Here is a 72089-nt window from a genome sequence, read left to right on the forward strand (position 1 = left end):
GGCTGAGACAGTGATGACATAACAGTGGGAGGGAATACACTTGCCCAGGGCTGCTTAGTTATGCACACTTCTTGCATTTAAGCCTATTTAAACTTAGGCCTCTAGTAAGTGCCTCAAAGATAGACTTCTCTCTCTCTCTCTCTCTCTCTCTCTCTCTCTCTCTCTCTCTCTCTCTCTGTGTGTGTGTGTGTGTCTGTGTCGGCATGTGTATGGGTCACTGGGTCTCTTTGTCCTTCTCCCATACATGGCCAAGTTAAACAAGTTTCCTTTTTATGTTTTTCACTATTAATTTGGCTCTTTTAATTGGGGATGGATGGCTGAGCCTGGTTTGTTGTTAGGGCTGCCATGGGCATAGGCCTCAACCCCTAATTCTAGTAACATTTCTACTTTTAGGGTACTATGAAATATGAACATATGTTTCTATTAGGTATCTTGGCATAGGCAACAGAGGAGAGGAAGCAAGAGTCTATTAAGCACAACTGTTGAAGTAACTCATTAGCATTTACTAATCTCCTGGCAGTATCAGCTCAGGGGCTTGGGGCTAATCACATGTCACAGAATCAGTGTCATGGTGTAAATGACTAGATAAAAAGGTTATGTGTGAAATTCATAAACCTTTTATTGATATGTTTATCATGCCAAAAACATTGTTTATTGAAGATTCAGATTCCACTTAGAAAGAGGCAAACAAATGAGAGTTGAAATCCCATCCTTTCCCCCCAGGAGAGATCCCATGTCCACGAGAAAAAAAAGCATAACCTACATCTACTTGATTGGATCCCTCAGAAGTGCATTCTGGGAAATTTCTCCTAGAGCTCCCTTGTAGGATACCAGTGTGTTTTTAGTTGGCTGCAGCTAGGAAACAATAAATCCATTCTAAGATTTCTTAGAATACCTCTGGGTTTGAAACTACTGAGCCTCAAAGATCTACCACAACTCGACCTAGAATATGCATCACTTGCTGGCTGTGGCATCCGCCCCATAGGATGGCTTCAGTCTCCTGGTGGAATCTGATTGACTCTGCTGGTTGTGGGTGTGGGTGGGCAGCCCTTCAGGAGCGTTTGGACTTGCTGCAAGTGGGGCACAGGAGCTGACCCTTGGTGATGATGTATGCACGGCCGCTCAGCAGCTGCTCACAGCCCTCACAAATGAAGTGTTTCCGATGCCAGGCTAAGTCTTCCACACGCTGGTAGTCTTCTGAGAAGATGATCTGGAAAGAGAGACAGAAGGAATGTATGACTGAAGTTCTGCCCGTAGAAAGAGGCAGTGTGTAGAGGGTAATTTATGGGATGATGGTTTATCCCATTCCATTTGTATTGTGACCTTTAAAGGTCTCCATGAAGTAATCTGAGGCAGGTGGTGTGGTCATTCTTGAGGGTCATGCTTGTGTCTTAGCTTTTCAGACAGGAAAAAGAAAATACTCTATTACAGGCAGATTTTTATTTATCCATCTGTGAAACTTTTTGGGCAAATCCAGAGGCCAGTTGTTGTCTGAGATGGGATTACATAACTGGCATGACCCTGGAAGACAATAATGGAGAAGCAGCCAGTGGCCATTCTCTGAGAGCAAGAAACCAAGGGGTGGTCCCTTGGACTCAGAATAAAGTGACACCCTAGAATGACTCCTTTCTAACTTTGTAGCACAAGAGGACACATGCATGAACTGTCACTTAAGGAAAATTATATCATCTCTCTGTACCTCCCTTTCACACAACCTGGCTTGCTTTCTCTCTCTCTCTCTCTCTCTCTCTCTCTCTCTCTCTCTCTCTCTCTCTCTCCCCTCTCTCTCTCCCTTTCCTCCCTCCCCCACCTCTGTTTCTTTTTCTTTCTAATACTGATGTCTATGGATTCAAACTCAAGTCTTCATACCTGTAGGGCAAGCATTTTGCTAGCTGAGAAATCAGGGTGGTCCTCCTACATCCAACCTCTAAAGTTCTGGGATTATAAGCAACTTATGTCACCATTTTTAGCTAAGGCCCATTTTATAGTCAAGAAAATAGAGGTCTAGAGTACCCAGTGAGGCCCAGCACACTTTGCTCAAATGAATAATGCAGCATCAGCAAAGCCACACCAATTGGCCTTGGGGTTGCACTACATAACAGGGTCAAACCTACTTGCTCCCATCAGCCTACTGACTCTCACCTCATCACAGCCTGAGCACCGGGGCCGCAAGCTCTCGCAGTAGTGGCGCCCACACCAGGGTGCACCATCCTTCCAGAAGTAGATGAGGTCCACCAGTGGCTCTGAGCACTTGATACACAGAAAGCATGTGGGGTGCCACTGCTTGCTGTATCCAGCCCTGTCAGCATAGACCACAGGGCTGTCAGCAGGGGCTACTCCCTTGCAGAGCTCACAGACCTGGAAGGGATATGAGAGAGAGGGGAGCATGTGATATGGGTTTAAAAATCCCAGTTCCACCCTCTCTTCTTTCTATGTGATGCTGGACAAGCTAAAAGTTCTTTCTGTTCCTTGGTTTTGCCATCTGTAAATGTATTGTTCATCTTGTGAGAATTACATATAGTACCTTCTTGATCCCCTAGATTATCAATTTCATTAGTTTCATCATTGTTTATATATTCATAGTTATCAATATCTCTACAAAGTTTTTGTTGACGTGAAAATAGGAATCGACAGTCACCTTAAAAGAAATTAAAATTATGAATGTTTAAACTACTGAACCCCTCATAATAATAATAATAGGAATAAGCTTATATAATGTGTTAGCATATGTGTTTTATGTCTGAAAACAACTGTGCTTTCTAAAACAAACAGAAAAAAATTAGTGAGAAGAACAATTGAAAATGCTCTATTTAAAACTGTACAGTTTGAAAATCTTTTAGATAACTCACTTAAGCCAGCTGGAGTCTCTTAACTACTGGTCTGTCTGTATTTTGCCTTGTGCCAATTTGGTTGAAATCTGTGGAGGAACTCTGGCCTCCCACTGATAAGTTGAACTAGGAAGGGAGGAGTATTTTAATAGTCTGCCAAGAAAACAGGATATGCGTCTTTGACTCTACATCAAAACCCAACAAGTGGCAGTTTCACAGAAGTTAGTCACAGGCTTGAGGTGGTTTAGTGGGTAAGGGTGCTTGCTGCCAAGCCTGATGGCCTGTGTTTGACCCCTGCAGCCCACACAGTGGACAGACAGAACTGACTCTAGCAAATTGTGGCCTGAACTTTACATGTGTGCTGTGTGTCCCTTTAAAAAAATATAAGCAAAAAATGTCCACATACAGTACAACGTCATAGGAACCCTTCCTTTTGTTCAACTTTAAATGGATTTTTTTCCCTGTATTGTCTTCTGATCAGCTTTTATTCTTGCATCATTTAAGATTTACAGAAATAAAAGGGAAGGGAATTCTCACACACCATGTTCCATTTTCTCTGTTCTTTTAATGGCTTGTATTTGCCCATGAGCTAGTAGTAGTAAGTCACTGAGGAACCTCACTCAGGCATCCTCAGATTTCGTGTGGTCTCCTTCCTCTATTTTGGTATACACTCAGGACTCCACATGTAGTCCTCTGCTTTTGCAGGCTCCTCTTTGAGGTGTTTTTTAACATGTCTCTGGGAGACCTTGACAGTTTGGGGTAGTCATGGTCACATATTTGGTAAAATGTGTGCCTATTAGAATCTGCCTGATGTCACCATCATGGGCTAACACTGAGATAAGGACTCATCTGTTGTCATTGTTATGAGGTCATCACTGTTCCCTTACCTGCTACCAGGGGTATTTGCTGTTACTATGTGTCCTAAGGAGGAGTGTTGACCAAGGTTAACATCTTTGACCCCAAGCTAAGACTTGGTTGTCAGGCTTATCCATAATGAAGATTTCTTTCTTTTTTCTCTTTGCAAGAAGTTTACCTCATGTCTGTCATGTAAAGAGTCTTCTCTTCTTTCAGGGTTCAAGAAGCTACATGCACTATAGAATCTATAGAAGATCTTGACCTCACAGGTTACTCTAAAGGTATTTTGAGAACTGTTGGTTGACATATCTCCTGGATTTATGAATGTTGCACATCATTCTTCTTACATATTCATTTATCTATCCATTAACCTATCTATCCACATATTTACCCACCTACCCAGCAAACCACACATGTATTCACTCACTTCTCTATTTGTTCATCTATTTATCAAGCTATGCACCTATCTATCCATCCACCAATCCACCTATTTATCCATCCATCCATCCATCCATCCATCCATCCATCCATCCATCCATCCATCCATCCATCCATTTCTTTATACCTTCCTCCTTTTATAAATGTACTTTTTCATTTTCTCAAGAATGGAGATTTGATAGTCATACAACATAAACTCTCTTAAGCCCTTTTGAATCCTCTTTTGCTCCACAAAGCCCCAAGATGATGATAGTTCTCATGTCCTTAGGGCATGTTTGTACACTGTAGTGTACTTGGGACAATGTACCCATTATCACACACCTGGCTGTCAGTTCCATGTTAGGCAAACTTCTGCTCTCCTTCGAGATATTTGGTTATTTGTGCTGTGATACACAATTAAGCTGGAGTGAGAACTAGGCCAAGCCACCTCTAAAGCCCAGGCTTTCAATGGTGTCAGCAAACAGCTGCCTGGGGTTGCTCCAGGTATTAGCAAATATTCACAAATATTTTATCTTCAAAAAGAACTCCATTTTTCTCATTAGCAGACTTAGATTTTTAAAAAGAACTGTACTTAATGATTACATTTTCAACTGCCTGAGTAAAAATGTCATGGAAATTTGTCTTCTCTTTTCGTTACGTAGATAGATAACTCACGGGGTATCATAAATTTTGGCTGTTGGCTCCAAATACCGGAAATGTTTATTGTCTGACTGTTCTATGTTTGCTGACCTTGGTATTTCCTAAAATGCTAATTTTAATTTACAAAGTACAGCCAGCCCAACTCCCAAATATTTACATTTCACCATGTTTAAATGGGGAGGCATTTGTTAAAAGTCTACTATAGGGACTGGAGAGATGACTTCGACAGTAAGAATGCTTACTGCTCTTCAGAGAACCCAAGTGTGGTTCCCAGTCTGACCATCTTGTGTCACAGCCTTGGGCTTGTGGACTCTCAGCTCTGGGCTTGTGGCCACTGCTCTTCTTCTCTAGCCTTGCTTACTCGGAGACTGGTCCTCAGGCTTCTCCTGCCCTGAGGTCCCCTGGAGGACTTGCAGCAATCTATTCTTTTACTTTTTCCCTAGAGCTTTTGGTTTTGCAAAATCCAAGGAGATATGCGGACTTTTAAGGGCTTCCCGTTGGAAAACAGTGATGTGGATTGCTAAAACCTGGCCAGACATGTGAGCTTTGTGCAAAGTCCAGCATGCCTCAGGTACTACAAAGGCTAATTTGAATTCCTACAGGGCTTACATTTTAACACTTTGAAAGGAAACCCAATGTGGCCATTCTTGGACTTTTTGCTATTGGAGGTGGTACAGGCAGGCAGAATTTTCTTGAGACTAGGGTAAAAGGCATTCAGGGGGTCATTTTATCTCAAGGACATGAGCTGATTTTGCTCCTGTTCCCAAGCTTGCTCATAAGAGTTTTCCCAATATCTGCCAGGGAATCTTGTCTGCATGGCACTTTCCCCCAGGGAGAGGGAATGTGGGACAAAACCTCTCAGGGGTAGAATGAGGAAGAGGCTTTTCTCCATGCCTATGCCTTTCTAGGATCCCCCCCACACAGTGTAAGATACTTTGTTACGTTGTTAAAGGCAGTGATTCATATTTATAATCCCAGAGCCCAGGAGGTGGAAGCAGGGGGATCTCCATAATAAGTTAGAGATCAGCCAGGGAAACAAGTAAATGAATAGAAAAAACACGTTAAAATGAGTGATTTTGAGTGTCTTGTGCTTGGGCCTAGGCAGTGTTTAAATATCTGTTTTGAGAAGGACAAGGATGGATCAGACTCCGCTATTGGTTGCTGAGACTTTGTGGGTCTGTGGGTTCCTTGCTTTGGGATGTGTTCAAATTGCACTGGCACCATCTTGGATACTCTTCTAATCAGCATGGCATTGAGCTCCCTTTCTCTGGGAAATCATGTCTCAGTTTAGTGGAAGAGATCGTGCAGAGTGCTACCATATAGCACAAAGTAGGAGGATGCTCCTCTGCTTATGACAGGGTTAGGTCATCAGAAGTGGAAAGTATACATGGACATGCGTCCCACACTGCCAACAATCAGCCTCCTGACTCAGCAACACAGTTCAGTTGTCTTCATATTCATTCTTAAAATGGAGTGTCTGACCAGCAGCTATGCCCTGCTGCCCTGCCCAGTGCCATGAAAGAGAACAATACCCATGGCTAGTCCAGGAAAAATACCAAATGGCATTGACTCAGTGTCTCCCAATCCCCCATTCCTTTTTTTTTTTTTTTTACCACAGTGCCAATTTGAACAATCTTAACCAGAGTTGTCATAAGTTAAGGATCACCTATATAGCGCTACCCAGAATCCATTTCTAAAGAAGTGCCCCTGGGATTTCTGAGAAGAACAAAGTACCAGTATCCAGAAACTTCCATACCAATATGATCATCACGTACAGGATGTAGAGGTAGAGTCCCAAGGAGATTCTGCCTGACCAACTCAGCTGCGCATGTTCCTCAGTCCAGAGACTTCTGCTCAAGCAAAGTTCAGTGGATAGAGACAAGATGTCCCTATGGAGCTCTGGTCAAATGGCTGATTCGAGAACAAAAGGGACCTCATTGACATAAGCCACTTGGCCGGGATAGCTTGTTCCACAACATAGCAAGAAGAACCACATTGAAAAGGGACACATGAAACCACGGGGCTGCAGCATGACACAAAGTATTTCAGGCCAAAGCAGGTCCAGGACAGTAGGTTAGAGACATGTGGCTATAGAAATGTATCTAAGGACCAAGGTGCAGAGAGATCCAAGGGCACAGAACGGCCTCTGTAGCTATAGTAACCTCTGCCTTAGGCTGCCAGCAGCACATCCCAATCTTGCTGTTTTTCTCCTGGAAGGCTCTTATCCGAAGCTCTACTCAGTCTAAATCCAGAGTGCCTCGTGAAAATCTCACCATTGCCCTCCAATAAATATTAACACAAGGCCTTGAATTTAGGCGCTGGCTTCGCTCCAACGCAAACACTCAACAATTTATTTATAAACAGCGTCTCCCATGTCCTCTTATGGTGCTTAGTCCCCATCTTTGCTCCTTAGGCTTGGGTCCCATAGAAGACTCCCCTCCCCCACTTTCTTGCCTGGCATCATTTCTGCAGGCTTAGCTGTCTCAAATTCTGTTTTCTTACACACTAACTAGCCTTCCTAAGGTCCCAGAGGGTGCAGAGGGAGCACCCTGGGTACATGGTGGCTAGGGATCCAGGCCTGGAATATGATCAGTACCATGGCTTCATTTCTAGGGAAGCATAGGGGAAACTGGGGCTTTCCCAAGCCTCAGTAACAGTGGTGGTCCTTGGCTTAGAGAAACTCATCATCCATGGTGGTCATTATTGGTAACAGCCTTTTTACCAAGTGTGTCTTCTTAGAGCAGATTGCAATTACAGGATCTTTGCTAAACATTAGGTGTTTTTAATTGGATCCGTGTTATTGTTCAATACTGAGAAGGGCATGAAGCCCTAAGTTACTCTCCCAAGAGAAAACAGTAGCCTCCATTTAAGGTGTAGCTCTGATCACCATGAATGCAAGGACCAGCTTTGTATAGAAAGTAAGTTGATCCACAACTAAGCAGAGAAAATTTTCTCTTTTTGCAGGGGCCATGAACAATGTCTAGACCCAGGGACATGGGATATCTGCAGTATCATATGCTTCTAGCAGAGAAAGAAAGGGGCTGGAGAGATGGATAAACAGTTAGAAGCATTGGCTGCTACTGTAGAGGACTTCAGTTCTTAGCAACCACATATGAGCTCACAATCATATATAACTCTAGTTACAGGGTATCTGAATCTTCTTCTGGCCTTGAAAGGCACCAGACATACACATGGTGCACATATATACATTTAGGCAAGCACTCATACAGACAAAAGTTTAAATAAAAAAATAAAATATATTTTTAAATTAGAAAGAACACACACACAATGCTTTATAGGGTAATTTTTGGGATTAGATAAAATGAAATGAGCATTTCCTGGCTTGTACCTGGCATAAGTAAAGAATGGCATCTCATAACATTGTCACATCTTAATCATCATCACATTATTATCACTGTCACCATTGTCAGCATCACTACCACTAGGACTATCACTGTCACCATGATCAACATCACCATCACTAGGACCATCACCAACACCATGATCAACATCACCATCACTAGGACCATCCCCACCATCCCTATCATCATCACTGGCACCGTTATCACCACCATTACTATGATCATCACCATCATCATCATTTACACCAACATCATCACCGTTAGGGCTATCTCCCACCATCATCACTAACACTATCAGTAACACTATCACTAATACCGCCATTACAGTCAACATCACTTTTTAACTTATCAAAGCAAAAAGCAAAAGGAAAAAATAAAAAGAAGAAAACTCAAGTAATTAGAAAAAATCTGAACTTTTTTTTGGCTCAGGGGTTAGCAAACTTCATTTCTCTATGGATCAACTCTACTTCCCTTCATTTTTATAAATAAAATTTTATTGGCTCATAGCCAACTACTTGTTTAGATAGAGCCTATAGCAGCATGATACAGGAGACAGGGTTTGTCACCTTTTATATATTCACCCTCTGTCCTTTATTGAAAATAGCCTGCCACTGGCTGTTTTAGTCAATGGAATATTATGCAGCCCACTTAGAAGAAGGCAAAAAAATGGCTATAAAAGTCACATGCCCACATGGGAAAGTATTTATAGTATAAAAAGTGGAATAAAGGGATTTTTTTCTTTGGAAAAATGATCTTTTAAAATGTCATTAAAATATCCCCACTGAGAAGGAAGGCAGAGGCCGAAGAGCCTGGTTACCATGGTGATCTTGATAGCTGCTCCTAGGTCCCCACTCATGAGTACCTGGGTCAGGGAAGGTGAAGGAACCAGGATTGGCTGTGACTGGGTGGTTCCTCACTGGTCTCCAGGTCAAAAAGAGGTGGTTCACAGAGGGGCTAAGGGAGCTTTGAGTCCCCAAGTAGGGCTGGCAGAAAAAGCAGCCAGCCTGCACGGCCCACACGCCAAACATCTGCTCCGACAAAAAACTTGGAAGTCCCTTGCCCACAAATATGTCCCTTTTGGGATGGGCCTCAGTTTGAGCTGCCAGTGGCTGTAAGATTCCATCTGAGAGGCTCTCCTATGGAGGAGGGTGGAGTCCGAGGCCAGCTGCACCTCCTTTTGCATTTTTGTGGGGAGGTAGAGGAAAAAGAGTTGGACTGCGTCTGACATCCCACTGGGCGTCTTGGGGTCTTGTGATTGCATTCTCAGGACTGCGGGGAGCCTCCACCCACTCCTCTTCCTTGACTCTCAGCTGCTTGCTCTCAGATCACCTAGACCTGAGGAAGGGGCACGGAGAAGTGGGAGTGCAGGGGGCGCATAGTAAGAATGTTTAGCTTTAGAGAGGCTGAGAGTACATTTTATGCTCTCTTCTGGCCCTCTGTCCCCTTCCTTGAGTTTCAAGTGTGGGGTGGTGGAAAGGCGGAAATGCCTGGGCACAGTGACATGCCTGGGAACCCTGTATATTCAATTTCCAAGTGAACATCCACTGAGCTCTCCAAAAGCAGGGAAACTGCCTGCGGAACTGTCAGTGGTCAGAGCACGCACAGTACAGGCATCCATAAATCCTACCTAGCAGAGAAAAAGGGGGCTGGGGGCTTGAAGAGAGTGAGCACTTTGGTGGGGTATAGCACAGGTTTCTGGCATTCACAACTCCTTGGCCAGAGCCTCGAGATGCTCCTGAGACCCATGAGGAGAGACTTGGGCTGGGGTAGGGTGTCCTTCTGCTCTATTGAGAACACAGAGGAAAGGGTTTCATTCTCTAGCAGGTTGGGCTGTGAGGGATGTACACACACACACACACACACACACACACACACACACACACACAAACACACACCCTTTGTAGGAGCTGTTCTCAGGACTGCTCCCACCACAGACAAGACTCTGGGAATGAATCAGCCCACCGCCACTTTAGCAAACTATTACGGTTGTGTCTCGGGCTCTTCATCTGGGAAAATTGTTTGATGACTTCAAGCTGTGTCATGGTCATCCCAAAGATTTGAAGATATTTAATTAGCCTTAGTGATTTGAAAAGACAATCTCTCCCCTCCCTGCCTCCCTCCAGGAATGACAGCAGATGAGTTGGTATTTGGGATGAGGCGTTTCTACCTTAGGACTTTCTTATGGAGAGGCCTTATTGAAGGATCCATGGCTGAGGGTGTTCTCCCACTGTCAGTGTGATGAGGTGATTTGTGATCTGTTCTGAGGCTGGTGTAGACAGCCACACCTCTTAGTTCATTGCCCAAGTCGATGTACTTCTGATGATTTAGGTCAGCATGCCCTATTGGCAGGTCTGCCTGACATACTGGACTTTGAAAGCTAAGCCTGGTGTCTGGATCCACGAACTGACCTCATCCTCATTAGAGGAAATCTATAGCCATTGTGCAGGTGGGGTTCGGGCAGAGCTGTGTCCTGCATACTGGCTCCTATCTAGTATGGGATTTCCATGAATTACAGCCTGTTGGGGCGAGTTCTCCAGAGGGCTCTGACATGACACTCTGAGAGAATTGTGTGTTGGGGGTGCAGAGAACTCAGAGCCTAATGCTCATTGTTGCTCTACTGAGGTTTTAATGGAAGAGCATGACCTAGCTGAGTAAACCTTTGGGGGCAGTGAATGATGTATAGCATCATGCAATATGGCATAGTGGGAGATCTTAGGTGGCAGAGGGCCATGATTCAGTGTCAAGGGCTGGACTCTGTGGTAGGGAGATAAAATACAGTGTGTGTATTTCTATGATACAATGCAAGGGACCCTGAGATTATTGGGTACATTTTTTTAAAGTAAGACTCTTTTAAAGTAATCTTTATCTGCCTATACAATCATCTATCCATCCATCCATCCATACATACATACATCCATACATACATCCAACTATCCAATCATCTATCCATTCATCCATCATCCATCCATCCATCCACCCATCCATCCATCCATCCATCCATCCATCCATCCATCCATCCATCCATTCATCCATCCATCATGGGCTTCAGAGAGTGGTTCAGGCCCACACTTGGCAGTGTCCTCCTGAGGACAAAGCTTGATGGGCTGTAGTGCTACTCAACTGCCTTCATTGGGATTCTTTTTCCTGCTTCAAAGAGACATAGAACCCAGATGCTTTCTTCTGGAACAAATAGCAAAATCCAAATATTCAGAGGGTGTTTTAAGTCAGCATCCTCTGGGTACTATTATGAAAATGGGATCTTGGACTATCTACCTACTGTGGTTACACCTGAGAGTCCACATCTCATGACTCTCATGAAATCACTATGCCAGGCAACTGTGAGAATTTCAAAAGACCCTGAAGGTCTGAGTAAAACTTCAAGCTTAAGCAATGTAGCCAAAGGGGATGCCACTGGCTTCTTAGACAAGATGCCATCCAAATTGTCCCTGTCCTCCAGAGCCCAGGTTGGTTTGAACATTGATTTACTTGTGGACCATGTTTGTTGGTCTCCAACAGTCCACATCAAGGATACCCACTATAGATTGAGAGATGAGAAAAATTTCAGAATCTGCAGAGAGTGACAGATGTGACCCCATAATGACACAGTAAGATACTGAGTTAAAATTGTGGTTGGGGCAGGACAAAGAACTACATCTTTCACAGGCACCAGACAAATTCATCCTAATAGCTTCTTATTCCCTATTCATTCCTGACTGTGGAATATGCTACTCACTAGTCAATATAATTACTTAAATGTTTTCAAAGTGTCACAAATATTCCCTAGAGTTAAGTACAGGCAAGAACTCAGAATCTCAGGGCATCTTTGTTCTAGTTGTATGTTAAATAAATTTGTGGGGCCCAGTCAAGGACAAGGTACATTCTCAAAACAGTATCTCTCCCTTGGGGATGACAATTCAGAGAAATCACAATGACATGAAGAGACTCACTTCCAAGTTTGAATTCTTTAAACTTACTCTTCAAGTGTAGACAAGTGTAAAAGGGTGGGTAGTGGAAGGGATTGGGGTGGTGTGTGGTGGGGAGCACAGTTTATAAAGCTAGTAACTATGATGGTAACTTTTTTAGTTTCTCTTTAAAGTCTGTCACACGTATATCCATCCCAGTCTCTTAAAAGTCTTGGGATGGACACAAATATCCACCCCAAGAAGTGAGTTTTTTAAGTTTTACTGGCAGGGCTTGGAGAGTTGCCTCAGTGCCTTAGTTCAGTTCCTAGAACCTACAGCTGTCAGCTCACAACAGCTGTAATTCTAGCTCCAGCAAATCCAACACCTTCTTCTGGAATCCGCAGGCACCTGCATTACCTCATGTACCTACCCACGCAGAGACATATTCATATACACATAACTAAAAAACAAAACAATAAGAAAACCTAAGGCTCACTGTTAAATAATAAGGTGGAAAACCCTCAAAATCTTGGAATTCTCAGCTAGAAAAGTCTGAGGCTTTGGCTCCTTGGACGGCAATCTCAAGTGAGGGCAAGGCTGGCATGGAGTTGGGAGTTAATTAAGGAACCCAGAGTCAGAAACAACAGGGTAACCAGACTCTTGGGCCATCTTTCTGTGGGTTGTGGTTTGTCTGGTTTACTAGAGACTACCAGTCTTTTTCCTGTAAGACATACCTCAGGGCCATGATGGCTAATCTTGGCTATCCGTTTGCCTGGATTGAGAATTGTTCTGGAGATTACTACTGTTCTCCTTTGGGTACGTTTTCGAGGTCATTTCTAAAGACCATCACATCATAAAGGCCTTGACATAATAATGCTATGACATTGTTGATAGATGATAAAGGGTAGAGATAGTCTAGCTAGATCTGGGAAGTAGGTTACTGTGGACTTGTACCTAGAGGCTCTTCCTTGCCTTGGCCACTTCCTTTATTTCCTCTCTCCATTTTCTGTCTGTCGGATGCTTCCCGTCCAACCACATGGTCCCTCTCCTGTGATGTCCTGCTTAAGTGTTTGGCACCCTATGTCTAAAACCTATCAAACCACAAGGCGAAATGGAAACTTCCTTTCTTACGTTGCTTATGTTAGATAATCTGGCCACAGTGATGATGACCTAGCAAATAGAGGGCTCCCCGTACTGGGACTTTCATAATCAAATGTTAAGTTGGCACATGCAAAAGAGGCTACCTGGATAAAGGGTAAAGATAAGGCCCTCCCTGTAGAAACATAGTGGCCATTAGCCCCACGGTTCTAGTCTTGACCTGAGAAACAGCTTAAGGCAAATCCATTTATGAGAATTTCTCCTCTGAAACACTGGCTTCTCTTTTGTGCTTTATCAGGATGATCCCAGGTATGTGCATCTTCCACACTGTTGCTAAGGAACACTGGCAACCACACAGCTGGAACCATTCCTACTCCTGACTCTTCAGATCAAGTCCTTAGCCCAATATGAGGCTATACCCACTAATATAGGGGCAGTGACCTCTCCTTGTTTGACTTCCTGAAACCTGAGAGATGATGTCATGATGGACCTATGAACAGTGTGAAACTCACTAGTCTGGCCTCCCTAGGCTCATGACATCCACTCCCCCAGCTTGTCATGTCATCATGCACATGGGCCTCCTATTGCTATGCCAATTGTACCTTGTTTGTCTGAACTTCCAGTTCATTTTTTTGCAAATGCTCATTCTTTAAGAAGGCACAAAGCTTCTGCTCCAAGCCTATGGCTTGGTTGGTCCTGAGTTACTCCTCACACATCAGTTGATCCTTACCACATTTTCATAGCCTGTCTCTACCCACAGGGAAGCTAGATGCCCTTTTCCTAAGCTGTGACCACTTATTCATTGCTGGTATTCTCTTAGAGTCATGGTTCTCAACCTGCCTAATGCTGCAACCCTCTAATACAGTTCCTCCAACCATCAACTTATTTTCAAGCTACTTCATAATTGTAATTTTAATACTGTTATGAATTGCAATATAAGTATTTTTGGAGTTAGAGGTACCAAAGGGGTCATGACCCACAGGTTGAGAAGCACCGTGCTAGTCTATTATCCTTTCCATGGGGCAGTACCCTGGTGTTATTTTCCATGTGTGATGTCTGACACAGAGTACCAAGTATCTGCCTCTTTCATTGAACATGAATAAACACATGAATGAGAAGAGAGTATGGCAAAATAGGAGGACCCTGAGAACAAAGCCCTAGTCTGGGCAGCTTCAGCCAGACCAGAGACAAGGGACACTCACATATTCCACTTCCTTGGATGGATCACCCAGGCTGCCATTGGTGGTTGGGGCAGTGGTCTCTGTGCCCTCTGGCTTTTCCTGTGTCTTGTTTTCTTCCTTGGGCAAACCTCCCTGCCCTGGGAGGGCCACCTCGCCCACCCCAAGGGCCTCGCTCTTGTACTGCTTGACGAACTCTTCCATAGCTTTCAGCTCATTCTCCACAAGTCCGCGGCATCGAGAGGGGTCCTGATCATAGATTGGGAGCTGGTGCATGAGCTGGCGTCGGCGGTAGAGGGCACCCTCAGTACCTGTCACAGGCTGCTTCTCTTTGGGGATGAGCTCCATGTACTGCAAGCCCTAGAGGGGGATGGAGTGGAAGAGACAATGTCACGTGGCTGTAGCTCATGGTCATAGAAGCTAAGACACAATCTACTTAGAACAAAACATGCTGATTTTCTACTCTTAGCAGTGACTGAGGCACAAATACATGTTCCCTGTCTCCTTCTCTCTGTTCCTTCCTGTGGTGCGTGTGTGTGTGTGTGTGTGTGTGTGTGTGTGTGTGTGTGTGTGTGTGTGTGTACATGCTCACATGTACGTACATGCATGTAGAGGCCAAAGCCAACCTGGGCTGCTGCTGTTCCTAAAGTGCCATTGTCTTATTTATTATTAGCCAGCTTGGCCCAGCCTAGAATCATTCCCCAGCCAATTGAGTAATGGTCTTTCAGGTTGGTCTGTGTGCACTGAGGGGTTGTCTTGATTGCTAAGGAGGGACCAGTGCACTGTGGGAAGTGTGTTCCTTGGGCAGGTTCCTGAGTAGGATAGCAAGTGATGCTCCTTCACAGCTTCTGCTTTGCATTCCTACTAAGTTCCTGCCTTAACTTCCCTTATTCATGAACTGTGACCTGAAAGCATAAGGGAAATAAACTCTTTCCTCCCATAAGCTGCTCTTGGTTAGAGTATTTTTTTTACAGCCACAGAAAGCAAACTAGGACATCCATCCACCTTTTGTTTGAGACACGATCTCCCATTGGCCTCAGACTCATTGGCAGATTGGCTGGCTATCAAGTCCCAATGATCCACTTGTCTCTGCCTTTTCCAGAACTGGGGTTCCATGTGCCACCATGCCTGCTTCATAAAACTGAAGACTGAACTCAGGTCTTTATGTTTGCAGGCTGCACACTTTAGTTTCAGAACTATCATTTCAGTCTTGTTGTGCTTTTTTTTTAACTTTAGTTTTTTCATTTATAAGAAATAAACACACACACACACACACACACACACACACACACACACACACACACTACCTGTCCCTTGTCAGAAATAGAAGTGCATAGGTGAGAGAAAGAATGCAAAGGGGAAATGTGTGCCCTGTAGCTCTTACGTGTTGAGACACTTCTGTATCTTTCCCTTGGTGCTAGAACCATGGATGTTTGTCTCTGAATTCACCACGCTGTGGGTCCAAGGGATGCCTGCTCTCTATGATGCTGTCTTCTGACTGACACATTTAAAAATTTTCCCTGGAGATTTAACCAAGCTAGAACACATTCTAGCCTGCCACTGTGATACCAGTTTTGACAGGTGAGAGAGAAACATTGACTTATAACTGTCAGGTGGCTTGCCATTTGCTCATTGACAAGGCATGACATTGTTGGCTGAGGATTGCTTTCTTTTGTTCTTCATTCCCTATGCACTACTGTGGTGTTCACTTGGTGACGACAATTGGGAAGAGAAAGGGTATCTGTTTACTCATTTCAGTTCCTGTCAGAAAGAAATTGAAGATCAACTCACTTTGTTACCTGACAAGAAATGATGGTGACATCTAATGAGGTGCTTAATAGTCATTGACAGCTCGACTGGTTTTAGAATCACCAGGGAAACACAATTTGGGGTGTGTTTATGAGAATGCTTCTAGGAAGGTTTAACTGAGGAAGGAAGATCCTCCCACATTCTGGTGCTACGTGGACTATGGTTCTCAGAGTGAATAAAAAATCCGGTTGAAGACCTGCTCTCTCTGCTGTGAGACTGCAGAGGCAATGGGACCAGCCACCTAGAGTTCCTGCTGGTACCACTTCCTCACTATGAGGGGCTGTGCCCTCAAACTATGAGACATAAAAAAACAATCCCTTCATGAAAGTTGTGTTTAGTAGGTATTTGCTACAACACTGAGAAAAATAAGGAAAGTAAGTTTGCCTGTGCTGCTAAAGCAAAATCACTATACTAAAGCTCTTCTCTGTGTTACTTGCTGAGCAGTAACTAGATGAGAAAACTGTTACAGAAGCAGGACAAGAGGAAGGTAAAGAGGCTGACCTCACTTGACCTGAGTCTGCATGGGACCGTCTTCTCTCTGCTCCTACAGTTATGTGCTTTATTGTCGCCTCTGCTGATGAAGATGCTCACAAAGGAGAAAGCCCAGTTGAATCTATTGTACATTATACTTAGAAGCTGTGGCCAACTCTGTGTGTGTGTGTGTGTGTGTGTGTGTGTGTGTGTGTGTGTGTGTGTGTGTGTGTGTGTGTGTGTGTGTGTGTGTGTGTGTGTATGTGTGTGTGTGTGTGTGTGTTTTGTGTGTATGTGTGTATGTATGTGTGTGTGTGTGTGTGTGTGTGTGGTGTGTTCACTTCTTCTAATGCAACCAATGAAGGTTTAGTTTATCTTAGACCGAATTCCTGATCCTAGGCATGCTAGCTGTGAAACTGCAGCTGCCTTCAGTCTCCACCCACCTACATGTTTCTCAGATGCAAAAATTAGCATCATGCAAGCCCTGCAGGCTTTGGGATTTGGGAATAAGCCTCTGCCATGTACCAAGTTTCCTTTCCCCTCACTTTCCTTTCTGTGACCTTTCTCCTATACTTAGCGGCCATGTTTGTTAACTGACCCAGTGTGTGAGAAGCTTTTGGAAAAGTCACTACAACATAGATTCCCAAGCACAAGTCCCCAGTTCATCAGGGCAGTTGTGGCACCCAAGGGTCTACATGCTGCGGGTAAATCTCAGTCACTGAGGCAGAAAGTTGGTCTACACCCTTACGCTACTGCTATTGTTTGAATGTGGAATGTCTCCCAGGGCTCGTGTGTTCAAAACCTGTGTTCTTTGCTGGTGGTGTTATTCTGGGGAGCTGTAAAAGCTTTGGGAGGTGTGTGACTGAGGGGGCATGCTGGGGATTTATAGCCTACTCCCAGTTCCAGCATTCATTTTCTCTGTTTCCTGCTCTACTAAGACGTAAGCATTCATTGGCCATATGCTCCTACCACCAGGGCCACGGGCCATTCCTGCTACCATGGCTTCCCACCGTGATGGGCTAGCTCTTCCCTTTCAAAATGGTAGTCACAATAAGCCTTCTCAAGCTGTTTCTGTCATGTGTTTGGTTACAGCAGCAAGGGGGAAAGGACTAATATAACTACCTTTCAATGGGACACCAGCAAGAAACAACTGTATGAGATAAATCAGCTGGGATCCTAAGGACCCAGCAAGGAAGACTGAATCAAGGCAAGTACCTTGTGCTTTGAGATTTTGAAAACTCAAGAATGTTCCAGGAAGGAGAAGTGCGTGACTATTGGTAACACCTTAGAGGGGCTTGCATGAGCCTTTCCTTGCCTGAGGCATAGCCATAGATTCTCATTTTGATGAAAATGAGGCTCATTTTAGATTCACAGGCTTTGCAGTGAGGATATTGTTCCCTTCCAAATGGAACATTTTCACTTCATTTACCTCACGGGCAATACTCCTGATTAAAAGCAAAATAAATCTAGTTTAAAATTGCTTTTCTTAGAAAAGTATAATGAGATCATTGGGAGAATATGATATTTTATGGTTTATTAATTTTAAAATACATGTCAGCACCTCTAAGCGTAGAATCCATAGGGTCTCAAGTCAATAGCACCCCCTGTCTATTTGACTGGTAATTGTCTGAATGTTAGTGTTCACAGAGAACTTTTGTTTCCTTTATAGCCAGAGATCTTCTGCCTAGTGGGTCCCAGGGATGGGAAGCAAGGGAGTGACAAAGACTATGGCCACATACAATATGAGAAACTGAGAGGCAAGTTGTTTATTCTGGGTGACTCTTTTCTATCTCTGCCCCATCCCCCATTACCAGCTTGCCTGGCTCCCACTATCTATCTTCTTTGAACCCAGATGGCCTGAATCTTGCCACTTGGAACTAGACACCCTTGGAATTATGGGGATTACAGGTAAACTTCGACTGAAAATCATAGCGAGAAGCTTAAGCTGCTGTCTGATATTGGTGAGCAGGGGTGCCACAGTGTGAGTGCTGTGAGTCCTCCAAAGTGTGTTAACGGGTTGGGTTCCGGCCTGGTGCTCTTGGGAGATGGTGAACACCTGAAAGAGGTGGAGTGTGACAGGGCTTATAGGTCACATGGGGACAAGCCTTTGAAGTGGTGGAGAGAAACCCTGGTCCTTTCTTGCTTCCTTGCTGTGAAGGGAACACTCTCTCACATTCTTAGTGTAGTGTCACCTAGACCTACATGATCCAGAACCAGGAGCGCAAACACCCTTTCCTTTTCATAAGTTGATTATCTTGTGAATTTGTCATAGTAGTGGGAAGTTGAACAGTATGGGAGAAGAAGCTTGGGTGCGAATGCCCCAGGCCTGGTAGTCACTGGGCATTTTAATAAGTAAATTCTAAAGAAGACAAGAACCATGTGCCCAGTTGTTGGCTGTGTCCTAGCTTCCAGGCACCACCTCCACCTCCCATCTGAGTCTTTACTGGCATAAAAATGCTCACAGTACCCTTGGTCAACTCCAGGCATATCTGCACATGGCCAGTTGCTGTTCAAGTACTTTCCCAGAAACAGAAGGTGGCCAGAGTCCTGGGATGGTGGGGGAGGGGGGGCAGACTCAGCAACTAAACCATCTCCCCAAGTGCCTGACCCCTGTAGACCTCAACTTCATCTTCTAAGTTCAGGGCAGGCAACATAGTACCAGTAGGAGAGGATCCAGGCAACCTTGCCTGACTCTCCCTACTCACAACAGAGTGAGAAGTTGATGGTTCACTTCAGCTAACAGCTTAAAGAGGGCCAGAGGGGACAAAGGACTCTACCTAGCCAAGGAGGCCCAGATTCTCTAGCCAGCACAGGGATAAACAGATCCCCTGGTCTACCACTTAGCTGGTGCCCCATATGAGAAGGGATTCTTTCCGACCCTGTATTAGGGGGTAGCAAAGTGTAGTGGTTTCTTTTTAGTTATTGAGAAATAACAAGTAGACTACAGCATGACCGTCATTGAGGAAGCTCTCTAGAACCGAGGCTCAGTCCTTTGGGTGTGTAGGAATCATCTGGAAACAGTGAAGAGACTTTTGTGGGTTACCCAATTGCAGTCAGAGGGGGATTTGCAGTCCAGGATGGGAGCCCTCAGGCAGGTTCTTTAATATGCATAGTGGAAACAGACATCCTAGGGTCAGATCAGCCTCTGTGTGGGCAATGAGTGGTGGTAGGGAAGGGTCTGTGACCATCAGAAGACAGGGAAACATGACAGCTGAATAAATCAATGTCTAGGTCAGGGTACAGAGCTCTGGAGATGGCTTAGGACAGAGCTTTGTACGGCCAAGTCACCCACACAGACCCTCTTCAGGTGATGCCCAGGGAATATCTTGGCCCCATTATTCAAAGTAGGGGTTTGGGAAGGTGGAGGCAAGAGTTTCGTTCCTCTGAAACACTTCACTGATTCCCATTGTTGGAGCAGCCTAGGTGCAAGATTCATCACTTGGGGGAACAATTGCTTTTTTTTTGCTAGGGCACCATGTTCCACCAACTTTGGTGGTTTAACCGTGGAGAGAATAGGCCACAGTATGGTAGATCTTACCATGTTCCAGGACCCTCATAGCACAAAGATCTTATGTATCAGCTGACCCTTTAATTCTCATGGGAGCCTCAGAGAAAGGTACTGCTATAATCTGGGAAACAGAGGCACAGAGGGTTAAATAAGCCCTAGAATCATGATATATGGTAGTGACAGCTTTGGATCTAGTAGCTTGGGTCTTAAGCTCTTTTCTTCCGTGTCACCTGATTTTGGGGTCTCCTGTGCCTTAGGTGTGTCCATTTCTTTGGCTTTCAGTACCTGCCCATCCCTTGCTAGGAGTCCCATAGCACTGGTACTCACTACCTCTGCACTTATAGTATCCCTTATCAACTCTGGATTGCTTGTGGGGTATGGCTACAAGTAGATTCTTGACTGGGCCTTGGAGAATGGGAGCTTTCCTTCCTCAGGAGTCAGTGTTCCTGTTGTAACTGTGTGGTGGCTCCTCTTCACATTGTCAAGAATCCTGCAAATCTACACTTGCCATTGGTTTGTGCTGTGGGGCTGTTGGGTCTGGCCCTGCCATTGCTTCTATGTCTATGCTCATGACAGACATTGCTAGTCAATCCTTGATGAAGAGCTCACTCAGGATCCTTCTCAGCTCAGGCCTCCAGGCACTTACCATGGACTAAAACAGTATAGAATAAGATAAAATAAGAATAAGAATGTGGAAGTCTGGGCCTCAATGATATCTGGCACTGGTCTGGCTTTTGTTAGACCATCTTCTAGGTGTCTCTCTAGGAAAGTAGTTAAAGTCATATTACAAGACCTTTAGGGAGAGGTAGCCCAGTTGGAAAGATTCATCTAGGATTTATGAAATTCCTGGGGGGGCAATGTAATATTCTGCTCTGCATCTAGCAGGGACATCTCAGGTGGAGAGACTTCTAGAATCTATAAGCATCAGCTATACTGAGAGCTAAGAGGCAGGCAAAGGGTTGTTTCCTGGGTTTTGCAGTAGAACACACTTGGGCTCTAGGGTCAGGACAAGCAGCCCCCAGCTCAAGGCATCTCTTTTCTGACTTTTCTCTTGCTGTTACCTAAGGACAATAAGAGTTTTTTTGTTTTTTTGTCTTTTGCTATGTCAATCACATGTCAGCCCCAGGTGACAGCTCCCAGAGTGCTGTATTTCAGTAGGATGCTGGGGTGTAATGGGCTCAGTTGGGAGGCAGATCACTGTTGATGTCAGTGGTTACATCGGGTGTGAGAACAAATCATGAGGCATGAGACTTACAAGTCTGGATGTGCTCCCCCTTAAAATGGGCTGTGGCACACTCAGCCATAGTGGCTGTGACACAGAGGGAGTGGCAGACCCTCGGAAGACATACATGCTGACCGCTCAGTGGATGCTGGCTTCCTCTTCTTTCTTTTCTCCCTTATTTCCAAATTAGTGGCCGAAGCCCACTCAAGCTTCTTTCCCTTCTTGGAGGCCTGCTTTCAAATAGGCTAACTCTCTCGTTTGCTTCCTCCTCCATTTACCAGTCCTAATAGTCTGGGCTGGGGTTGGGGTTGAAGCAACCTAGGCTTTGACAGGGGTGGGAATGGAGGCCTGAACTCAAGGCTTGGCTTCTCCTAAATCAAATCAGATGGGCATCTGGCTAGTTGCAGGCTCTCTCTGAGCCTGTTTCCCTCTAATAATGTTTGCCTAAGACACTAGGACATTACACAAGGCTGTGGTTGAAATACTCTTAGTTTGGTGACAACTAGTGCATAGTAGTACGAGATACAAAGTCACAGGCAAGCTGATGGGCACCAGCTTGGAAGACTGATGGAGTTCTCTAGCTTTTGTTTTGGTAGGGAAGGGTGATGGACAACCAGATTCTGTCCCACTTCCAAAATTTAATCAGGCCCGGCCACTCGGTAATGAAAACAGAGAGGGGGAGGGGTGAGCAAAAAGAGTGTTGACCTGTGCCAAAACTGAGACCAGCCAGCTGTGGGGCAGACAGGGGGTCTTTGTAGCCAGGAGGTTTTACAAGGCAGCATTCATCATGGCCCTTCGATGGCTGCCCCTGATTAGATGGGGAGCAAATCCGGAGCTTTTACCAGCTGCTTCCTGATAGCCTTAGCCAGCTCTTTATGACTCGATGGCTTGTGTCCCACTGACGTGTGAGCACCTCTTGCTGGCTTGCACAACCTAGGCGCGGAGGGCAGAGGGGATGTCTGAATCCCACGGCATCCTGGCTCTGCCGCTGCACTGATGTCATCCTCTGTAGCCGCCATCGGTCCCTGCTTCACAACTTGCAAAAGCCATTCTCTGTTTCTTGTTGTGTAAGGGAATCTGCCTTGCTGGGTGATGGAGTTCTCAGATACTTAAGAGCTATTCATTCCTTATTCTAAGATTAACAGCCTTCTATGTCTGAGGAGAAAGGACGCTTCCTCTGTTTTCCCATAGGCTTGTTGAGGGATCCAGATAATTTTATATGGAAATAAACATCTTGCAGAGAATAAAGAACACTCAGAGAATCATGATAAATATCCCTAGCTCAGAAACGAGGAGCCTGAAAGCACAGTGAATGCTCCCATATAGAACTGGAAAGCCCTCAAGAGTTCATATGAGTGCCTCACTCCATTCTGTAGGTGAGGAAAGGCTGAGCTCCAGGCTCTCTTTGCTTCATTATTACCTGATCCAGGAGCAGGGCTGAAACTACAGCCATTCCTACCTTATCAATGAACTTCAGGATTCTGCGTCACAGCTCATACTTAAGAGGGAATAAAAATAATCACTCGAGTAGAAGAAGATAGTCTTACCAGTTTCTGGGTGACTCCTGGGGGAGCCCACTCATAGGTGATAGTGTCAAAGGTGGGGTCTTTGCCAGTGGCAATGGGGTTGGTCATGATCATGCGGTTTCTCTTATAGATGCGAATGCCATCTCCACCTTTCACCCTGGCAGTGAGCGTGGCATACTTGGAGTCCATCAGCAGGCGCCCAATTTTCCGATCATCCTCCAGGTCAGAGCTTAGGCAGTGCTCCTCCTGGCTGCATTTACAAGACTTGCATATTTTCCTGGGGAACAGTGGAAACAAGTGAGTTCATCCTCCAGAGAAGACGTGCTTCGGCCCTAACAGAAGCATCTACTGTTTTGAAATCAAGCTCAAGTTTCACTTTATTAACCTGAAAAGGATGGCAGTAGAGTGACAAGGCCTTTAGGACAGAAAATGGTATTGAGGCAGCACACCTGTCTTTTTCTGTCTAGCTTTAGGGAACTCAGAATGCAAATATCACTCAAGAAGTTTGTGTGCCATGTTGGTTGTAAACATGAGTTGCAGTTTCCTCTTGGTGGTCACTATGTCAAGTATTAATTTACTCAAAATGTGTGCTGTGGATTGTGGCCTGAATCTGGCCCCTGACTCCTGACTTCTGTTTTACAAATAAAGTTTTATTGAAACACAGGCTTTTTTTTTCTATCCTTGGTTGCTTTGGGGCTGGAAGGGCACAGTTGAGTATTTATAACAGAGGCCCTCTGACCTGACTAAAATATTTATTACTTGGCTTTTAAAAAAATGTATGCTAAATTCTCTGCTCTTAAGAATCATTAAAATTGTCTCCTATGATTCATGAGCTGCATAAGTTCTGGTCGAAATTCTTCAGCATGCCCACTGAAGTGAGATATGGTGGGAATTTTGTTCAGATTTGTGGACAGAAGCCAGGGGAAGGGAGTGAACTGAGTAAAACCTCCCAGCTGGGGAGATTGATGTCCCGGGAGGGTGGCTCTGACAGGGGCCCCGGGAGGGAAAGATACATTCTGGGGAAATTTCAAGTTCACTTGAAAGCCCCGGTGCCTCTCTTTGACAATTAATAAAAGAAAGTGTTTGGCTGTTTTGTGTCATGCTGTTAGGCTTTAGAACTCCAGAGAGTTCTGTGGTGTGAGAAGAAAAGTGTTCTTTCCTCCCTTCAAAGGCCTGTCACCAAGGTTTGCTGTGCAGTGTCTCAGACGCCCCAGTGCATGCAATTTAAGAGATTTTGAAAGAAAGTGGGCAATGTGAAGACCAACTGCAGAGACAAGGATGAAGCATCTTGAAAGAGCCTGCTTGCTTTTACATCAGGCTGTCAGAGGTGCCATTAGATTGTCTTACATCCACGGTCCTTTGACCCCATCAGGTCCCTTAATGGGTGGTTAGCAATGTTGACAGTTCTCATGATTATGGCTAGGATGCATGATGGCTCTGTCAGTTAGTATATAGAAGCATGGGATGTGGACGAAAGCAACCCACAGTTCAGGCTCCCTCAGCGAAGCATCATCAGCCCCGAAATTCCAATGGTGTGTATGTGGTGTGTGTGTGTGTGTGTGTGTGTGTGTGTGTGTGTGTGTGTGTGTGTGTTTGGAAAGTGCATCTCATTTGAAGAGGAGGTTTAACTGGGATGGCTGAGGAGGTTTAACTAGGAGGTTTAACAATCGCCATGGCTGAGGGAGAGGGAAGTTTAACACAAAGTAGGAGAAGGTTGAACTGCAACAGAATCAGGGAATAAGGGGGCACTTCTGCTAACCCTAACTCACTCCCAAATGTGAGTAGGTCACATACAGATGAGAGCCCAGTGTTCTGTGTTCCGGAGTCTGGAAAGCATTGAGGTGAGAAAGGCTAAATTAAGCCCTAACTTTTGTTTAGTTTCAGGCTGTGTCTTGTGTGGCATGATGGACAGAATGTTATTTGGGGGTGCTTACATCCCGAGTTCACATTTGGTAGGCTGACATGTGAGAAGAGTTAAATCTATGGCCCAAAGGATGTATCCCAGCACCACAGGAGACAAAGGACCTTGCAGGCATTGCAGGATATACATGAGAAGTCTTTTCTTTTTGCTCCCACAGAAAGGAGTCCCCGGTTATGTATAAGTGGGCATCACATTCTCAGTTCATTAGACTCTCCTGCCTCTGATTTTGAGAGGCAGGCTGGGAGGTTGGTGATGGACAGGAATAATCGTTTTCACTTGAGAGATGACAACAGCAGACGTGGACAGAAAAGCCTAGTGTGGGACACTGGAGAGCCTTGACTATAAGTACTTTCTGATCCATTTGATCCCCTGACCTCACTATAGCTCACAGGTGAAACTGGACGTGGAGGCTTCTGTGGGCTGTGTTAGTTAATGTGGGATCCCGTGACGGTACCTAAGCATGTGAGATGGGGAGATGTTAAGAAACACGAGGATGTTCTTTGAGATCTCTTCCAAATAACTTCTCCTGATATCCATGCTCTTACTGCTAGGCACATTGCTGCACTGCATCAGATGAGTAAGAAGACACCTTCCCACTCTGCCTTAACTCTTTTCAGGTACCCACATTGTGAGGGGTGCATTCTCATCCCCAAAGAGCACAAGTGGCACTAAAGTGGCAAATCCTCTTCTCTTTGTGGATAACTGGGAATTGTATCAAGTTCTATATTAGTTAAGTCCACTGGCTGCAGACTTTCCTTTCAAACCTGGTTGACTGAAGTTCAGTTATGGAAATATCTGTTGGGATTTGAATGTGAAATACCCTCCTTAGGCTCATGTGTTTGGACAACTGGCCCCAGCTAATGGTGGTACGTGGAAGGTTATAAAACTTTAGGGGGTAGAGCTTTGCTGAAGGAACAGTGTCACTGGGGAGGACTTTAAAATTTTATAGATGGACCCTACTTCCTGTTTGCTGTCTCCTCTGGATTGCTGATGCAGTACAACTGGCCAGCCTCATGCCTCCACTGTCATGCTTTTCCCACCAAGATGGACTGTATACCTTCTAGAACTCTGAGCCCCCAAATTTCTTTTTCTCCTAATGTTGCTTTAGTTGGGGTATTTATAATAACAACAGAAATTAAAGTAATACAGTATTTTCAACAATCTACTATGAAAACTGGGACTATATGGGAAGTGTGCAAACCTCCCACCCCCATGTTGGGACATCACTGCATCAACATGGGTTGAATGTAAGCTCCTGGTATGGCCAAGTGCAGGAAGGCAGGCATACTCTGTGTAGGACTTCCAAGTACAATATATGTTGCTCAAGAAATGCATTTGGTTTTAAAACCACAGGCAGGATGGACAAGGAAACATAGGACTTAAAACAATGCAGAGACTTCTGCTCCAAGGAAGCATGAGGACTAGGGACAGACTTGTTCTGTCTCCATAAACAACCAGATAAACAAACCACATACACTACAGGACCCTGTTAGGATGCTGGAGAGTAGCAGCCCAAAACTGAGCCTTGCTGAGGGAACATTTACTCTGTCTCAGCTACAGAGACTATCTAGCTGTCCACAAAGAGTTGAAGAGATTCCTCAGCATTGTTCAGGACCCTGATGGAAGAAAGATAAGGACTAGTAGAGTTGGCGCGATAGAGAAGTTAACTTCTCGCAAGGCTACACAATCTTCTCAAATCATTAAAAATGGAATGGGTGGACCTTGCTGCTGGGAACAAGTGAAGGAGGTAGTTTTTAGAGGATAAAGGCCTTGGTTGTATGACTTTTTGGGTCTCTTCCATGGGGAAGAACATGTATGATCCTCTGAGGCTGAAGTCTGTAAAGAAATAGAGTCAAGGAATGGGGCAGTTTCAAAAGCTCACAACCCACCAGAGTGCAGATGTTTAAGATTGAGAGGCTATGTTTCTTTTAAGCCTAAGTTCAAACCAGTCCATTTAGTAAATTCATCCCAATTACCCACCTTCCTTGTACATATTTGCAAAACTGAGAAATAATTTCTAGTGCATATTGTTTCACTTTTTCAGTAAGGAAAGGTTTGCTCATTATTCAGTAGGCTGATTTCTTTTGAGATGGGGGCTCATGTATAGCAGATATTTTTCAACTGCAGTCTCACCATAGAGTCAGCATCTTAGGAAACACCTCAGGAAGTTTGAACCATATTAAATGCCCAAGCGATGATAAGACATGAAGAACAAAAGCTCCTGGTTTGCTATAGAGTTCTATGGAGTACATCCTCCCATTTTGTGGTGGCAGAGGCAGCCATCGGGTTGTACCCTGTACCACTCTAGAGCCACCATCCATAAGGGTGCTGATGTGAAGATTTCTAGGCCATTACGCTTATTGGCAGTCTCAACATTGTTTCAGAGACCTCTGTGATAAAAGACGAAAGGCAAATTCCAGTACAGATGTGAATCACAGGTCCTGGTCTTCCCGTACTGTGGACAGAATGCCTTTGACAGCCTGTGTGCCCCTGTGTGTGTGTGTGTGTGTGTGTGTGTGTGTGTGTGTGTGTGTGTGTGTGTGTGTGTGTGTGTGTGTGTGTGTGTGTGTGTGTGTGTGTGTGTGTGTGTGTGTGTGTGTGTGTGCATGCATGTGGTCAGAGGACAACTTTTGCTGTCGATTCTCAGGTGCTGTCTTTCTTGTTTTTTTTTTTTGTCTTTCTTGTTATTTGAGAGAAGCTCTCTCATTGCGCCAGCATTTACAAAGAAGGTTGTGCTGGAATTTATCAAGCCTAGCCTGGGTGGTCAGCAAGCCCTAGGGATCCTCCTGTCTTTGCCTCCTCAGAGACATTTGAGTTGGGGGAAAGGTAGTCAAGCTCTCATGAGGCAAGGCAAGCACTTTACTGACAGAACGGTCTTCCCTGCTCTACCTTTGACCACACCTAAGTCTAAAAAACCCACCCCAGAGACGCTGCTGAGGTAAGAGCAAGTCCATCTTCAGACCTGAGAGGGGATGGTCGTTCCCTAAAGGCATCTCTAAATGCATCTTCCTGTAGTTGTCGGTTGTGGCTTGTATGTAAAATCTCTCCAACAGGTTCATGTGTTTGAATACTTGGTCCCAGTTGGTAGCTGCTTTTATAAAGCTATAGATGCTTTAAGAGGTAGAGAGCCTTGCTCGAAGAACTGGGTTCACGGGAGTGGGGCTTTGGAGTTTTCATAGGCCAGCTCTACTTCCCATCTGACCTTTTCACACTGTCCCACTAAAATGTGAGGAGTACCAACTGCATACTCCTGTCACCATGGATCCTCCTCTTTTCGATGGCTGATGGTATCCCCTCCAATTGTGAGCCAAAAGAAAACCTTGCTCTCTTAAGTTGCTTCTTGTCAGATGTTTAGTTATAGCAAAGCAAGCAAGTAAACAAACATAAAAAACCAAACAAGCCAACGACAACAAAAAAAAAAAAAAACAAGGATATAATCCTTGCTGGACCAGATACCATTTACCTTGCTATGGTTTATGTAGTGCAAAGTATTTTTCTTACAACATCCACTCATTCCTGAATTAGGAGCCGCAGAGGCTCTCATTCCCCAGCTGCCCTTCCTAGCCCGCATCCTACACAATGTCAGCAGAGAGAACCACCCACATTTTTGGAAAGGACAGTCAGGAAAACAAAAGCAGACAGAGTCTCCTTGACCAAATCCATTACCTCCAAGAATGCGGCTCGAAGCCGGAGCACATCCCCTTGCACCGCAGACAAGCCACTCCTCTTGCGGACTGCTGCTGGCCCAGGGACATCTGGAAAAGGAGACAGAGAGAGGGTGTTTTCCTTCACACTGACCTCTGAGAGACTTGGCATAACAGCAAAGGGACTGTGTGGGGGCTCAAAGGGCTCCTGATCAATATGCTGCCACTCACTGTTTACTGGGAAGAGAGAAGAACATCCGGGAATGGGGCCATGGGCGGCAAGTGTTGAAGGGTGGGGCCCTTCCTAATAAAAGCTCAACTGGGGCTCACCGCCAGGCTCCAGGGCTGTCTCCAAATGCCAGGGCTGTCTGGAAAGACTTCTATGAGGGGTCATCTGCTCTTCTCAACACCTTCACTCCTTCTTTGAACTATCTATCACTAGAATGGAATCTTCCAGAGTGTCTCTTTTCCTCCATTGCCTTCTGATTTATTGGTAGTATGTGACTGAACCAACACTACTAGCACATACAAAGGAACAGGCTCCCAGACATTTATGACTCTGAGAAAGACTTAAATATTTTGCTAATGTACCCAAAACAACCTCTCAAGTATTTGAAATCTCCTTTGGAGGCAGGGCAACATAGAAGGCAGGTTTTATTATTCATTACAAAGCCCTGAGAAACATGCCTGTATTTTGCTGCTACAGATGCTTTGGTTAGATCCAGTAGCTCTCATGGGGTCCTCGAACCAGCAACCTTACCCATAAGCACACAAGAAATGCAAAAATCTCAGAGTCTAACCTGGCTCCTTTTCATTAGACTGCCGTTCAACAGAATTTCCAGAAATGTAGTACATTAGAATTGGAGAGGTGTTGGGTTAATGACGGAGCTGCAGGCTGAGAAACTTAAACTATCTTTCTCCATAGACTGGGGGAAGGGAAGACTTCAGAGAGGTGTGTGCACCATCTTGTTCTCATCAGAAGCAGGGCTCACCCTGTTAGAAATATGAAGGAACAAGCCCCTCATTTTAACAAAGGCATGGACGATGACATAGCATTTACTTACGTCTACTCTATGTCATGCATAGGGACTCTAACATTAGACTCCGTGTGCCCTAAAGGATACACAAGCCAGGGGCCGTAGAGAGGGAAGCTCATACTTTTCACTCAGTTTTGCAAACTGCTGCTGAGTAACAGCAAGGGCTTGACCACTGAGCCAGACTGCAAGTCTAGCTATGCTAACTGCTATGATTTGGACATAAACGTCAGAAATATGGAAGAAGGTGTCTGTTAATAAACCCTTATGGGAGGAGCAAGTAGGTCACCTGGGGATTTAGACCGTGAAGGTTGAATAGAGAGAAAATGGAGAGAAGCCTGACAGTGAGGAGAGACTCGGAAAAAGCAAATGGTAGAGTGTATTCTGTGGTGTGGTAATCTGAGTGTGCGTTAGGGGACATTTCTGGTTCACTCTGTGTGTGTGTGTGTGTGTGTGTGTGTGTGTGTGTGTGTGTGTGTGTGTGTGCTGATTTCAGAGGACCAGGGTAGGTATTGTTCCTTCTCAGGCACAACCCACATTGTTTATTCGAAATGACCTTATCCTGTCCTGAACTCACAAAGCAAGCTGAGTTGTCTGCCTAATTAACCCAAGGTATCTGCCTGTTTCTATCTCTCTAGCTCTGTGTTGCCAGCATGTAGCAGCACACTGGCTTTGGCTTATGTGGGGTCTAGGGATAAAACTCAGGTTCTAATGCTTGTAAGTTAAGAACTTTAGTGACTTTTCTACAGCCCTCTATTTGACTTGCTTTTAAAAGATGTGTGTGTGTGTGTGTGTGTGTGTGTGTGTGTGTGTGTCTGTGTGTGTGTGTGTTGGGGGGGAGTGACCCTACCCTCATTGCCAGTGTTAGGACTCAGCACAGTGATCCTTCACAATGTCTTTCTCGTGCACCCAAATCTCCCTGCAGTGATGCCTAGCTCCACCCTTCTCACCCGGTGACTACCATTAACAAAACAGTTACAAATCTGCTTTCTGTTTTACATGCACAGGAATGGACAGTCTAGTGGCAGGTCTTCAGAGGAGAGATTTTTATGACCCCAACCTCCTGAAATGGGTCTTACTATTTGATCTATTCTGGCCCCAGACATGAGATCCTCCTGCCTCAGCTCCTCCAGGAGTGAGACTGAGATAGCTCAGAGCACCCACCATCTCCCTAAATTGGGGACCATTTTCCACAGAGAGAGCTTTGGTGTGGTCCTTAAAGCTGTTGACCTGTATCTGTTCTGGCATCCAATTCCTCTCCTCCTTGAATTATACCAGTTAAAATAGAGCAATCTTTCCACCCTTAACATTTGAGTGATTCCAAGTTTACTTAATTCAAGAATAAGGCTTCATTGTTGGAGTATTTCAGGTAGCCCTAGAGGCCTGGAAACAAGTCATCCTCATAGAAGCATTTCGTAAGTGGCCCAGCAGGCCTGAGCAGAACTGATCTTCTAATGAGGGGCTATTTAACCTTCCTTCCAGAAGGGAATTAGTTTTTAAGGATTGATCTGGAGTTGAGCCTCAGTGCGGCTGCTGGCTCCTGTTTGGTTGAGAAACAGTGATGTAAGACAGTGCTGCTCTTCAGGATGTCAGCCTGTGATGGGGAGACCAGCCTCACTGTGCTGGGTCTGGCATTTATCAGCTATGTGTATGACTGGATGCTAGCCATTGTTCTGCATTTGTAAAACGAGAAAACCACCTGGGTGGGGCTGCCTGGCTTGTGTTCCCTGACGAGCTCGTGGGAGAGATGTTACAGAGATGTTAGTGTAGCAGCAAGCCGGAAGTGAGGAGTCCATGGCAAAGTACAAATGGCAAGCCAGATGTGCAAAGGCTTCTGACCTTTGAGGTCCCAGCCTGTGCTAGATACAAGAGAATATGAGAGTGGGACCCTGTTTCAGGGAGAAGGGCCCTGGCAAGGGGTCAGGCTGGACTGGATTTTAACACTTTTGTTCCTCTCTTACTGTATAGGGTGAATGGCTGGGCTTGTCGTATCACTCTCTTACGGACTCACTGGGATAACAGGAACTTAACCTGCCTCGTGGAGTTGCTAAGAAGGTTAATCAGAAAACTGCATGGAAAGGATTTAACACACAATTATTATGCACTGGGTATTAGTTATTGTTATTGGATCTTGTGAAAGACCTTCAATTAGTCATTCTTTAGTGTCCTTGGGGACTTCTGGGAAACTCTTTTTGGAAGGGCACACTCCATATGTTGTTTACTCTCTTTCTTCCTTATCTATGTGTTGCCTTTCTGGTTTAAAAGTAAAGGAAAACAAAACAAGAAAACAACACAAAATAAAACATACTACCAACATATGCTCCATGCTTTGTGATTAACTCATTAAACAAGGCTGATTTTAGCCTCTGTCCTTGAGAAACTCTTGGTTTCATTCAGTTTCTATTAATTAAATTTGCTTGTTGACGGTCTCAGACATACATACTCAATACATTGTGATTACTTTTGCTACCTAGCCTCTCTCATTCCCCCTCCTAATATGTCAAACCACCCTCCTTCCCTATAAATCTGTTTCTCACATCACATCATTTCATTTTGTGACCTACTGAGTTTCAACCAGCGTTTACTTGTGTAACCATGGTTTGGAGCTATCCATTGGAGCCTGGTAGGTACACAAGAGAAAACAGTGACACACGACTTCCTAGACTCTATCAGTAGTTGCTAGTTCAGAAAGAGGGTCAAGGCTCCATGAGCCCCTCTCCAATCCAGAACTGACCTCCGCCAGGCTAATATTATGCAGACTCAATGTCTACTACATCAGACCTGATGAACCCTTTTCAGCAAAGCTGAAAGGCTTCTTCCTAACCAAGAAAGGCCACTGTTTTCAGGCAAGTGATGATGGAGGAGCTTTATCCTTGGGCCACACAGTCACAGTTGTACAGGTATAAAAAGCAGAACTTAGCAACCAGCCTGCTAGTGGGCCAGTCTTTGTGACTAAAAAGTTCTAGAAAAGAAAAATAAATGGCCTTGCAAGGGAGAGTTACATGTGGGGAGTCAGGCCATGCACACAACTGGTTTCCTGGCTGACTGTCCAACACAGTACACAGTCACTTGTTCAGAGCATGTCACTCACTGGAGCCGGGCAGACCCAAGTATCTTCAACACAGAGAAAATGATGGCCTTGTTGACTGAGGAGTGGGGATGGCAATTAGCCAGAAGCAGAGCTCCAAACAAGATCCGCTGGTTTATAAACAGTACAGTTCTCTGATGTAGATGCTGTTGACGGATGGCACCGTGCCTCCCAGCCTCTCCCAGTAGCTGAGAATAGAAACTTCAGGGAACCATCACTCTAATAAAGGTTTCTTAGAATGCAGTGTCTAATCTGTTGTTTTCTTTGGAATGGAAGAGAATGCATTTGGACAATAGGTTCTGGCTCTGGTGTAGTAGGATGTGGTACATGCAATGTAATGTCTTAGAACAGAATTGTTCATTTCTTTAAAGGACTTTGGTTAGTCTGGTAGCACTGACAGTGTATGGAGCAAGAGACAGGCTAGGGATTTTAGTCTCTTGTAAGCATTTGCTTTCTTGGTAAACTCCTAGAGAAAGTCTCTTTCTTATTGTCTCTGTATCTCTCTCTGTCTTACTGTCTCTCTGTCTATGTCACTGTGTGTGTGTGTGTGTGTGTGTGTGTGTGGAGAGAGAGAGAGAGAGAGAGAGAGAGAGAGAGAGAGAGAGAGAGAGAGAGAGAGAATACATTTGGAGGCCAGAGGTTGACATTGAGTACTTTGCTCTATTGCACATGACTTTATTTCCTGAGACACTGTCTATCACTGAACTTGTAGTTCACTAATTGAGCTAGGCTGTCTGGCTATTGATTTCCAGGGATCCTTTTCCCACCCTTCCCCACACCAGGGTTACTGCAACACTCTTCATTGCCTGGCTTTTATGAAAGTGCTTATGATGAAAACGTAGGCTCTCATACTTGGCACTTTATGGTCTGCACCACCTCCTCTACTTGCCAGGAATTGTCTCAGTGACAAAACATCACCAGGAACAATGTAGAGTTGAGAGGAATAGGAATTTAAAGGGGGGAGATTGTAGTGTTGAATTCAGAATTAATGTGGGAATTAGAAAAGAGGTGTCTTGCCCATTCTCTTTCTTCTGTGGGACTCATGTAAAATCAAAAAGTTGCTTTTAAAATGAGATACATATGTATCATTGCTTAAAATATTGTTGAAATGTTGGAAATACGGCATAAAGATGGCTGACATAATCTCCCAATGTTATATAATGGCAGGACGACACTGGTGATTAGCTGTCCTGCCTCCTGTATCATTCAGAGACAGCCATTTCGCTCAGCACTAAGGCTCAGTGACCCTGCATGCTGTCCTTTAGTTCTTGGCATTGGGAGTCAATATCTCTGTTTTTGAAACTTTCACCACTAAGATGAGGATTTATTGCCTTGGAAGGCATCAATGCATAAACTAGTTTTGTAATTGGTCATCCTTATTGTCCTAATATTAAGTTACCTATGAAGAATTGGTACCTTAAAGGGTTCTGAGCTGGTCCCAATATTTTACAGGTTCTCTCATTTATGAGTAGGAAAATCTCTCGATTATATGACAGTCATAGGCTGAACATTTGACAGTGGTCTGTTAGCACATGCCCTGTGACTACCTTGAGTAATATCTTCCAAACAGATGTTGGATTGTGATAGGAAGTTTTACAGAAAGTCCCATAAACCTAAGTGATTGAGGATTACTGGTTAACCAATTAGTTTACTTTAATCAAACTCATAGGAATTCTAGCAGTGAACAGGGAGTGAAGTTGGAAATAAGTGGATCAGGGTGAAGTTATAAGACAGTCCAGAAAAGAGTCAGTATTACATTCTGGAAAAAAAATCCTAAAACTATCCCACTACTATAAATACCCCGATAATAATAGCTTTATGGTCCACCAAGTGACTTCACTTCCTTAGTCATTCTTTCTGTTAACAATTAGGGTCAACCTTTGAAGACTGTTATTATTTCTGGTCAACAGATGAAGAACAACTTGCCCATTCAGAATGGTCTGGAATATAGCTCTCTAGAGGAGGAAGGGGCTTCTAAATCTATCCCCATGCTACACTCTGTTTTTCCCAATGATCATGGATGAAGCTTATTGAGTACTTCTTTGTCCCAGGCAAATGCTTAGCATTTACATATTATAATACTTCATGTAAGAATTCTGTGAACCCTATCAAAGAGATACTTTTTATTACCTTCATTTCTAGATGTTAATACTGAGGTCCAGACATATTGAGTCTCTTCTTGAAGATCCAAGAGTCTAAGTGACTGAGTCATGATGTTGTACCAGACAGGTTTTGTTTTAACGTGCACGTTTAGCCAATCTGCTATAGAGCATTCCATCACAATTACTATACTTTATACATCACATTCCTTATTGTGCTTTGTCTTTATAATGACCTCAGGAGGAAGCTGTTTTCCAATTTTCTCATGAGGAAAACAAGTCCATATAAACTGTCTTACTTCCTAGGACATGGTTCACACTTGGATTATAAGACTCTAGATCTAACTCTCTATTGTACCAGAAGTCTCCAGACTCCAGGCAGCTTCAACTGAAGGTGTCCTTGATTCTGGGAATCTGGGTATAAAATGAGGAAACACCACATCTGTATGATCATGAGGTTCTAGGAATGTTTGAGAAATGAGCAATAGGATAGGGTTCAGGTCCAGTTTCCTTGACCTCAGGATTTCTATCATCTACTCTTGTTTTGATCAGTAAACCAAAAGGTGTTCAAGGTGACAAATAAACTTCAAGTACAGAAGGGAAGGTAACAGTCAGAGGAAGTGGATCAGAACCATGGGTCACACATATTCTGCCCTTTCCTAGAAGCTGGGAAAAGCCCCAGGCTGTTAATACTTAGCATAGCATCATAGAGCTGTAGCTTGTTTTGGACCCAAATGGTGGAGATGATGGTTTGGGGGCTAAAACTACTAAAAACCTACTGTTCAAAATTGTCATCACTTAATGAAAATAAGAGGTAAATAACTTTCCCCTTAATCAAGAAGGAAGTAATTTCTGGGTTTACCTAACTCTTAGGCTCCCAGGAGGTTGATGGGGTTCATTCCACAAAATTTAAATATATCCATTTTTGTTTCTATTTTCTGTTGCAGCTCAAATTCTTTTGCTATTCACCTGGGCCTCAATGTACATTCTAAGCCTTTTTCCCCCCGCATAGTTATATAACCCTCAGAGACCTTCAAGCTCACAACTGGTTTGGGTAGAGCTTCCATATTTCCTATAATATCCAGAAATAATAGAAGTTTAAATAAGTATTGATATTTTCATTACCTGTTCATACTATAGCCATGGATTCAACCAACCTTGGATAAAACATATTAGATAGAGGGTTTCATAATATGGCTCAGTGGTTAAGAGACAACCTTCTCTTCCAAAGGTTCAGTTCCTGAATCTACATGGAAGCTCACAATCATCTGTAACTTCAGTCCCAAGGGATCTGATGCTCTTATTGGCCTCTGAGGGTACTGTGCACACCTGGGGCACAGACATACATCCAGGCAAAACAACTACATACATAATAAATAACACTGGTGCTAAGGGAGGGGGAGATGTGTTGGATTCCAGGAGGCTTTCTGGCTGTCCAGGCAAGTCAAAATGGTAAGCTCTAGGTTTAGTGAGAGACCCTATCTCAAAAGATAGGGTAGAGAGTGATAGAGAGACAAGTCAGTGCACCTTTGCACCCATTAATCTCCACACACATGCCGATAGCACATATGGAAACACCAACATGTACACATGCAAGTACATACATGCAAACCCATATTTCTGAGCTGCAGATTCAGTTTACAGAAGTCCCTGGGTCCTATTCCAGTATCACATATAGGTGTTATATTGTACATACTGAAAAACTAAGCACTCGAGAGGTAGGAGCAGCAGGATCAGAAGTTCAAAGTCATTCTGAGGCATGAAAGGACTTTTGAGTCTAACCCGAGCTAAAGACTTTGTCACAAAAATAATAAAGTAATACTTGGGATGCAAGAGTTTCCCCACATTATGAGAAGCACCATCTGACTTTGACCAACTGTAGCTGGTGCACAGGATAATTTCAACACATACAAAGCAACCGAAAAAGAGGGAAAACAGGCTTTACCCAGAAGCCCAAGTCAGGCATGACAACCACCAGCTCTGTTATCCATCAGTTGTGATCCCAATCTGTTACTTCAAATAAGATCTTAATAAACAATACACAAAGTTTTCCACCCATAGAATTCTAAGCACTAGACCAGCAGAGCTAATCTTAGTTTGTTTAGTCTGTGAAGTTTCAACCTCACTACACAATTCAGTGAAAGGATATCAGGATTGCAGGGTTTTATTCTCATCCATGCTTATCTTGATGAAAACTCAAAATGGCCAGTATGGAGACCATAGGAGGCCATACTTGTACACCAGGGAAGAAAGAGAGGGAGTGGAGAAGGAGGACGACGGGAGGGGGAAGGAAGGAGAAAGGGAGGGAGAGAGGGTGAAAGGGAGGAAGGGAGGAAGGGAGAGACAGAGAAAAACACATAAAGGGAGAGAGAGGGAGAGAAAAAGAGAGGGAGAGAGGAAGAGAGAGGGAGAGAAAGATTGATGCAAAGAAGGCCCAGAATGCCTGTTACGAGTCCCATAATAAAGACGAAGCCTTTGACACTGTCTGTGTAAGACTCAGCACGGCTCTAGAAGGTACAGTGTGCAGTCATTTCTATGATTGCTTCCCTGTCAGGGTGGAGAACTTTGGTCAGAGAGTCACTCAAGTAAGGGGAAGGAAAGCAGCAATTTCTATGCACCCCCCTTATCCACTGTCATGTTCTGAGACAGTTACTTCAAGGCCTGCTGACTAGTGGAACCCTCTAGAATACACCCTGTACTTGTCCATATTTGGGAAAACAGGATTCTTTTGGTCATGGCCTAAAGCTCTTTTTTGGGGATTTCCCAGAACCTGGGGAGGTGAGTGAGGAACAAAGCAGAAGGTGAACAGAGAGCGACAGTTCTCGGTTTGACAGCAGAAAAGGTGAGGGAGAGAGAGAGAGAGAGAGAGAGAGAGAGAGAGAGAGAGAGAGAGAGAGAGAGAGAGAAAATATTCATTTTGCAAAAAAACCAATCCAGATGCAAATGAACATTGTTACGTATGCTAGTCTGTCCACACATTCCTAGGTACCCTGTCCTTGGTCTGCTCCCACTGGGGCACAGGAGGTCTGCCTGAGGAAGAACTGACCAGTTCTTCAGAAAAGAGCAAGTCTATACTTCCAATATAGACAGTGTGCTGTGAATGGTTTTATCACCACCATCTGCTGCTGCTGCTGCTGCTAGTACTACTTTGGGTCTTGCACTTTGGAGGTAACTTACTTCTTATTTCAGTGGTTGGGACACTGGACAGCACTGAAGTCTAGACCTTTGTTAAGATCCCTGAGGTTCTTATGTAGGGGAGTGAGAGAAGCCTTCTCAGTCAGACCATTTCCCCCCACACATTGCACTTCTTAAGAAAATAATAAACAGCAGTGGTTCACCATGCAGCTTGCAGACACGGGTCTCATCTGAGCCCAGGTTTATTATCTCCTAGATGGGTCTCTCATCCTCTTCAGCCTAGAGCTGGGGAGGTGTGTGTATGTGGGGTCACTAACTTCAGAAAGGGCAGAGGTCTCAGTCAGTGGTAGCCTGAGGGGAGAGGAGGAAGCTAGCCAGTAGCATTCCAGGAAAAAGGAAGGGCGTGGTTTCCCAGTGACTGCTCAGGAGGACAATGACTGTGTTTGGCATTTAAACTTGCAAGCTGGATCCCTGTCAGGGAAGGTGTGAGTGTCCTGAGATGACAGCAAGCAAAGTCAGACTTCCCGAAAATGTGCCTTTCAGGGGAGGGCAGTCCATGCACTATGAGTGACACAAGGAACTTAGATTCAGCCTCACTGAGAGAGAACCGGCACATGGAAATTGTGTGTACATCTAGTAATGTCTACCTGCCCACTCAACCCCTTGAACATGATAGACTGAATGCTTGCTTAGCCAAAGTAGAAAGTTGTATATTTGTTTTCCTTTCTTTCTACTCTTTTCAATAATTTCACTATTATTAGGAGATGGGAAAAATGATAAGACCTTCATCCAAGGTTTGGCAGTTCTTACAAAGTCCTGAGATGAGAGACATTAAGAAAGAAGAAATGTTTCAGACAGATAAGTCCTCTCTCCTCCATCTTCAAGAGAGCCCTTGAAAGTACACGCCCCATATGTGGTCTCTGTGTCCTCTGAAGGTTGCGAGATTGGGGTCAGATTGACAAAAGCTTTAGGGCAAGGTGCAAAGTCCCAACTATAGGTTTGAGAGATTCATTGCTGAGCGACCAGCTGAGTGGGGACAGTATGTGGAAAATCTAGGAACTCAGTGGTCCAAGCCCTGAACACAGACAGTTTTGTTTAACTTTCTATTGGCAGGGTGCAAGCTATGGAGATGGGGGGAGAAAGAAAGCCAGTCTCCTTGGCTGCCAGCAGCTTGCTGATAGCCCATGTTTACACACTGCAGTATCCAAAGCAGGCCCAAAAGTCTTATTCCTGAGATACCCCACTGTATTGATAGGATAAGGTTTTTAAGACTGACCTCAGATTTTCCTTTGGCCTCAGCTGCCTTTGAACTAGCTACCCATGCTGCATAGGCTAATATGAAAAGAGAGATGTACCAAGCATAGAGGGTCCTCTCATTGGTACCATCCTCATCTTGTACCTAGACCAGTGGTTCTCAACCTTCCTAATGCTGCAACCCCTTAATGCAGATCCTCACTAAGACAGTTGTGGTGACCCCCAACCATAAAATTATTTTTGTTGCTACTTTATAGCTGTGATTTTGCTACTGTTATGAATTGCAATGTAAATATCTGATTTGCAGATGTCTTAGGTGAGCCCTATGAAATGTCCTTGTATGGGGTTTACAAAGCTAAAGCAGCTCAGGTTAGACTCAAACTCCGTGCATAGTGGATAACTTTCAACTCCCCTTGCCTCCTCTCCTGAGCTGTGGGACCATACGTCAGTACCATCTCTCATGTTGACTGTAGCATAGGGAATCGAACCCAGGGCTTTCTGAGTGCTAGGCAAACCCTTTACTAACCGAAATGCTATATCCCTGCCCTCAAATGCCCCAGAGGACTTTTTTTTTAAGACCAAATTTTATACTATAGTCCCAGCTGGCCTAGTCTATATCCAGGCTAGCCTGAAATTTATGCTAATCTTTCTATCACAGTTGTCTCATGAACGGGATGACAGGTATGAGCTATCATACCCCACTTGGGAGTTTGTTGCTGTTTTGGGAAGTGCTGGTGATTTGAATCCAGGGCCTCATGTACACTAGGCAAGCCCTTTACCAGGGATCTACAACCCTAACCTACATCCTCGTGTTTTCTAATGGATCCTTTGAGACACTCCCATTCCTAGAGGGTAGGCATTGGCTAATGAGGGGACTTATGGAGATGAAAGCTAACCTCAATTCTGATCAATGCCCAAATGCTTCCTCCTCCCACAGAGCCCTTTCTTAGGAATCTTCTTCTTCCTTCCTTATGACCTGTAGCTTTGGGGGCAAATAGAGCACAGCTATATAACTCTCACTGTGAACCAGAAGTTATCTGACTCCCTTGAGACTCTCATCCAAGTAGCTTGGAGAAAGTGAAGATAAGAAAAAATAAGGTCCTTTTATGGGATCCCTTCCTCCCCCACCCATACTTAATAAATGAGAACAAGCTGCTGGTGTTCCTGGGCCCGATGTCTTCAGGTTATGCATGGAGTCTAATTCATTTCATGCTTCTTAGATTTCATCTCTTCATAAACTTGGTTTCCAGTGGAAACTGTAGTCTTAAGGTTATCCCTGCTCATTATACCTTCCAGCTTGGTGAAACACTTGTAAATTCAGTACAGTGCTATCTTAGGAATGTAATTCTATAAGAATATAATTTTGTGTCTGTGCGTGCATGTGTGTGTGTGTATGTGTGTGTGTTCTAATTTTCAGAGCAACATGCTTCTATTTGGCATTAGCTTAGGAAAGGGGGAGCTGGAGAAAAATCAAACAGGAAGGTTTTAAATCTTGTCTGTCTGAATCTTAATATCTTGAAAGGAAACATGCTGTCTAAATGTGTTTTGTGGCCCAGTTATTAAAAAGTCTGCAGGCTTCACTACGCAAATGCCTCCTGCTAGGAACCTCGAGCTTAATTGTGAGTTAGCTCATTGACAATGGAAGCATATGCAGATATGCACACACACACACACACACACACACACACACACAGAGAGAGAGAGAGAGAGAGAGAGAGAGAGAGAAAGAGAGAGAGAGAGAGAGAGAGAGAGAGAGAGAGAGAGAGAGAGAGAGAGAGAGAGAGAGAGAGAGGCTTAAACCAACATCAATGCCTCACTGACAGAATAACAGTGTTTCAGTATGCTGCCTTTAGTGAGGTGTTTTTCTGGTTTCAAAGGGCGCTCTTCTCATAAATGGCTCCTCTTTGCTGACATTAAAAAAAAAAAAAGAACATTAAATACAGCTTTTGAGCCCTAACATTTCTTCCTTCCTTTGACTTCCCCACTGCATAATGGCCTAGTTGTACACTAGGTAGAGTTCACTTCTGTATGCAAGAAAGCCATAGATCCTCAGAGCTGAGAGGACCTAAAGGAGTTAATAGGCCAATTTTTTTCTAAGCCAAGTTTTATAAAACAGAAATTAGACCTAGGCATGGTGGCTCATGCCTATAATTTTGTAATCCTGTACTGAGAAGGCACAGGCAGATGGATCTAGGCCGGAATGGTCTATGTAGGGAGGGGGTGTCTATATTTCAAACAAACAAAAGCAAAAGCTCGCTTAGGGGGCAACAGCTTTTGTCACACAAATGTTCTAACCTGAGTTAGATTTAACCTGAGAACATTCTTGGAGTCCCTGATGGAAGGAGAAACCAACTGTCAAAAGTCTTCCTGTCTCTTACATATGTGGTGGAGCATGTGCATTCCTGTACATACGAACATATGCATGTGGGAGTACACACACACACACACACACACACACACACACACACACACACACACACACACAAACATACCACAACTGCAGTGTACTCACCCACCAGTACATCTCTCTCTCACACACACTAATAGTGATAAATAAAAATAAGTAGAAAATAAAATCAGTGGGAAAAAAAGGCCAACTGCTTAAACAACCAAGAAACAAACATTAAGTGTCCACTCACTTACAAGTAACTCACTGTGGAGGCCTAACCCTTGAAGCTCACTAGACATGACTTAAATGATTAAATGACAGACCAAAACTGAAGTTTTGGCCCAAGAAAATGTCACATGTAAGTGTCACATGTTCTTGGAGAACTTGACTTCTGCTTCTTTATAGTGCCCATCATGGTAAGCGCTAACTTTCTGCCCACTGGGATGATCTTTAGCAATGCTTTCTGCTTGGTTGCAAGTTCTAAGAGGGCAGACTCCAGCCAGTGCCCCGAACAACCTTGTACCATGTATCTTGCACATAGTAGCTCCTTAAAGCACACACTGGTTTAGATAGCCCCTTGATAGAATCTTCAGTTTTGTCCTCTGTCTTTCCTTCTTGGCATCCAAAGCTAATGGATGAGATGGTCCTCAACTGCGGTGTTAGACAGTTGTCCCCTTCTGAGCCCTACTGAGCTGCCCCTTCTCTTCCCAGGTTGCACCACCAGCCTTCCTTGCCTACTGGACTCTATCAAGTGGTTTCATATCTCCCTTGAAGCTTTTCCCTCTAACCTCCTCAGTTGCTGGACCCTGAGTATAGACAAATGGAACTGTCCCTTATCTTCTTTTGGAACCTGATCCCCATTTATGGTGTCTCCATCTGTCTAGGCACCTGGGTCTAGTGCCAAATTCCAGTCATCCACTCAAGGCCAGTCAACTTGGAAAGAACTGTTCTCCTTGTTTCGGAGTTGGAAATTTCCTTACAGGGTGGTCCATTCTACTTCATGCCATTGCTTGTATGCCCATACCCAAGACTTAAGAGACACTCCCTGGACAGAAAAGCTCCATTCTTTCGCTGTCTTCTGGAAAGTGACTCACAGGAGAGGGAAGAGGAGAGCACATTTCTGTAGTGAGTCTCTGTTCCAGGCTTTTCCATGAAAAAGAATATATACAAGTACTGGGAAACTGTGAAACCCCAGGCCAATCCATGAGTTTTGGTAAGCTGTGCAGATGTTCCCCGGCGTTTCTGGTCTTGGCGCGTCACTTTGGAATATCTCTTTATCTGCTCCTGCTGTCTGCTGCTCATAGAGTGCTGGAGAAGTTCTGTGCATGTTGGAGCTTGTGGCATTGAACATAAACTCTGAACACTATTTGTGCCACCTACGTAACCCTGGCAAGCACTTGCTTCTCTTTCAATCTCAGATTTTCCATTTTAATTATACTTTCGTATTTTTGGATGCAGGATCTCATATATCACAGACTAGCTATGTAGCTGTAGGTGGCCCTGGACTTTGGACCCTCTTCACCTCCTGCACATTGGGATTATGGGTCTGCACCACCATATTCAATTTTATATGTTTTGTGTAATAGTGTTGAGACTAAAGCCTAGGACCATCCATGTATGATAGTCATGCAACCCTACTACTGAACTAATCCCCGGTCCTTTTCATCTTTAAAAGTGAGTTATAGTCTTTATCAGCTCTATGGGGTGGATGTTAAGAATTACACATGATAATACGTGTAAGATGTTTTGGAAAACACAAAGTGTTTTGGCGATCAGGGAGAAATCAAACATCGGCTGTTTACAGAACCCCATCGTCCTTCTTTGTGGACTTTGTATTCTACATATCATCTGTGTGACTAGATACTTATTTATAGTCACACACATCACTTTTTGAAAACTTGTTTTGTGAAAAATAACTTTACCCATGAAGTGTATTTAAGATAGAAAGCGCCATAGACATAGCAAAGGGAGCTGGACGGCAGGTTCAGTGGTGAAGAACATAGGCTGCTCTTTGAGAGGACCTGAGTTTGGTTCCTAAAACCTACACAGAGGCTCACAACCATCTGTAGCTCCACGTCTAGGGAACCCAACTCTCTTTTCTAGCCCCAGGTGGGTACCAAAATTCAGTGATATTCAGACATACAGGCAGACAAACCACTCATATAAACAAAAAGTAAACATAGATAAATCTTTCTTAAGATATACTAAATAATGAAACAGCTTTGTTAAATTCTGATTATATGAAATTACCTTCTGAACACTTTGGGTCTATGAACTGTGACTTTAACCTGAATCTGGGTTAAGTGTTTGAGAAGTCAGACATTTTAGTACTGGAAGGAGATTTTCTCCCTGATAGACTCAGAAGGATTTGAGATCTTAAAAAGAAGGTAGGTTTTGGCCAATTTCATCTCTATATATTGACTAAATTCAACCCATGACCAAATTCATGGCCTAGACCTCAGAAATTTGAAAACACACTAGGAAAGGAGAGAAGAGGTAGGGTTGAATTTCCTATCCGTCACCTTTATTAATGATTGAGTCTACAACTGAAGCAAGCATTTTATCCCTCTGAGCCTTAGATTACCCTCTTGTAAAAAGCAGGCGCTTGAAAAGATAAGGGAAACTATGACCTGGTACAATGCATGGGGCATTGCCTATGCTGCACAAGAAAGGCCAATAGATATTAGGCAAGAACAAGGGCTCTGGTTCAGCCTTTCACATGGAGAGGAAGGCAGGGTTGAAAAGCCTGGGTCCTGAGGAATAAGAGATGGCTGATAATAAGCTAAGAAGATGGTTTGGTGACATTTATTTACCAATAAAGAGAAGGGGGCCTAGATTATGGGAGGCCTGAAGTAAAAGGTGTAGAAAAAAATAGAAAAATGAAAGTAATAATTTGTAGCATTTAAAGGTTTTGGTCTGTGTGTGTGATGGATTTGTGTGTGTGTGTGTGTGTGTGTGTGTGTGTGTGTGTGTGAAAGAGAGAAAGAGAGAGAGAGAGAGACAGAGAGAGAGAGAGAGTGAGAGAGAGAGAGAGAGAGAGAGAGAGAGAAAGGCAAGAAGAGAGAAACAGCACAGAGGACAGAGAATAGCTTACAGCATCATTTCTCAAGTACTGTCCACCTTATGTTTGAGATGGGGTCTCTCACTATCCCCCAACTTTCCAAGTGGGCTAGGCTAGCTGGCTATCAAGCCCCAGAGATCCAGCTGTTTCCGCCTCCCATGTACAGAGGATATATGAGCATGTCAAATCCCTGGTCTTTTTTAAAAAACATGGGCTCTGCAGCTTGAACTCAAGCTTTTACGCCTGCACTGCACCAGACAAGTGGTCTCCACACCCTACACTTTTTAAAGTAATATTTTAAAATATCAACTAAGAGAACTTTTACCCAGCAAAATTTTAATTGAGTTATCCATGCTTTTAAAATACTATTCACCATGCTCAGTGTGGTATTGAAGGCTTGGATAAAGTTATAAAGCACTAAGCCACATTGATACTAAGTTTTTTTTTTTTTAATTTAAGGGTGGAATGCAGGCTCAGACTCCTCATGATAAGAAGAAATACTATGATCCAGAGACTTCTTAACATCTCTTGCACTTCAAAGACTCTGCAATTGGCAGTGATTCTAATGTTTCCCTAAGCTTGGTCAAGGTGGCTACAGAAAGACAAGCGTCCACAAATCCTCACAGATGGAAGTTTTCCACTGGCCTATTTTGGTATAAATATTCATCAAGGGCAGAAAATTAAACTAGATATGGGTCTGAGTTAGAAGTGGTTTGGCCTCAATTTCAGCCAGCCTTCAGTCATCCCTCAGGAGGGCCAGATCTTCTGAGATGTGACTGCTGTTGTTTGGAGACCAGGGCCAACTGTCTCCCCAGCCTATGGAAATCCCTGGTTTGTTCTCAGGGGACCTTTGGCTGGGAAGCGGGGGTTGCTGGATTCACCGGAAGGCCCAGTTCTTTGGAAACTGGAAGTGTATCAAGGTGTGGCTGATCTGCATCCTGTAAGGATTGCTTTGGAAGATAAGTTTGAAGGATGATACACATTTGTAAAAAATTTGATTTGGGATGCCTGTCACTTTAGTTTTCTTTAGGTCTTAAGATGTCAAGGGCTGACGTCTAGGTGTCTGTCTGCCTCTACTCCTACATCTTACTCCTCCTCGCTGTCTCTGGTTTTGCCTCATCAATGTAAAGGCCTATGAGTCAACAGCACAGCCACATGGGGCCCCACGGAGGAAGAGAAGGGAATGATCTTCGCTTTCTCTTCCATATCTGTATCATACCATCCACCCTCATGTTCTATTTTCCTTCTTAGCCACTCAGGGTGACTGTGTCTGTCTGGAGAGAGGGCAAAGCTGCTGTTTCCTTACTCTACTCATCTTTTCTTTTACTTCCTGCTTGCCTTACTGTCTCTGTTCCATCCACCATACTGCCAAGCAGCCCTTCCTGTATGCCTCAACAACAGGGAGCACACAGAGGGGAGTGAGGCCAGGTGGAGGATTTCAGCACAAACAGGATATTGTGGTACAGGAATTAAAGCAAGCAGGACAACAATGGCAGCTGTCCCTGGACCCCTCTGAAGGTAACACATGTGCTCAGTAGGAAAACAGATGGGAGTTAGGAGTTCAGAAGTTTGTCCTGTTCCGAATTGCTGGCCTCATGGAAGATGGGTGTATGGAGAATAAGGTCCTCTCTTCAAGCGGGGGTGCGAGCAAGAAAGTTCTGTTTGTGGAACCCGTGGCAGATCATTCAGAGGCTGGATACTCTCAGGTACATGACTGAAGAGGGACCACCAGAGACATGGTAATTCTGGACTAACAGAAGCGAGCTCTAAAAGCCCCACCAGCAACTCCTTGAGACAGACTTCTTTAATGTGGCATCCACCAGGCTGCTACAAGCATGGAGCCATCAGTCCCATTGTCCCTTGTTCATCTATTCGCAGATCATCTTCTTTACATTTAAATACTACCTCTTCAAACCTTTAGCAGTACTTCAAAGTGAAATTTATACAGCCTTTTCCCATGTTGTTGCCTGGGTGTGTGATATACATGCATGTGTTTGCTATGGTTTGCGTGTGGATGTCAGGGGACACTTTTGTGTATTTCTCTTCACTTTTCACCGTCTTTGAGACAAGGCCTCCTGCTGTTCACTGCTGTATTTGCTAGACTCGCTGGGCAGTGGGCTTCTGGGTCTCCTGGATCCAACTCCTACCTTCCAGAAGGATCACGGTGATCGCACCTCTGTGTGCTACCGTGCCTGGCTTTAGAGTTTAAAAATATTCAAAAATCTCAAGTATTCCCTTGATTGCTTTATATGCATATTCCCTAAAACCACTATCAGATAAAACGCAGAAAGCCCACATTCCACAAAGTTCCCAAGTGCCCCTTTCTTGGCAATCACCACTTTTTAGAAAGATAGCTACTATTCTGTCTTCTGTCCTTGTGGGCTTCATTTTACTCTGTTCAGAACATTATACAGGAGAAACTCTGTGGTATTATGTAATTTTGCCTGTTAATTCCTCTGTTCGAAATCTTTAAGATTACCCAGGTGGTTGAATACATTAGATTAAAAAAAAAAACTATTTAGCTTCTGTTATCTAAGTAGCCATTCTCATGCTGACGGGGATTATAATTGCTTACAAGGGCTGCTGTAGATAGAAATCTTTCCAGACACTCTTGTCTAAGTGTTTATGGTGGATACCCATGGCCCTTTCTCTTAGACATATACATAAAACTGTTACAAGGTAGACAGATATTAAATCCCACGAGAAGCTGCCAGCAACTTCTAGTTGTAGTATCATATTGTAGTCTCCCTGGAAACGTCACGTGACTTCTAGTTGTAGTATCATATTGTAGTCTCCCTGGAAACGTCACGTGACTTCTAGTTGTAGTATCATATTGTAGTCGCCCTGGAAACGTCACGTGACTTCTAGTTGCTCCGCTTCTTTCCCAGATGTGGTAATGTCTGCCTTAATTTTAGCTTTCCACTGAGTATCCAGCACAATCTCATTATGCTCTTCCTCTGTATTTCTTAGAGAAATAATGATGTCAACCCCCCTTTTCTGCACACACAAGCTATTTAGGCCTCTTCTGTTGTGATGTACCTGGTCCAACCTTCATTTTTCGGGATTGGAGACATGGCTTAGTGATTTAGAGCACTTGTTGCTGTAGCAGAAGACCCAGACTCAATTCTCAGCACCTACATGGTAACTCCCCAGCTACATGGAACCCCAGCTTCCAGAGATATGATGCCCCCTTCTGGTCCTTGTAAGCATCTGTATGTGCATAGCACAATACTAATATGCAGGTACCTATAAACATACTTAAATAAAATTATTTTTTTAAGTCGGCCATCAAGAATCAGTTTGTGGAAGTTATCTATATATTCTGGATACAACTTTTTGTCAAAAGCATCTATGTATACAACACTTGGAAAACTTTCTCTTTGTGAACAGATTTTCACCTTTTGGTGGTGTCTTTTAGTGAAAGCAAGGTAGTTTTGACAGACAGCTCTCTTATCTTGATCATGGTGTCACTGTTCTAAGAATTTCAGATGGAAATAAACTATGACCGTTCTGCAACAAGCATGAAGTTTCGATTCCTAAGATGGGCTTGGTGGAGCATGTTTCTCAGCACTGGGGAAGTGACGACAGGTGGATTCCTGTTGCTTATTGCCCCACATTGTGTCCATGCACACACACACACACACACACACACACACACACACACACACACACACACACACGTGTGCTATTGCTACTACAGTGCTTTAATAAGATTTCTTCTTTCCTTTCTCAGTCTTCTCAGGTTTTGTGTATACAGCTTCCCCACCTTTTTGTGAAACTGGGAATAACAGTGTTGAGCTTTCTTAAGTATTACCCAAGGGTGTGGGAGGTTTTTTTCTGAGTAATTCACTGGCACTTATGGTCCTCTGTCTAGCTTTTCCATCACAAAAGTCCTTTTCCAAGAACAGGATTGTCGGTGATATATAAGCACATGAGGATGGATGGAGAGAATATTCTTCCCACACAGAAATGACACAACTCACAAAAGTGGTCTCTGGATCAAACTTAAAGTAGGTCTGGGGCCCATCTCCCTCAGCTGAGGACTTAGGCTAGGACTCCAAGAACTGGGAAGGGACCCTGGAAATGGAAGCCTCCGCTTCCACCTGATCAGCGTGGAAGACTTGGCAGAAAGAACTAGAAATGGACTTTCAGGAAACAACTGGCCATGCAGTTTTGAGCTGACCATGGAAGCAAAGAGAGCTGCTGGGAAAAGGCTGCAGAGACACAGATTCTAGCCCAGGAGAAGGAACAACTATTGAAGGATTGGAGATGTTAAAAAACAAACAAACAAACAAACAAACAAACAGACAGACAGATCTATTCAAGAGGCGAAAATATTCTCATCACTGCCCACTTCATTCTGCATTGAAGGTTCTGGCCATGGAGGTTAGAAAGAAAAACAAAAACAAAACAAAACAAAACAAAACAAAACAAAACAAAAAAACAAAAAAAACCCAAACCAGTGTTTTGCTTTGTTTTTGAGGCAGTGTTTCATGTAGCCCAGGTGGACCTCAAACTTGCAATTTAGTTGAATTTCTATCTCTACCACCTGAGTCACCACACCTGGTTTATGCAGTGTTATGGATGGAACTCAGGGCTTTATACATGCAAAGCAAGCACGTGGCCAACTGAGCCACATCAGTAAATGTCTAGTATCTGACTTCTCTGTGTCCTTTTCCTCCTTCTTGTCTCAGTGCTGGGGATGAGCCCAGGGCCTTGTCTATGCTGGATAAATTCTCTCTCATTGAGCTACATTCCTGATCTATTAGCATGTCTACGAACTAGCCGTGGGATCTTGAATGAGTCATTTGGCCACGCTGGGTCTATGACCTTGCCCATTCAACATGAAAGCTGAGACTCTCTAAGGACTTTTTGATCCTCCAAAAATTAATTTTAATTGTTTAAGTGCAGAGCACAAGCATTATTCAAATAAGAATACACTGATTTCCCCTGTGATGGTCCCGGCTCTGGGCCCTAGGAAAGGTGGAAAGGTGGAGGCAGTTATGAAAAGCCTAATTAGCTACAAATCTTACTCTGGAGCTGTGTTTTCCTCCTGGGCTGTTGGGGCCTGCTGGCTGTGTGGGAGGATAGATGAGTTTCTCCATTAAATCTTACCCTTTCTTCAGGTCCTTGCAAATATAGTTATGATGACAGTATTTTCATTTTCCACAAAACTTGGCAGCAAATCATTTGAGGGTTTTCCCCCAGGTCTTATAGTCCCACAACACTGTGTGTAACAAAAATCAAGAACAGTCAACCTAGCGACTTTTTTGATATTCAAGCCTTGTAAATTTCATTTGGCTACGCCACCTGCTCTGAACTACTTCAAGAAAGAATCCAGATTTTCAGAGCCAGTCAGAAATCTGAAGGAAGAACTATGTGAAAGAAATCACTCTGACCAAAGATTCTGGGTCTCAAGGACCAAGGCCCTGCCTCTTAGAAGGCTGATGTCATCTTCATGGTTGATCAAGACAGTTGCTATGTTGCCGTTGTGTCTCGTCCAAAATATCCCACCAGCCCAAAGGATCTTCACTGAGGAAAAGGAACACGCTTTCAGATAACAGCTGGAATGGAGGGCTACACTGGCATGCTGCTCTCTATAGCATGAGACAGCTGATATCCCTAAGATAGAAGCAAGTGTGATGGGGACTGTGAGTATCAGATGTAGAAGGCACAAAGTGGAACTGTGACCTCGCGTCCTTGTCCACCCTCATCTTTCAACATGCAACTCATGTTGCCCTCTTGGGGAGGCTTCCCTGACCTCCCTGAGGAAGATTAAGTACTCCCTTTACTCATCTTCCTCAGCATCACTTTTGCCGCTCTACTCAAGACACTGCCGGCCGAGTATAAGAATTTTGCCCTCTTTTTTTTTTCTCAGCTAAATCAAACATGGGTAAGAGAATTTCACTGACATAATATTTTGTTTTCTATTTGGAACCTCTTTTTGCAATTCTTCTCATGGTGATGCTAGCTACGGTTAACACAATACTTATATGTCAAGTGTTATGCTAAGGACTCAATAGATTATTGTAATGAGTATAAGAGTTTTAGATGCATTTGCTGTTCAAGAAACTGCGGCCCCTTTCAAAAATGACTTACTCAAGATAATAGAAAATGAGTAGTGTGGCTCAATTTGAGTCTAGTTTGTCTGTTCCAGCAGCCTGAGATATTCATCACCATACATATGTGAAGATATGCTTATACATATGTGTACCTCTGTGTGTATACATAGAGTGTATGTGTGTAATATTGGTAAAGGTTTTATTCATGATGAGAAGGGACCTCCTGGCTGTCTGATAGGAAAACATCTCAGAATAATGTTTTAAATGCCTAAATTAAAATTCCAAAGGAAACCATTATTGAAATGACATAAACACATAAATTCAGAGATGAGGTTTAGTAATAGGAGAGTTTTTAAAAAAATTATTAGTAAATAATGGTGTCTATCATCACTATCTTTTCAAAGCAAGGGTGAATATAAATATCATGGCCAAATTCAATGTAGCTAAATAATTACCTATATCCATTGGAATTTAGGGCCTGGGACTCATAAACTTCCAAAGCCTTTGCCTCCAGTCCTAATAGAAGGAATTCCTACCTTTTAATGAGAGATTAGAGATATAAGATATAAAGTTTTCCTCACTAAGTTGTTTGGTAACCCAGTTGGAGTGACATAGCTCTCATTAAAAAGCACACTCTCTAAGTATCGAGGGGTACAGTTCAGTGATAGAAGGCTTATATAGAAAGCTCAGGGGCCTGGATCTTATCCTTAGAACTAAAAAAACAAAAGTAAAATGTATATGCTTTGGCCCAGTATATTGGCACACACCCGAAATCTTGGAACTTGGAGGAACTCGAAAGGCTGAGGCAGGAAAACTTATGAGTCAAGACTAGCCTCAGCTACAGTGAAATCCCACCTCAGCCAAGAAAAGTTCCCTTGCCTCTATGTACCAGTGAGATTTCAGAATTATCTCCCTTACAGAATTTCCTATCCACTGTGCCTCTCATTAGAGTCAAGTCCTCTTAAGCAGGAATCTCGATGGCTACAGAGACAGCTGAAGTAGAGAGAGCATAGAAGCCTTGGGAGGTGTGTGGCTGTCCTCCAGGATAGGGACAAAACTGGGATCTTCTTTCCTTCCACCTCCTGTAGCCAGCATATTTCTTGGGCCAGTCACCTTGGTAGTGAGCCTCAGGAATCAATAGCTAGAAACACCACTTAGTCATGTGGCCCAAATAGATGGTGTCTTCTTAAGGACAGGTTTCTTATAGACCATTACTCAGCCAGTAGCCCTTTCCCTGTTAGTTTACTCTTTGGTGCCCCTGAAATCAACACAATGAAAAAAATACAACCCAGGGTTCAGTAGTTACTGAGGATATGTACTTAGCACAGACAACTGGTTTACCTTCCTATCTGCATTAATGCTAAAACTAGGTACTGGTTAGACCTGGAAGCTACTTTTTAACTCTGTTTCTCATGGTTGCTAAGAGTCTTGTTTAGGATGTAAAAAGTGGGCAAAGAATTGACATATTCCACTGTCAGAGTGAGGAAGTATATGTGGGTTCCTCTGAAGGTGTGAGGATGTCTAGGCAAAGATGATGATGATGATGATGATGATGATGATGATGATGATGTGTGTGTGTGTGTGTGTGTGTGTGTGTGTGTGTGTGTGAGTGTTAGGCGGGAGGTCAAGTAACACATAGAATCTGGAACACCGACATTGTTGAGCTTTTCTCTTACCATATAAAGAATGAATTCCACCACATTAAAGTTTGCAAGGTAGGAGTCTCAGAACCTTTTTAGTCACTGTATGACAAGACAGTTGGTGGAACCTAATAAATGCTAAACAACTATTTGTTCAGGAAGGAATGAGTGAGTTTCACTTCACTTTATAAGCAAGGTATCTAATGATAAGTGCCTGGGTAAGATTACATGGTGAGGTTGGACAAGGTGAAGGCTGCTGTGGAAAGGCTGGCCATGAGCGATCCAGGATGAACTGCTGCTATCCCCATGGTTTTGCATATGGTGTGGCTTGAACATATTTATGGCTGGATCAAGTTTAGCTACAAAGAGAAGGTCCTGCAATCTGATATCTTAGAAGCCGCCACATGTGATGTAGGCAAACTGAACTTGCTCTTCCAACATTCCAGTGCTTAATGACCTAGGAGATTTTTGCTTTGTGCTGCTGAGAAGGAATGCCAATAGCAGCAGGGGGGACATGTTTATTGCTTACTTTATCCCATTAAACTATCATTTACATGTAAAATTACTATTAGCCTGTGTTCTAGAAGGAGGGATCAGAGGTCCAGCAAGGATGAATAACATGGTAAAAATTGTGGTGCTGGTAAATGACAGAATTAGGTCTTATCTCTAGATCACTATGCTTGCAATATGTGGATTTTTTTCACACCCCAGGTGCGCATGTGTTTGTATTTGTGTGTGTGTGTGTATATATATGAAGTGTCTTCTTTATCCACTTTCCACCTTATATTATAAGACAAGATCTTTTATTGGGATTAAGGGCTCACCAAGCTGTCTAGGCTGGATGGTCACTAAGTCCCAGAGATCCTCTTGTCTGTGCCCAGGACAGTTCTAGGATTATAGGAGAGCACTACCATTTAAGTCTACTTAACTCATTGACATAATGATTCATTTGCATTTATCTTCATAGATAATATTTAAAGCATGTTTTAAATTATGAGAGAAAAATTTTAATCCATGAACAACTAATGTGGATTTGTAATAGCTAGCTGGGGCTGGACATTGATAGTCTTTGCCCTTCAAAATAGAAAATGGCCAAATAGGGCCTTAATTTCCCCCTCGAGCAATATTGCTTCCTTTTAAAGCATGTCCTGTGGGAGCCTGGTCTGTGGTTTTCTTGTCCTGATTCATATATTACTGGGCAGACCATGAGTCAAGCTGACCAAGCATGTTGGGATGGACATTTCTCAGGGAAGCTTATCCCCATACTAACACTTCCTGGAATCTTTGAATCTAGTATCTATAGGATTTATTTTAAGGATCAGAATAATATGGTAATAATATGATTCCTTGAATAGTTTCTGTACCTTATCTTGCCTATAGGATATTTTCAGTCTTTCAGAAAAGCAGGAAGAAAATAGAAAGTTTCTATTGTATCCTCAGGAATAGCTTTGACTGGATGTGGATGACAATTCTGGTGGTACTCACATATATATCTGAAGAGAACAGAGGCCCGGTGACACTGGCAAATGCTGAGAAGTTGTCCCAAGTGAGTTTATTTACTTTTTGTGTGAAACTTACAATAATAGTCATCCCCCTTCTACTCCTGACTTGTGCTCTGGGTAGATGAGCTTAGGCTTTGTGTCCTGTGGAACCTGGTTTTGACTTCTTTGCCTGTCATGTTAGGCAAACATTTCTACTTTGAGTCTAAATTTACTCATATGTGGATGGACACTGCTGTCTTCTTTTGTTGGCTCTGAAGGCTAATCATAATGACGTCAGAGGACATGCCAGGCATCCTGAGTATTCTGGAGGGGTGTCTATCCTTTCCTTCTTTCGTTTTTTCCCAAACTTGTCTGTCCTAACAGAGAACAGATAAGTTGGCTGGGAAGAAGGAACCCAAACAGTTGATAATAGCAAGAACAAGTAAAGCTCTTTAGAGAGAGAAAACAAAAGTGAATAGGCTCATCTCTCATATAAAAGAAGCAGACTTAGGCGACAAAGTTGATGAGAGAATTTTATATAGCATTGAGATTGCATTGCCATTTCTGATTTTATAAAAGCCAGGGTCTGGGCTGAGAATGTGGCTGAGCAGGTAAGGGCACTTACATCAAGCCAGGTGGCCTGAGTTTGATCCCCAGAAACTTTAGTGGAAAGAGAAAAGCAACTCCTGAAAGTTGTTCTCTGACAGGTACCATATCATACCACACACACACACACACACACACACACACACACACACACACAGTAAATATAAATAAATGTAATAAAATAAAACACCAAATGTCTGCCTCAAGTATCTAAGCTTAGATATCAAATATGTGTCAACTCTTAAAAAGAACCTTAGTGTGCATGGGCCCTTTCTTCACCTTTAGCTCCTAGAGAAATTCCACAGATGGCATTTTCCTGAGCTCCAATAAACTTATGCTCTTGACATATGTGACACAAAGAATGCCTAAGACACCAAAAATGTCCTGATTACAGTCAAGGAAGCCCCCCTGATCTCAAGGAATCTCATAGAAGTGGCTTTTGGCCCTACACCTGTCAAGGCTGTGGCAGCTGCTGGCCAAATCCTCTTCCTCCATGTAAGAGGCAGAGGTTAAAGGAGAATAATGAAGAGCAACAGTTGTCTCTTCCTCTGGGATATTCCAGAAGCTGATGGATAGTTCTGCTTTCCTGAGAATGGAGTGTTAGGTGTATTTCTCCACAATTCCTTGATTAGGAAGATGGTCTGACATAAAAGAAAGGAGAGAGGGATGGAGGGAAAAGGCAACTGGATTTTATCCAACTTCTGTCACTTAGGGAAATGATCTGTGTATAGGCCTCCTGCAAATAAATTCCTGGAATCATAATAACGATTATTTGCTAATTAGTTAATTAATTGATATTTTTAGTACTTGGAATAGCATCCAGGGTCTCAAGTGTGCTAGGTAAGCATGCTACTTCTGAGGTACAATTTAAGTGCCCCTCAGACCTTTACTAACTTCGGTGAGTCAACCCCCTGCCAGAGAAATGAATGTTTAAATGATGTTGGGTAAGGGGTGGTGAGATAAGAGCTCTTCGGATCGGCTATGAATCACGGCAAATCTCTGTTGCATTATGCACAGGCTATTTTGAATATGTGAGCAGGAAAGATAGGGTGATTCTTCTCCCTTGGAATCCAGTCCCAAGTCTCTTCTGGAACGCAGTTGGCTCAATATCCTCTCCCGAAAGTGCCCAGAGTACAGACACGGAAGAGATATGTAGGAGCTGGGTGGTCTGGCGCTCTGCTTGGCTGGGTTCAGCCTGTCTTGCCCTGCCTCAGCACCCCTGACTTAGAAGATCCTGTTCCCATGGCTGAGGGTGGCTCCTTGTACTGTGCTGTAGCTTACCTGTGACCTCCTGACAGCCTGTTCAGACAGAGCTGCATGTCAGGATGCGCGACTGCCGCATGCAGAGTAATAATTCTCTTAAAAAAGAGTTAGAGAACTCAGCAGGTGAAAGCATTTTCCCTGCCAGCCTCACCACCCAAGTTTAACCCTTTAAACTCATAGCAGAGAACTGACTCCTCCACCCCCAAGGATTGTTCCCTCACCTCTATACTTGTGGTGTGGCACACATGGACGTAAGCATGCACAGTCTTCACACTCCTTTTGGGAACAAGTTGCTGTTTGCACCTAGGCCTTCAATGTGTTGGCTCTTAAGGTCTTCAAGTGACAGCCTAATGTGTTTTTAAGGCTGAACGAGCCAGTGACGACTCTTGAGGAGCCCTGCTTATGTTGGACTGGCCTGCCTAAGCCATGTGCCAGAAAATTCACACACAGCAAGAATTAGAGGTGAAAACAGGAAGGGCTTTGGACAGAGCCGAGGATGAACCTGGAGCACAGGCTAGCCAGGCAGGATGTAATGGGGATACGTGTGGAGAAAGATATATGTAATTGAACCCGTGCACTTGGATATCTTATCACTTAGTGCTCCTTGGGCGTTGTGTTAGAGAGCAAAAACAGAGTCCTTTGGAGCCAAAATATTAGTGCTGCAGTAGAGTGAGTGTATCTTAAGACTCTGTCGAGATCTCGTCCATTTGAAAACCCTACCAGGGGCTCCTGACCATCAAGGGATCTTTCAGAGCCAACTAGCTTCTAGACACCTTTTCAGCAACCTGTCAGTAGTTTGACTCTTCCAAGCCTCAGTTTTCACATCTAAAAGTCAGAAAGAGTTCCACCGCGCCCTCAACTCTCTCTCTCTCTCTCTCTCTCTCTCTCTCTCTCTCTCTGTGTGTGTGTGTGTGTGTGTGTTTATAAGTGCCTGCGATAGCCTAAGGACAACCTTGGGTATTTTTCCTCCAGGGCCATCCACTTTGTGTGTTTGTCTCTCATTGGAAACTGGAAGTCATCACGTCTCAGGGATCTGTCTCAGTGCTGAGATTACACCTATGTGACATGGCTCTTTATTTGGGTGCTAAAGGTTGAACTCAAGTCCTTATGATTGCGTGGCAAACCCCTTCCCAGTTCCACTAAGGGCTGATTTTCATGGAGTACTCCTATGCTGAGTTTCTAATGTACATCATTGTGCTAAGCATCCTAGGCACCGTGAGAAGTTAATCCCACTATTTCCTCTTCAGTTTTCAGAAGCTTCTAGGACAGCAACACAGAAGTTAGTTTCCTTGCCTGTGCCCAGCTAGTAAATAGTGGAGCAGGGATTTGAACTCATATCTGATGCCAAAGCCTGTGGCAGTAAACAGAATGTTTAATAAGCATCTGAAGGGAAAATTTATCCTGCTGATTGGTCTCACCTAGAGACAGACATTTGTTCTTTGCTGCCAAAGAATGTGGGCAATTTCACTATGCTCAGGGCCCTGCCTGTCCTGGGGAATAATCTCCTTTCCCAGGAGAAAAGCAAAGGATGGTTCGAGAGCAGCCAGTGGCTTGGGACCATTCCCCACCCTCTGGCCTTGTGGACAAGAGCTTGCTTTCCACAGTGAGGGAGGCAGACGGTCTGGGCTCAGTCACATGCTCTCCAAGGCTACTCCAGTTTGGAACTTTATATTTTCTCTTGAAGACTATTTTATGACTTCTTAGCTGCTGGAGATTCCCACTCCTCCCGACCCTTGGGGGACAGGGCAATGGGGACACTGAAATCCACGTTAAACCCTTTCGCATTTTGTAAATAGGTCTTTTGTGGTCTGAAACTGGTTCAGAATGTCTAAGTGTGATTATGCTCCCTGAAGCCAAATGTTATAAGCCCCCCAATGGCTGCTGATTTTTAAAGTAAATATGCAATAAACTCTTTTCAGCTTTTGATAGGACACAGTATTTGTCAGCGCTGTGCCATTTGGCAAGGCCCTCTTGGGTTCCCTTCCCTTCCCACCACTCTTTAAATTGAAGACATTGGTTAATCCACCCCCTTGGTGATCTTCCCCAGTGGTTGAAGTTCCAAGAGGTAAACCTTTCATCTTTGCCCACTTCATTCCTTCTCTAAGCCTGTAATTGGATCTAAATGGAAAATAAAACCTTCGCAGGCCAAGGAAGTTGGCAACAGACGGTGACATGAAGAGGAACATGTTCCATCTCTAATCCAGAGAATCACACCCTCCTATGCAAACAAGGCTTTCTCCAAGCGTGGCCTGGGCTCTTGATGAAGGAGAGGGATCTTTACAGGGATCTCACATTCTAAGATGTCAACCGGCTTATAGCAACACACTCTCGCATCGTTTGACCCATCTGAGGACAGTGAAATGCCGTCGTCATCCCTGAATCCTGGTAGTTTGACTGAATTTGGGCCGTGGCCCAAACATACCATACCACAGTGCTACAGACAGAAAGATAATCCTAGAGGCACCCTAAGGAGTCACTGTGGGCTTAGCTATTCTCCACTTTAGTCATTGCTTTCTGAGTATCCCTGTGAGCATGTGATATGCGTGCTAGGCTGGAACAGAGATGAGCAAGAATGAAGTCCGCCCTCAAACATGGGGAAAATGCGCAGAGCAGGAAGAGTGAAGCCTGCATATAATTAAAGACTAGCAGGTACCCCCCCCCCCAACACACACACTCAGGTCTCAGTGCTGTGTGAACTCTGGAGGAGAGATGACACTCGGTTCTGCAAATAGTCTGGGGAATGCATCAGGGAGATGCCCGGAGTAAGTCTGATTTGACGGCATGTGCAGAAGAAATCACTAGGCTCAGGAGTGGGAGGGCAGGAGGTCTGGGGCTTCCTCTCTCCCACCCCCCTTCTCCCTGCCTTCTGCGGTCTCCTTTTCTTTCTTTTGCTTTTCTACCTCCCCCAAAATGTCAGCAAAGGAGAACTTTGCCCTGCAAGATTGAATACTCTGAAAGCATAGCTTAATAATTACTTCTTGGAGATATTAACCTACACTATCAAGATTGCTGGTAAAACTACTGGGTTGTCTCTCCTCCCTACATTATAGATCGGAAAGTGCTGCTAAGAATGTGACGATGACGTTATCACTGTTGTACTGCTAAAATGTGCCAGACAAAGGGCCAGGGTTTGAACACCTCTGTCCCCTAGAGCCACCTCTCTGTGACCCTACACCTCCTATTTCACCACCTGGGTAGAGTCATTGCTGCTTTCCTGGCCCCTAAGTCTTCTCATAGCCCAGGCTTCTGCTTCCAGGGTGCCTCAGGTAAGCAGGCAGCCAGTTTAGAGCTGAAGGCACAGCTGCTGGCCCCGCCTGCAGCAATTTACCCGTGACCTTCTGGGCTCTGGGCCAGCCCTTCTTGAAAGGGAAACGTGCAGACCCTGGGGACAGAAATTAGTTCCCCTGAGCTAGAATGGCTGCCATTGCCAACTGCACCAAAAGAAACTTTTCTGCGTGCTGGGGAAGCCACAGAATTCTGAGAGGGTAGCGAAGGGGGAGGGGTTGCATTACAGTCCCCCCCCCACTTGCCCACAACCTTTACTAAAGGCACATCAGGGAGGTTGGAGGGTACAGGGAGAGAAAGCCAGGACATTTCCCGTGACCACAAATAAGCATCTACTTCCTCCCTCTAAATTTTGACTTTCATTCACCTTTAATCAGCATCAATAAAGAACTAAGACTCAGTGCAAATACTTTTTCTTAACAATAGGTTTAAGAGTAATTTGGGGGATGAGCCTGTCACCTCAAAGAAGTGTTACCACCCATTCTGTTTTCTGTGCGTTCTGTGGGTTTGATGCAACCATTAAGGTGCCCCTAGGTACCCAGTGCATCTGAGAGCAGTGGGAACTGAACCATACAGGAATACAGAGAGATCCCGGCTCACCTTTTGCACTCGAGGGTTGAGGTCCTTAGCTACCTTTGCCATCCTGGGGGTGCAGAAGTAGCACCTGGCTTCTCAGGCAGGGGAGAGAGGGCACGTAGAATGGACAGCGCTGCTGAAGGGCCAAGTTCAGATTCCCTTGCCTGCTTCCAGCGGGCAGCTCTGTGCTCAGAGCCGCGCTGCGGTCTGCTTTAATTGGAGAGCGGGACTCCCTCTAAAACGTGGCCAGCCAATGCCTGTGGGCGTCCACTCGAGGCCAGCGAATCAGAGCAAAGTCTGCACCCCTCCCTTAGGGTGGCCTCTGCAGGGAGGCTGAGAACTTGGCTAAACTCTACCCTGACGTCAGTTTAGCCGGCTGCCCTGCCACCTAGGGTTCACATCTGTCCCCTAGGCGGCAGGAAACCCTCCCCACGCCCTTCTCCTTTAAAGGGCAAGGAGAAGAGGGAGGGGCAGAGGAGACCCAGGCAGATCCATTCAGGTCAAAAGAGAGAGCAAAGAGGAGAGCCAAGGTATTTTTAGAGAGCTGGCTCCAAAAATAAATGCTGAGCAGTGCTCTCTGACCACCTCGTCCCCCTTGTCCCAGGGGTGCGCGAGGCAGGTGGTCTCCAGAAGCCGGGCTGACCTGGGTAAGGTCTCTAGTAACCAGAGAGAAAAGGCTTGAGTAAATTAGTTTCTTTAAAAAAGTAACAACAAAAAGTTTAAAGTACCTTTTTATAATTTGTTTAAACTTCTCAGAGGAAGAAAACACAATCTATGTTTTGTGTGTGTGTGTGAGAGAGAGAGAGAGAGAGAGAGAGAGAGACAGAGACAGAGACAGAGACAGAGACAGAGAGACAGAGAGACAGAGACAGAGAGAGAAAGAGAGTCACAACACTTGTGTGGAGGTCAGAGAATGACTTGTGGAAGACAGTTCTCTCCTACCACCATGTGGGCTCCCAGTATGGAACTCAGGTCATCAGGTTGGCAGCAAATACCTTTAACCAGGGAGCCATTCCCATATTATAGCTTCAAAATTATTATGATGATTCCAACTGGGAAGACGAGGAGAGATAGTTGATCAAAGTTGTGCTCTGCAACAGGACTTGATTTAATCTGAAAAGGTGAGATCAGAATTGGCCCCAGGGGAAGGAGCTTGAGACGGTAAAGGATACACTGTGAAAATTGGTAATTAAGTCTTGCAAGTCCGGATGAGCAAAAGTCTATCTGTTTCTTACCCTTGGAATGAGTGTCCACGGAACATCTAACAATGGTTTCTCTAAGTTGGCCAGGCTGTTTGCTCCTGAGTCCACCTTACTCTGGGAGGCAGCTCTCCTGACTTGGGTTCCCCTGCGCCAAGAGAATACAGCATAGGCACCGTTTTATCCAGAACAATCCTGGTTCATCTGTCATGAGGTGAGGTGGTCCTTCTACAACCCATATTAGCAAGATCTGCCAGAAACCAGGGCTCCAGTGGGTTAAAGTGAAATATTGGCTGTAGGAGATCCAATATTGATCTTAAAGTATTTCATTTAGTGTTGACTTATTGGGGATTGGGACCATGGGTCACATTCTGAAACTTTCTAATCAGAGACTTCCCATTGCTGCGTTTTTAACCTGTCCTCCTCTTCAGGAATCTCAAATCATCTCCGGCCCCTTCTGCCCCAAACTGCGATTTCCTTTTACACTCCTGGAGAAGGCTTTCCATTGATGACCTTCCTGTATTTTTTTTTTCTTCTCATAGGTGTCTGCTACAATTAGTTTGGCTTACTTTGACTTTTGTCTTTGTACCTTTGACCACAACCATCAAGCATGTAAGGGAAGCTCAGGGCACATTAATTGGATAGATGAATGGTTGGATGGATGAAAGATCTGGAGATCTGGTTCTGAGTGTGTGTGTGTGTGTGTGTGTGTGTGTGTGTGTGTGTGTGTGTGTGAAGAGGCCAGAGGACATCATTGGCCATTGTAAAGCCCCAGCCACCGTTGATAAGGCCTCTCACTGGCCTGGACCTTCTCAGTAAGTTAGACTAGCTGGCTAATGAGCTCCAAGGGATCCACCTGTCTCTGCCTCCCCAGTGCTGGGATTATGAGCATTGCCACCACACCAGACTCAGTTTATACAGGTTTGGGAGATTGAACCCAGGTCCTCCTGTTTACTAGGTTATCATTTTACCAATGAAGTGATCTCCCTAACTGGGCTTCTGACTTTTTAGTAACACCAATCAGGGCAGTTGAGACCAGCAGAACTGGCACAAGTGTACACTTTGTCCATTTTGTTCTAACTTCCAAGACAGGCTGTGTGTGAAATGTTAGAGATTCTCAGTGGTCCACAGAAGCATGGCCCTGGATGGAAACTTTCCTATTAGTAGCTCTCTCAGTAGCAGATCCTCAGAACAACAGTGCTAAAGAGAGACATCATGCCAGAAGCTTCATGTCTCAGAGCAATGAGAACAGACGCCAGGAGTGTAACAAAGGCCGGCTTTATCCCCTTCAGCCTGGGCAGAGAGCTTCCCTGTGATGTCACTGGCCATTCCTATCCCAGCCACTTTTTTTTTTTTTTTTTTTTTGCCTCGTCTTGAGAAAACATTGTTCCAGACATCCAGGTAGCTGCATTGCCTTCATACTGTGTAGTTTCAGCTACAGATGCCCTTCTCTTTTCCTTCTCAGAACAGAGCACCCAGCTGCTGTCCTGGGTGCTCCATCTTCTATTTTCTAGAGAACTGCTTGCCATGGGCTGACAAGAGATGCCTGCTCTCCTCTAGAACCTTCCTTCATCCGAGCTCTGGATTCTAATTCCTGTCCTTTAAATCCTTCTGCAGACCCATGTCCTAAAGGAGGTCCCATAGCTGTAGACTTGTATGGCTGCCAAATCATAGCTTGTATCTGTTCAGTTATGCAGGGGGAATGTGGCCACCATATCTCAGCTTCACAGGAGATTTGAGATACGCCCTCCTGCCATCCCCCGCCCGCCCTCACACACACACACACACACACACACACACACACACACACACACACACACACTACTTACTCTTGTTCTCATTCTCATTCACGTTCTTGTTCCCCTCCTCCTCCTCTTTCTATTTATGGTGTATGTGGGTGCATAGATGGATATTTATCTATATCTATCTATATCTATATCTATATCTATCTATATCTATATCTATATCTATATCTATCTATCTATCTATATATATATATATAGAGAGAGAGAGAGAGAGAGAGGTCAGTGGTCAAACTCATGTGTCATACCTCATTTTGGGGAGGGGGCAGAGTCTTTCACTGAACCTGGATCTTGCCAACTGGGCTAGGCTGGTGACTAGTGAGCTCCAGAGATCCCCTGTCTTAATCTCCCCAGGGCTGGCATTATAAGCATGTCTGTCACCACGCCTGGCTTTTTAACGTGGGCACAGTGAATTGCACTCTGGTTCTTTTGTTTGTGTGGCTTTATGGGTTTATAGCTTAATGGAATGAGCGCTCTATTTCTTTGGGGAAAAATAGAATTCTGGAAATCTCTTTTTGATTGGAGCAGTAGCAAGGTCTGTTTTTCTCAAGGTTCATTGCTTTGAGGGTCTGGAAATGTCCATTCACTCATAAGGGAGTCTCAGTCTTGCCTTAACCAAGCCCTGGCCTAGGTGCTGGGGATACTCCATACATTAAAGACAAAACCTTCTGCTTGAGAGATTGTTGCTCCAATAACTAACACCAGAGATCTCTACCTGAGAAAGTTCTTAGCTTACTAGATCTTGACCACTCAGAAAAATAAAAAATTCACACACACACACACACACACACACACACACACACACACACACAGTGCTGTATGTAAGTACATCGTAGCTGTCTTCAGACACCCCAGAAGATCCCATTACAGATGGTTGTGACTCAAGACAAAACCTTCTGCTTGAGAGATTGTTGCTCCAATAACTAACACCAGAGATCTCTACCTGAGAAAGTTCTTAGCTTACTAGATCTTGACCACTCAGAAAAATAAAAATTCACACACACACACACACACACACACACACACACACACACACACACTGCTGTATGTAAGTACATTGTAGCTGTCTTCAGACACCCCAGAAGATCCCATTACAGATGGTTGTGAGTCACCATGGTCACCATGTGGTTGCTGGGAATGAACTCAGGACCTCTAGAAGAGCAGTCAGTGCTCTTAACTTCTAAGCCATCTCTCCAGACCTCAAGGGCTTTCTTAATGAACGATAACAAAACTAGAAACTGCCAGCACTGAAATTCTGACCCACAATTATGTGTTGGAGAGTGTGTGTTTTCACCTGTTCCCTATGTTCTTCCCATGACCCTGGTCATTATCATAGACTCAAGAGCCATTGTTAGGGAAAAAGTGAATCCTTCAAGATAATGCTGTGAATACCACCCTCATCCTCCCCTTATCTTATCTGAGATTTTTGAATGAATCTCACATTCCTTTTATCATTCGTGAATGAATCAAGTAAACAAGCAAACACTGGACTGGCAACTGGTGTGGGAGCAGTACTGAAGTGAGCACACAGTAGCAAACACTCCTACTGGGAGGGGCTTTGTCCGGAGCCTAGGACAAGAAGAGCAAAGGACCTCAGGTGGTCATGGGCTTTGTGAGTGATGGGTGGAAGGGTCAGTGTGGGAGAAAGAGCAGTAGCTGCTGAACGGGACAAGAGGAGAGCAAGACTACATCTCTCCAAGTCCTTTAAGCAACACCAGGGAATTAATACTCTTCTCTGAGAACACAGAGATATTACATGTTCCTGCTTTCCAACTGGAATACAATGCATGCTATGGGTGACAGTCACATTTACAATTGTGAACTTCCTCTTGGGTCCCAGGAATTAAACCCAGGTCCTCTGGAAGAGCATCCTCTGCTCTTAACTGCTGAGCCAACTCTTCAACCCCTTCTGCTCTTTTCCTGCATCCTGGAATCATCTTTTCCTCTCAGCGCATCTCCCCAAAGATTAGCCCTACTGCAACGACTCAGTGGCTAGGCCTTCCATATTAGACAGAGCAAGGCTTTAATGCATACTAAACAAGCCTATGACCAACAAATAGGAACACAGCTGATAACTAACGCTCTCTCATTGCCACATGGAGAAATGACGGAGCTGTGAAGTCAGTTATTGACTGCTCTCTTATGATCTGCTGTGGAGCCTGTACTAAAAGGGACAAGTGACTTTTCCAAAGTCACAAAGGCACGGAGAAGTAGAAGCAAGATTTGAATGCAGATTTTTTGGCCTCACACCAGATACTTTGATGCATCCCCACTGATCACAGCTCACAAGAGCTTTCATTGTTCGGCTAGAGCAGGCATGGCCCAAGTTGTCTCCGTGTGTGAACATGAATAATGGCTTTTATTTGGTTGTGACTTTTAAGAACATCCTGTATTCATTAAAAGCACCTAACACTTAAGGATTAGTAGATATAAATAATCCACAGACCACATAGTCTATTTTAATTAGCTGTTATAAATATGCATGAGTGACATACTGTAGCTTAATTCGTGTTAATTTCAACCCACGTTTGTGCCATATATTTTGTAACTTGTCCACAACTTAAATTTTTTGGTTCCTTTCCTGCTATTTTTTTTACAGGAACTTTAATTTTAGAATAAAGATCTAATTTTCTCCAGATTTTTGGATGGGCTCCCAGATTCAGAAAGCCTTTGCCTATAGGGCCAAAACATCTGGATTAAAAACCATGATTGTTGGATCTAACTAGTGTTCTGCTTCACAGCTTTTGACAGGGGTGGAGAAAGACATGAGGAGGCTCCGCATGTTTGAAAATACACTCTGCCAGAAGCAAGAGTCTTGAATGTTGAGCCCCATTCTGCTAACATCAATGTTGCTGACCCCCACCTTGTATCTCAGGTTTGTTGGAAGTTACTCGAAGTGACTGATAAGTTTTTCCTTGGTGTCAGCTTTGCAATTTAGCTTCAGGTAGAATAGTAACATTTTCCCTACTTAGGTAAAGGGAGTAAAAAGAAAGAGTACAGGATGTATACCTAGAAAGTAGGTCTGATATATTTGATAAATGATAGACAGACAGATATACAGAGACAATGATCTATCTGTCTATCTATCTATCTATCTATCTATCTATCTATCTATCTATCTATCTATCTATCTATCTATCTACAATGCATGCTCATTTCAAATCTCCCATAAGTGATTTAAAAGGTTTGAAGAAGATGCCTGAGAGTCTCATTGTCTCTGAAAAGTGAGGATGATGATGGTTGTCTCCCTCTTGTTGCAAATGCATCCACATTTTTCTTGTTCCATCTGCAATATACAGAATTTCAAAACAACTCCCATGCTAGTAACTGTAAGTTCCTTCTAACAAACACAAGGCACTGAAGGTGTTGGGAATCACGTCGTGATAGGCTGTATCTTCTGTCAAAGATGGAGGGATCTTAAAGATATAAGTGCAGTCTAGAATAAGCTACAGAGGGAAGATGTTCCTATGTGCACTCAACCTGGTCTGTGCAGATGAAAGGAAGGCTTACTGGTGAGGGCCTTCTTTCTGTCTTGCTAGATCTAAGGAGTCAGCCACTTCAGTATTCATTTGCAAGAAAAGGAATTCTTCCAACAGCAGATGAGCTTGGAAGAGGACCCGGAGCCTGTCTCAGAGGAGGTCCCAGAGGATACCTCATGCCAGGCTGACAGCTGGAACTCACTTCGGTGAGGCTCTGAGCCAGGGACCCAATTAACAAGTTAAATGTGCCTGAATCCCAAAACCATTGTAACAATGATTTGGACTTACTTTCTTTTTACACCCTCTCTCTCTCTCTCTCTCTCTCTCTCTCTCTCTCTCTCTCTCTGTGTGTCTCTGTGTGTGTGTTCCTGTGTGTTGGTGTACAACATGAGAAGGTCAGAAGACAGTTTCAGGTATCAGACCTTAGTTTCTGCTTGTTTAAGTCAGTCAGGGTTTCTGGCTTGCTCCGGCTTTAACCAGGGCAGCTGCCTTGAAAACTTGCAGGAATTTTCTGAATTCTTCCATCCATCTTCCCACAGGGGCATTGGAATCGCAGACTTATACCAGCACCTTTGGCTCTTTCGTGGGCTCTGGCTATCTGAATTTAGAGCCACACACTTGTGTGGCAAGAACTGTACCCACTGAGACATCTTCAAAGCCTCTGCCTTTGCTTTAACTTTACGATATATGGAAGTGATTGTCTGCACTTCCGTGTTTGAATTTTTATCTTTTCCAAGGGTGTCAGTCGTGGTCCATTTGTTCCTGGTGATGCTGTTCTCTTGGTCAGCTTCACAATCTTAAGAATGAGAGAATACCTGATATTCTAAAGTGTCTGTCGCCAAAATAGGGCATTTGCTTAGGCTATTTAATGCATTTGGACTTAAGATATTTTCAGTTTATGATGGGTTTGTTGTGCTTAAGATGGTTGATATGGTATACTTGGTAGGACCAAGAATCATCTAAGAGACAAGTCTCTGGACATGTCTTTCAGGGATTGTCTAGATTAAGTTAACTGAGATGGAAAGACCCTAAATGAAGATGACAGTCTGTCATGACTTGGGCTCTCGGACTGTATACAAAGCAGATAGCTAGGTAAGCACTGCCAGCCACCTCTCACTGCTTCCCGGCCACGGACACAATGTGAGCAGACGCCTGAAACTCCTGCCCTCACGCCTTCCCTGGCGTGACGTACTGTAACCCCTTACTGCAAAGCGGAGCGCACGCTTCTTCCCTTAGGTTGTTTCTGTCAGACATTTGGTTACATCCATGAGTGGCAACCAACATAGAGACCCACTTCACTGGAAAGCAAGGGGTATGAGGATGTGAGAAGAGCATTAAGGTGCTAGATTTCTGCTTACTTAACACTGAAGAGAAGATCCAAGCAGCATTGTTCCATAATCTCTGAACTGTGTAAATGCTTTAGTTGTCTGTTACTTTTTAGGGCGAACAAATTTGCTCTGTATTTTTTTAAACTGATTATTTCTCTGAGGTCTTATAACTTCTCTGAACAGAAAGTCACATGAAGAGGGTACCCATTCTATTAATTAATTGGTTTATCAATTGATTATTTTGCAGAGCTAGGGATGGACCCTGGGGACTTTAACATGCTAGGCGGGTGTTTTCCCACAGAGTCACACTCCCAGCCACAAATATCTCCTTTAACAGCATAGCTTGCCCTTAGGTTACTCTGTTAGTTACTTTTTTCATTGGTGTGGCAGAATACCTGGGGAAAAGCGACTTAACCAGCTAGGAAGATAGTTCAGTTCATAAACATGGTTGACATGGGATATTTTGATTGCAGGTCAGCTAGCCTGCAAGTGTCTGGGGACTTTCTCCTGTCTCTGCTGTCTACCTCATTGTTATGAGAACCTGAGTTCAGATTCCAGGAAATGTATGCTCATAATCTCAACACTAGGGAAGCGAGACAAGAAGAGCCCTAGAGCTTGTTGGTCAGTCAGGGTAGCTAACTTCTGAGCTTCAATGTCAGTCGGAGACCCCATTTCAAAGAATAAAGTGGAGAATGTTTGAGAAAGACACCTGACATCGACCTCTGATCTCCCCACACATGTACACATACCTGCATGAACACTCACACACCTGCACTTGCCAGGCATGCTTGAGGCTCTGATACTAAAAAAGCCATCAGACACAGCTTCACAAATAATGCTCATTCTGGAACAGGAAATCGAAAGGGCATACAAGTCTGAGGGATGCAGGCTATCGTCTTTACCAATGACATCTCTGTCCTTTGTCACACACACATGCACGTGCGCACGCACACACACACACACACACACACACACACTTAGAGGTGGGGGAGGGAGGGAAAAGCACAGCAGTACAGTTGATTGGCTTTCATCTACTACGGCAGGAGCATAAGACTATTTGCACACCTCTCTGTGTATTAAGAAGTAGAAAAGGGGGCTTCTGGTGCCTGGTTGGCTCCCTCCTTTTTCTCTTACATGGGATGGTGCTACCCACATTCAGAGTGGCCCTTCTTGCCTCAGTTAATCTTCTTTGAAAATGCTCTCAAAGACGCACCAATCATGTGCCCCCTAGGTGATTCTAAATCTAGTCAAATTGACAATGACGATTAACCAGCACACAGCTAACATCATAGAGAAAATTTTGGCTAGAGTCTTGGAATATTCAACCATTTTAACTAAATCTGTTTGTTCACTCTGTGTGTGTGTGTGTATGCATTCATGTGTGTGTATATATATATATACACACACATATATATACACACACAGACATATATATATATATACATATATACACACACACACACATATATATATGTTCTGTCCTGTTTTCATAGCAAACCTGAGTAACAGTAAGAAAGTGAACAAATGCTTGTCTTGCTTTGTATTTTTAGTGTTTCATGAGTGAAATCCTAGAACTGACCAAAGGTTGTCATTTGTATCTCCAGATGAGAATCTAGAGCTCAGCCATATTGGTATCACTGCTCAAGGCCTCCTAGCTAAAGGGGATGCGAGTTCATGCTGGGACCACTCCGGTCCCCAGTTTCTGCGTGAGGACTATCTAGGCAAGAATGGTAGATGGGATCCTCAGCCTTTGGCCCCATCTTTTCTTCTTCCTCTAACTCCGTGCTCAGAAGCACATCCTCAAACTCCATTCATGAGGACTTCAGTGTCTTCCTGTTAGGTTCAGGCAGTGGTAGACTAAATGTTCGTATATCGATTCTCCCCTTCTCCTCCATGGGCAGGGGTTTGAGTTGCCTCCTCCCCTGATCCCCATGATAACTACTTTTACTTGTCAACTTGACATAAAACAGAATCACTTAGGAAGAGACTTTTGTTGTGAGCCATTAACAGCTGAGCTACCTTCTCAACCTGAGAAGGAGGGTCTCAATGAAGAATGGTCTAGATTAGGTTGACCTGTGGTCATGTCTGTGAGGGAATTTTTATTTATGTTAATTCATTGGGCAGACAAAGTCCACACTGGATAGCATCATTCTCTAAAAGGCAGGTCTGGAGCTACATAAGAGTAAGAGGCAACTGTGTACTAAGCTTGCACACATCTTTTCTCTGCTCTTGACTGTAGATGTGATGTGACTTGACAAGGTACTTCAAGTTCCCACAGTCTTGACTTTTCAGAACTCATAGACTTTAACCTGGAATTGTTAGCCTAAATAAACCCTTTCTCCCATAAACTGCTTTTTTGTTGGCGGACGTTTTTAACACAGCAACAGAAATCAAATGAGAACACGCACATACAGCACATTTCTCATGGATTGGTGACAGCTCGGTCCCTTGGCCACTTCTATGTCACTTTTTCTGCCTCTTGTTATTGCTTGCTCTGGATGCTTTCCTCTTCTGTAAGGAATCCCTGATTCTTCTTTTATCCTAATAAACACCTTCAATAGTTCCTTTCCAGGATTCCTAGCTGTAACTCAGACCCACACAATGCAATGCTCCTTGATTGGCTTGGCTCGCTTATTTGGTAGACTCTCTCTGATCTCTTTAAGATTCTTCATGTTCCCTGTGAGTCTAACACATATAACATCTAAGGATGTGAGACTTGGTGATCAAATAGAATACAAAAACCAGTTAGAGATACAGGAAGGTAAGGTGAAAACTGAGTTATGGGTTGGTGCGCTGGCTGCTTTAAGGTCACAAGGAAAACAACTGTGACATTATTCAGCTATGGAGAGTGACTTCAGGCATGTAAGTCCTTTGTACCTCAGTCTCCCTATATTAACAATAATGTAGTTTGGTTCAGGATATGGCTACATGTTGGAACATTTATCTAGCATTCTGGAGGCCCAGAGTTCCATACACACAATCATGAAAAAGGTAACTAATTCATAAATAAGGCATATCCTAGTGCAGGGACTCTACTAGGGGAGGGTGAAGAGAGTGGGGAGTTTAGGCATTGCCCACAGTGTTTTCATGAGGCATAGCAACTGGCACCAGGGTACCACAAAGTCCCATAAGGTTCCACCAGGTACCACCACTCTTGGGTGAGAAAGCTACAGGTGTGCAAAGCCTTGCTGCTTACCAGGAGTTTCTTTCTTCTTCATAGTTTTCTCTTAGCTGAAAACTATTTTCATCCTAGGCCATGGGTCTTCTTATGCTCAGGAATGCCTACACACAGAACTGCTGTGTAAACTCAGGGTAGGGAGTGGAAGGAGAAAGTGTTATTAAAATAACTGTCAATAAATTTTGTCTGTTTCGAAGAGTGGATGTGGGAATGTGGGACTTAGATAAAAGCTTGGCCTCACAGTCTATTTTTTGTTGCTATAACAAAATATCTGAAGCAAGGTAATTTATAAAGATCGGGTTTACTTTGGTTGATGGTTCTAGAGGATGGGAAATCCAGGGGCAGGGACTGGTATATATTTGGTTCATAGTATAGGGTCTTCTGAATACATGACTAAACTGAGGAAGGCATTATGAGGTCAAGCAGAAAACAGCCCAGCTCTGTGCCCCCACCCCCGTCCACCCCTGTACCTCCTCTCCTCCCCTTCCTCTTCTCTCTTCTCCTCCTTCTTTTCCTCAGTTCTTTCTCCCTTTCTGCTCCCTGTCACTTCCTCTTCCATTTTTTCTCTTCCTCCTTATCCCCCCCCCTCTCTCATTTTGAGTTATAGTTAATCATTTAGTCTATATGTAGAGATCTGGAGATAGCTCGCAGGGTTTGGTTTTCTCGTACTATATGCAGACTGGAAAACAGAATCACATCATCAGGCTTGGTATTACAGCCAGTGCCTTTATGTCCTGAGCAATCTCACTGGCCCTCTCTTTCTCTCATACAATGCCATTATGGGTTCCCATTCCCCCAAACTTCACTTAATCCTAATTACCCCTCAAAAGCACTACCTGCCCACACCATTGACATATGATTGGAGGGATTGCATTTCACTATAAGAACATAAAGGTTGTAGTCAAACCACAGAACATGGTTTAAAGAAAAATGATACCTCTCTCTACATGTAAACTCTTCCTCAGGGGAGGAATTTGCTAATATCAACCTCAGCTTGATTTACTGGGGATTAGGTTTGTGCATGAGACACTGGGGCTATCGGGGAAAATTTCTGAACTGATTCTCTGACTGAGCTTGAATCACTGTGTGGTTAGTTGACATGAAGTTTGCAAACATTATGTAGAAAATACTCGTCATGTTCTATGTTCCCTAGTGGGAGGGGGATGTTGTTGTGATTCACTAAGGAAAAAGCACATTCGGTAGGATTAAAAGGCAGTGATGAGGATCCAAAATTCCTAGCTTAGGAATCATTGTGAGTCTTGGAAGTGGGAGAGGGTAGTGGTAGAAGTGGACTAGCTGAGAAGGGTTGCCTCATAGATTTATAGTGACTTGCTGAAGAGAGGACCTCTCAACTTCAAAAGACATACTCAAGATAGTTCTTATGAAGTATGATTTCTGGGTTGATGCTGAACAGACTTGGCCTGCTTCTAGCCACACAAAGTTTTGTGGAATTTTCCTATGGAACCTCCCTGAGGAAAGTGATCTTGTTTTTATTTTGTTGAGTCCTAATATTCTAGTTTGATTTCTTTTGCTGTAATAAAACACTTTGACCAAAAACAAACTGGGAAGGAAAGAGTTAATTTGGATTATACTTTCAATCACAGTCCATTTGAGGAATATTCAAAGCAGAAACTGGAGACGGAACCACAGAGGAACACTGCTTGTTAGATGCTCGCTGGGTCACTGTTTGGTATAGGTTCAGACCACCTGTCTAGGAAGTAGTACAGCC

The 72089-nt window shown here is 44.0% G+C and overlaps 1 protein-coding gene across 1 annotated transcript; it reads right to left on the reverse strand.

The window, feature by feature from the left end:
• Positions 1-594: 594 nt before the first annotated feature.
• Lmcd1 (LIM and cysteine rich domains 1) lies at positions 595-59548 on the reverse strand. Its single transcript, XM_032907435.1, has 6 exons — positions 59399-59548; positions 28424-28512; positions 22858-23113; positions 14325-14660; positions 2143-2358; positions 595-1210 (listed from the first exon to the last, which is right to left on the reverse strand). The coding sequence occupies exons 1-6, from the start codon at positions 59438-59440 to the stop codon at positions 1052-1054; spliced, it is 1098 nt and encodes a 365-aa protein (XP_032763326.1). The 5' UTR covers positions 59441-59548; the 3' UTR covers positions 595-1051.
• Positions 59549-72089: the final 12541 nt, after the last annotated feature.

This window comes from Rattus rattus, chromosome 6 (genome assembly GCF_011064425.1).
Source record: "Rattus rattus isolate New Zealand chromosome 6, Rrattus_CSIRO_v1, whole genome shotgun sequence".
Classification (NCBI taxonomy): domain Eukaryota; kingdom Metazoa; phylum Chordata; class Mammalia; order Rodentia; family Muridae; genus Rattus; species Rattus rattus.

Coding starts and splice junctions, on each gene's coding strand:
- Lmcd1 (XM_032907435.1), bottom strand. CDS start 59,440: ATGGCAAAGGTAGCTAAGGACCTCAACCCTCGAGTGCAAAAG. Junction 28,513..59,398: donor TCAACCCTCGAGTGCAAAAG/GTGAGCCGGGAT, acceptor CTCCTTTTCCAG/ATGTCCCTGGGCCAGCAGCA. Junction 1,211..2,142: donor GGTGCTCAGGCTGTGATGAG/GTGAGAGTCAGT, acceptor CTCTCTTTCCAG/ATCATCTTCTCAGAAGACTA.